We start from the raw sequence: 60,948 nt of genomic DNA on the forward strand, positions 1-60,948 counted from the left end.
AATACACATTATTCTTAAGTGCACATGGGGCATTCACAAGGATTGACCATATGATGGACCAGAAAGACAGCCTAAAAAATATGTAAATATTAAAATTATAAAATGCATCTTATCAGACAATGATGGTATGAAGCTAGAAACTAACCACAAAAGGAAAAGAAACTGCCCTAAAGTCTGGACAATAAACGACACGCTTCTGAACAATACATGGGTCATTGAACAGATCAAAAAAGAAATTGTGAATTATCTCAATACCAGTGAAAATGAAGACACAAGCTACTCTATGGGACATAGCAAAAGCGGTCCTAGGAGGGAAGTTCACTGCAATACAGGCCAAAGCCTGGAATCAACTAAGATATCCAACAATAGACAAGTGGCTAAGAACATTGTAGTATATATACACAATGGAATAATACTCAGCTATTAAGAACAATGAATTTACCTTCTTCACCTCATCTTGAATGGAGCTGAAGGAATTATGTTAAGTGAGATAATCCAGAAAGAGAAGGATGAATATGGGACAATCTTACTCATAGTCAAAATCTGAGAAATAAGAACAGAAAAGAGAAACACGATCTAGTACTTGGACTGGGTTTGGTGTATTGCCCTCAAGTAAAGGGGGGGTCAGTTTCTCCATATGGGTGCTGGGGTAGGAAACAGTCCTTGGATGGTGGAAGCGGTGTGAAACTGTACTTTTATTAACTTATAGTCTCATAAATCACTATTAATTCAATAAACCCAGGAAAATGCCTTGAATATTTCAAGTTCTATAGTCACCTACATTTTAATAAGAATATATATTTCTTTAGTTTAAGCATTTAATGTATCAGATTTGTAAAGTGATTGAATTCAGACCTTGAACTTAAATTGTGTAAGATAGGGAGTCAGGTGTTAGAGCAGCGGGTTAAGCGCAGGTGGCACAAAGCGCAAGGACTGACTTAAGGATCCCGGTTTGAGCCCCCAGTTCCCCACCTGCAGGGGAGTCACTTCAGAAGCGGTGAAGCAGGTCTGCAGGTGTCTATCTTTCTCTCCTCCTCTCTGTCTTCCCCTCCTGTCTCTATTTCTCTCTGTCCTATCCAACAACAACGACATCAATAACAACAACAATAATAAGTACAACAATAAAACAACAAGGGCAACAAAAGGAAATAAATAAAATTTTTAAAAATTGTGTAAGATGCTAAAAATGTAAGTCTTTTGTTGTTGTTGTAAAAAGGATAAACAACATAGCTACACATTTAAACATGCACTGTTTAAAGTCAGGGAGACATTAATTTTCATTGACCCTTATTTATAGTCTTAAATGCAAAGACTTTTCTCCCTTTCTGGTTTTAATTAACTCTCCTCCCTGCAGATTGATATAAGACCAAGAATTTTATCCTGTGCCCTATTTGGACTCTATTGTATTCAATCAAGGTCTACTATGTCCTGTACTACCCCTAGAAATGCCGTTTTTATCAGCACACTTTATTGAAATTGTGCCTCTCATCACTTTTCTTTCTTGTAGTCAAATGTTGCACAGACGGCTTCAAATCCATTCACTCTATATTATATTCATTCTGTTATTATTCCTCTACCTGGTTCTAACTTTACCATGTGTCTCCTTCTGGACTGTGGGACACTGGCAAATGTGAGACAAGAAGACATTTGAAAAGTGGTTGTACACTCAGGTTTATTCTTTCTTTCTACTTTTAGAATTTCTGACACTACCAAGTTGGCAAGGTCTGGCTCACCTGTGGAGGATGACAACCCTGCAGAGAAAGTACCCACCACCCCAGTCACCTCTGAGAAGACATTAGAAACTACTCACAGCACATTGTCTCTCAAATAGGAGAGGGCAACAGGGACTAGACTGCTGAGCACAGCTAAAAATACGAACTCACAACACTAATTATATGAACAGATGATATTCAAAACCACTAAATGTCGGGTGGTTTGTTACAACTGATCTACCCTCTTGCATTAAGCAATGCTTGGGTGTTTTGATGGACTCTAATTGTCTAATCCCACCAGGACAATCCTGACCTCCACACCCTGGGCTCAAATACAGGGAGAGTCAAGATAACTGCTGCATAGATTCCCCTCACCATCAACTTGTTTTGCAAAGGGAATGCAACTCATTCTCAAGACAATAAAATAAAGAGAGGTTTTCTACAGGATTATGAAAAGAAAGCTTCCTTACCTTGTGAAATATCCTCCAGAAACTGTCCGTTTCTCTGGATTTTGTAATGTGTGAGGTGGAGGGTGAAACGAGTACCAATTTTCTGTCCCCATGGAAGAATCAATCTCGAGACAAAGACAAATTAAGAGTACACAGACAGGGGAGTGCAGCAAAATGAAGTTAGAGTCATTGGAGTAAACTGACCTCAGCACCATGACATTTGGGGGAAAATAATGAGTCATTTGTTTTTATTATTAAATTTTTCACACCCAAAGTCTCCCTATACTGATGTATCTCCTTTCATACAATGAAAAAGAAATTTCTCCCTAATGACTGTGTTTCTCATCCAACCTTCTCCACTCTGCAAGTTCTTGCTCCATAGCATTTGCTGTCAAGTTGAAGAACTTAGGGAAGAAATGAGCACCTCCCTCTTTCTGAACCAAAGGAAATTTTTTTTAAAAAAATTGTCCTCGAGAATCATTCTCTTTGTTATTTAAAGCTATGGGAAGTAAGAGTCAGATCTGCAATGTTTCCTGAATCAAATTCCTCACCATGGAAACAACAAAAGAGGCAGACATGCCTAAGAGGCAAGTTATGGAGAGAGATAGGGAAACATAAACAGAGACAGGACTTAGATTGAAGTCCTTAGTTCCAAATGTTTTGTTTCCTCACCTCCCCCAGAGTTTGACTGATCTTGGGATACTGGAAGTAAATAAATTATCCTTTCTTATTTAAACTCACTTTCAGCTTATTTCTACAGTTTAATTCTGTTGAAAAAAATTTTTAAATAAACTGTAGTCTACCTGCTGTTATCACCTTTGAACGTCCAAGAGAGGATTCCTCTAACACCCTGGTCTTATTCTCCATTCCTTCAACTCCAGTGGCATTTCCTCTTCTCCTCTGTCCTGTCATTGCTCTGCAATTCACTAACACCAGTGTCTTGCACCCAGCAGCAACTCACAGTAGACTATATGAGTCCACATATAACTTAAAAGTGAATATTTTGGTGGTGACATCAGATTACAAGGGTCTAGGTCGTCCTTGTCCTTAGCCATGGTGCCTATAACAGGACACTTCACATGCTCGTAGACATGTTCTTGGTGGGCAGAGTAAGTTTTGTGCTCATTGACTGAGTCAGATGCCACCAGACAGCCTTTCCTCTCCTCAGAGCGAGCACATGGGGCATATTGAAGGTATGTGGTTATTTTTAAGGGAGCTTTCTCTGCCCTTGAGATTCTTTGTACCAGTGACACATGAGCTGGTTGCCACAGCAGCATGTTAGCAACAATAATCATTCCTGGTTTTAAGCCTTGATAATATTAATCCCTTTAATTTATCCTGAATAAATGGAATGGATGGAATTAGTGGTCTAGACTAGTTGATTCTATACAGATTTCTTGGCTATGTGAAGTTTAAAAAAAAAATTTAGGGGCTGGGCAGTGGCGCACCTGGTTAAGTGCACATAGTAGTAAGTGCAAGGATGCGTAAGGATCCTGAATCGATCCCCCAGCTCCCCACCTGCAGAGGGGTCGCTTCACAAGCAGCAAAGCAGGTCTTCAGGTGTCTCTCTGTCTCTCTCCTTCTCTATCTTCCCCCTCCCCTCTCAATTTCTCTCTGTCCTATCCAATAAAAAAAAAAGATGAAAAATGGCCAACAGGAGCAGTGGATTTGTAGTGCAGGCACTGAGCCCAGTGATAACCCTGAAGAATATATATATGTATATGTATATGTATATGTATATGTATATGTATATGTATATGTATATGTATATGTATATGTATATATTTATTTATACCTAAAAACTCATATACATTTCAAAATCTGTGGCATATTTTCAAATAAAATTGATAGTTAACAGGTTTTAAAAAGTAACTATTTGAAACTAAGATTCAAAGTGTTCTATTTTCACAGCCCAAGTGTTGTTCTTAATGACATCTTGGGATTTCTGGAACCTTTTACTTTATAGTCTTGACACATTGACCCACCTTAGTGTGGAAAATAGTCACTGAAATTAAATAAATACCAAGCGCTAGCATTTCTCAACCATTCTATAAGTGTTCATTGAGCATGATGATATGGACAACGCTGGTTTACCAGAGTAGCTAAACCCAGTTTAAACTTTTGTCAAGCACTTAATCAAATGAAGGATTCGGAACCAAAAACAGATAACATCAACATGGTAGAGTAAATTTTACACTCAAAGGGAGAATTACAATGACCCAGTGGTTTCACAAGGAAAGTGCTCTAGGATTGGTAACTCCTGAGTTTAATCCTGAAGAAATAACAATAATGTGGAGGTCAAGAAATATTCCAAACAGAAGGTAAACACAGTCACTATAGTAGTCATTCTTAACTCAACATATATTTATTGAGCACCCACCAATTGACAGGTGTCCGTAAGAATCAGAATACACACACATACACACACACACATATACACACACACACACACATACACACACTCACAATCTCTAAGTTCCTCCTTAACTGAGTACTTAATAAGCTATGATACTTGTAGAGGAGAGATTCACACTGTAGTTACCTGTGAATCTCCAGAGCCACTGATTCACAAATGTTTACTTTGGTGACATTTCAAATTTACCTACATTCAGTGTCACCTTGCTGATTTCAGACAACTCTGCTGACTTACAAAGATCATTTCAAGTACTGAATAATCATTCAGTGTCTTCACAATCAATTCCAGGTTTGAACTTCCTGCAAAGTCAGTAAAGCCTCTTCTGACCCTGTTGGCACATTCAAGTTCCTCACAGAAGTATTAAACAAATAAAAATTCTAAAAATTATGTTGGAAATAAAATTTAGTCATAATGAGCCAGAAACATTGCTAACCGAACATGTTCCCCAACCCAACTGATATCAAAGAATATGTCTTCACTCATAATGCCAAACTCTATGTTCTTCACGTGGTTCTGTGGCTATAGCAATGTTCATCATCAAACGAGAAGTCAGAAAATACCTCTAATATTTCTAATATATAATAGAAGAAGACATTTATGATGGCCCCTAGCAAACTGAGAGATTTGCCTAAAAGAAAAAGGGCACAATAAAGGAAAGAATAAGATGCGTACGTACAAGGCATGATTTATATAACATTACATGTGGATGAGTTGGGGACACAGGAGGGCTAAAGTAGGAAGGAGACCAATGGTGGGGGGGGGGGCTCATGTGTGACTTTTCACCTAGAAGACACTTCATGACCCTCTGGGCACCCAGTAATACTGTAGTGTACTGTGTGTGCTGAGATGTCAAGTAACATCACTTCTTGAAAAGAATCCATGCAAGGACCTGCGTAAGGATCCCGGCTCAAGCCCCCGGCTCCCCACCTGCAGGGGAGTCACTTCACAGGCGGTGAAGCAGGTCTACAGGTGTCTGTCTTTCTCTCCCCCTCTCTGTCTTCCCCTCCTCTCTCCATTTCTTTCTGTCCTATCCAACAACAATGACAGCAATAACAATAATAACTACAACAATGACGATAAACAGCAAGGGCAACAAAAGGGAAAAAAATAAATTAAATCAAATTTTAATTTTTTTTAAAAAGAAAGAAAAGAATTCAAAGCTCAGGGATTATACTGACACACCCAGTCGAGTGCACATGTTACCGTGAGTGATGATCATGGTTCAAGCCCCCAGGCCTTACCAGGAGGGGGAAACTTTACCAAGCAGTTGGACCTGTAATACAGATGTCTGTCATCCTGCTTCTCTTTCTCACTCTCTCCCTATATGTCTATATCTTACCCTCCGTCAAAAAACAAAATGAATGAAGAAAGAAAGAAAAAGTAAAAGATGGTTGCCAGGAGCAATGGAGTTGTTTCAGGCACCTAGGCCCAGCATAATCCCTGTTATCAGAGAGAGAGAAAGAGAGAAAGAGAGAGAGAGAGACTTCAAGACCCTATCCTCATGGAACCATACACATTTTCTCATTCAAGGAGCAGTGATTCAAAGCATCTTTCAAAAATAAAAGCCTCTGATTCTACTTTGTTTTTTAAAAGGAAAATAGAAGCAGCTATGAAGGACTGGTTTGCACTAACAGGAATGCTCAAAACTCAGGGCAAGAACCACATGGACAGTTTGATAGAAACACACTAGATGTGAATGAATTTAACTGGAGGGGAAATATCCTGCCACCTGCCTTCCTTTCTGAGGAACAGAGAGGAACTAGCATGCTCTCCGTGGCCCCAAGACTTCCCTAGTATAACTTTACCAATGCTTCCCAGCTGGCAAACTATCTAAAGTCATGCAGGAAGTGTGGGGAATCAAAGCTCTCAAAGCACTGTATCCCAAGCAGATGTAGTTTCCACTTTTTTTTTTTCATTTAAGAAAGGAGACATTAACAAAACCGTAGGATAGGAGGGGTACAACTGCACACAATTCCCACCACCTGATCTTCGTATCCCATCCCCTCCCCTGTTAGCTTTCCCATTTTCTGTCCCTCTGAGAGTATGATTTCCACTTCTTAGACACCTCACCAATGCCTTTAAATCCAAAGTATCTGGTTGTGGGTCCTACATGAAGGTGGGCTGGCAGAACCAACAGCACAGGTCCACACCAGGGAGGAGAGAGGGCAGCTTCTGGCACTCACCAGCTGCCTGATCTTAGGCAAGTCCCACGAACACTCCTTAACTCTATTTTTTCATCAGTTATTTGGGGAAGTAATCATGAAGGGAGTCATTATTTTCAAAGCATTTGCATTGAGTTACTTGTACACACACACTGTGAGTTCAAATTTGTACTGAAGGGGCTAATGCCTCTTGCATTGTTTCTCGTAGGCTCTTGATCTCTTTCATCTTGACTTTGTATTACCTGTGGTTTAAATAGCCGCCTAACTTACCTTTGCCTTAACAACAATAATATCATGTACAATGTTTCATCCAGCTATCTTAAGATGATTAAGTCTTGAGTAGGTTAAGGTTGCATGAGCAGCCTCTCTTCTTACACTATCAGTGAGAATATAATTGCACCTATCGGGGGGGGGGCAAGATTCATACTCAAAGTTAAAATATGTAGACTCTAGAATGCTGTGATCCTACCTCTGCAAAAAAATTCTAGTGTCACAATTCTGCAACATTATAGTGGAGTGGTTACAAAGAATGGGAAGAACTAATCATGTTAAGTGAAGTAAGTCAGAAACAGGATGAATATGGGATGATCTCATTCAGCAGAAGCTGAAAAACAAGATCAGAAGAGAAAACACTAAGGAGAACCTGGACTGGAGTTGGTGTATCGCACCAAAGTAAAAGCCTCTGGGGTGGGTGCAGGAAGAGTACAGGTCCTGGAAGAGGATGACAGAGGACCTAGTGGGGGTTGTATTGTTATATGGAAAACTGAGAACTGTTATGTATGTACAAACTACTATATTTATTGTCGAGTGTAAAGCATTAATCCCCCAGTAAAGGAGAAAAAAAAAGAATGGGAAGAACTAAGCCCAATAACAGCATACAAGACTAGCATAAGAGAAGCCCCCGGTATGTGGGTATTCTGCAGTGGAATAGCATAATGCCAGAGATGATGATTGTAGTGTGGAAGCGCTCGCGCCCCATGAAGAGCTGCCCAAAATTTGGCGTCGTGCGAAGATAATAGCAGTTTTGAAACCAAAGAAAGACCCAACACTGGCCGCCAGCTATAGACCAATTTCTCTCCTCTCCGTGTGTTACAAACTCCTTGAGAGGCTGCTTCTGTCACGTATTTCTCCTCTTACAGAGAAATTCCTATCACCCGCCCAAGCTGGTTTCCGCCCAGGAAGATCTACTTGCGAACAAGCCCTGGCCCTCTCAACTTACATTGAAAATGGATTCCAGAAGAATTTAAAGATGGGTGCTGTCTTTGTTGATCTCACAACAGCCTATGACACGGTCTGGCACCATGGTCTCCTAGTCAAGATCTCAAGATGCCTGCCTCCATGGGTGGCCAACACTATATCGTTTCTTCTCCAAAACAGAAGATTCCGGGTGCATCTGGGTGACAAGTCTAGCAGGTGGAGACTTGTCTCAAGTGGCCTCCTCCAGGGCTCTGTTCTGGCTTCTACGCTATTTAATATTTACATCAATAACCTTCCAGAAACTTCTTCAAGGAAGTTCATCTATGCCGATGACATCTGCTGTGCAACTCAGGCATCCAAGTTTGACATCCTCGAGGAAACACTCACGAAAGACATGTCTCTGATATCTGATTACTGTAAAAAATGGCAACTAATCCCTAGCACTGCAAAAACGGTATCATCTGTTTTCCATCTACACCATGCCTCGGCCTCGCGTGAGCTTAATGTGCAGCTTGGCGATACGAGAATCCGGCATGAAGCCCAGCCAGTCTATCTTGGCGTTACTCTCGATCGCACCCTGTCATTTCACGAACATCTCATAAAAACTGCAGCAAAGGTGGGCGCGAGGAATAACATCATTGCAAGACTGGCCAGCTCTTCATGGGGCGCGAGCGCTTCCACACTACAATCATCATCTCTGGCATTATGCTATTCCACTGCAGAATACTGTGCCCCAGTATGGTTCCGTAGCCCCCATGTCCACTTGGTCGATTCCAAATTATATTCCTGCATGAGGATAATTTCTGGAACCATCCGTTCCACCCCGGTTCCATGGCTGCCAGTTCTTAGCAACATCGCCCTGCCAGATATTCGTCGGGATGCAGCATCATCTAAGTTCATTTCCCACATCTATGCTCTACCGGACCTGCCAATATACGCGGATATCTTCGCCCACCCTGTCCAACGCTTGACATCTCGTCACCCAATCTGGTCCCCTACACCTACACTGAACTTCTCTGTTCCAGACTCTTGGAAACAGAGTTGGCAGTCAGCTGAGGTAAAGAACAAACACCTCATCACAGACCCCTGTGAGCATCAACCTGGTTTTGACCTAGCACGTTATGATTGGGCCCTCCTCAATCGCTATCGAACAGGCCATGGCCGGTGCGCCATTATGTTCCATCGCTGGGGAGCCAGACACAACCCAAACTGCCCCTGAGGCTACAGACAGACTATGACCCACATAGTCAATGACTGCCACCTCTCCAGATTCAAAGGAGGTTTTGAAACTTTACATCAGGCTCAACCTGATGCTGTTGACTGGCTACGGAAGAAGGGCAAACGCTAGAAGAAGAAGAAGTGGGTCTAGGTATCACCCAGAGAGTAAGATGCAAAGCCAGCAAATGGAAAGAACAAAGCTACCCACCTTGGATTCACCCTCTAGAAACCCAGACCAGTGGCTGCAGCCACAGAGACTGGAAGGTGTTTTGAGTCCTTTGAGATCTCTATTTCTATCTGAATGGGATTTCGGTGTTAAATTTCAAATGTGACCCATTGCTGCCTTCATGGGTTGGACTATTCAGAATCAGCCCTGACTCTTTGTTGACCTCAGAGCGTGAGTTTTCTTCATCCTGCAGGTCTTTGTAAAGTCTGCTGTGCTGCTCTGTAATCTCTCAAGCAGCTTGTTTGTCGCCATTGTGCCTTCCTACAGATTCTTAGTTTAATGACACCCTTTCTGAAGCACAATGATGGTGCCAAATGGCACTTGCATTTCCAGGAAAGCTGCCAAACTCATTAAGTTAATAAAGGAATTTTGCTGTATAGAGATGCCTCCTTCAGACATCCCTCTCCTGCCCCCCCCCCCCACCACACACACCCCATCCTACACTCTCGCAAGTCCTCAGCAGCCATTAAACCTCTGTCTGCACCTGCAAAGCACTCTCCTCTCCAGCTCACCCTGTCTGGACCTGCAGCAGTTGCAGGGTGAGAGCACTTTGTGCATGAACGTGGCCACAAATCTCAGAGCCTGGCCAGCCCTGACTTCACTCCCAAAGCTGCTCCCCTAAGCTCTCTCTCTCTCTCTCTCTCTCTCTCCCTCTCCCTCTCCCTCTCCCTTTCTCTCTCTCTCCATACACACATACATACATATATATCATTACTATTTATTATTGGATAGAGGCAGAGATAAATTGAGAGAGGAGGTAGAAAGAGAGACACCTGCAACCCTGCTTTACAATTCATAAAGCTTTCTCCCTGCAAGTGGGGACCAGGGGTTTGAACCCAAGTCCTTGCACACTGTAATGTGTGTGCTTAAGTAGGTGCACCACCTCCTGACCCCCTAGCACCCACTCTCACTAAGCTGGAGTGACCGCCTTTGGAGCCTCATCAGAACAGGACCTGTCCCATGCATCCTCCAGCTCACAGAGGGATTGCTGGACTCCCAGTCAGGCTGGGGTGACAGAAAGCTGTAGTCCGTACAGTATCACCAACAGCCACCTGTAGAGTCTCCCACCCCAGCCTTACCCCATCTGGCCATGTCTCCCATTGGCAGCCAGGATGATCTTTCTAAACCCTAAATCTGATCTGTCACCTATGGAGACAGATAGGAAACAACTGCAGCACTGTCTGTCTCCAACCCCTTTGAAGCTTCCTCCTGGTGGGGGGGTCAGGGGCTTGAGCCCAGGTCCTTACATGTGGTAACATGTGAGCTCTCCCCAGTGACTCACCACCTGGCTTATGTTCACCATATTCCTGTATCAGCCCCCTGTTGCTCACAGGAGACCAGCCACCAGCATCTGGAGTAGCACCAGGCCTTCTTAGGACACTCTCGTCCAGGTCTCCTTCTCTAGTCTTCCATCACTCCTCACCCACCTACCTCCCCACTTTCAACTTCAGCTTTCAAAACACTCTCCTATCTATGTATCTATCTATCTATCTATCTATCTATCTATCTATCTATCTCCAGGTATTTAATAACCACTCTTCAGATGCTGTAGACACCTCTCCCCAGCCCATTACTTCTTGCTTCTGGATAACAACAGCCCATCCTTCAAGAAGACATCACCCAGACGTCCCGTCTCCCTTAAGGTCTTGCTTGGCCTAACACAGTGGTATCACTAAGTGCTCCTCCTTGAGTTTTCCACACTGATGGGTGAGAGTTCACACCACTGAGTGACAGTCACCTGCTTTATTATCAGTTTCTACAAGAAAGGCATGAATGTCCATCTTCCCACACCATGTCCTTGCCACATCTGCATCACCACACTTGCACAGACTGGAGCTACACAATGAAGTCATACAATCCTAGCATGACTGTCAGCACCCTGTGCCTGCCCATTGAGTTGCTGTCTTTCCTGATGTCTTCTATCTCCCAAGTGATCTTTACAGAAATGCCCTTGTTTTATCTGGCCCCACATCTGTTTCCTCCACCACCTTACAACTCTCTGTCTCATTCATTTTCCCCACCCCCTCTTCCTCTATCTTTCTCACTATATTGTTGGAAATTAAAGCTTTAAACTTTTTAACTTCTCTTTTTTAATGTTTTATTTAATTTTTAATCATAGAATGAGAAACAGAGTTACAGACAGAAAGACCAGAGTACTGCTCAGCTCTGGCTTAGGTGATGTCAGGGACTGAACCTGGGACCTCAGAACCTCAGGCATTTAAATCTTTTGCATACCTGCACTGTCTTCTTGATCCCTCATTTCTCCACTCCAGGAAAAGTTTGCACCTGCTTTTAACCACTACTTGCAAGATGTTCATCCACTGCCTTCTGAGCCCCATGGCCTCATTCTTTCTTTTTATTTATTTATAAAATGGAAATATTGACAAGACTATAGGATAAGAGGGATACACTTCCACACTGTGCCCACACCCAGAGCTCCATCTCCGATCCCCTCCCTTGAAAGCTTTCTTATTCTTTATCCCTCTGGGAGTGTGCACCTAGGGTCATTATGAGGTGCAGAAGGTGGAAGGTCTGACTTCTGTAATTGCTTCCCCAATGAACATGGGTGTTGGCAGGTCGATCCATACTCCCAGCCTGTCTCTCTCTTGCCCTAGTGGAGAAGAGCTCTGGGGAAACAGAGCTCCAAGACACATGGCGGGGTCCTCTGCCCAAGTTGGTTTGACATCAATGGTATCATCTGGAACCTGGTGCCTGAAAAAGAGTTAAGATATAATAGAGAACAAATTGTTGACTAATCATGAACCTAAAGGCAAGAATATTGTAGATGAAAATTTGGGGTCTCCGTTTTGGAAATAGCTAGTAGGTCTTTTTTAGGTATATTCCAAGGGGTCCATGACTTTACTAGTTTTTGCCTGAGCCTGACATCTAATATGCAGGTGGACCCAGGTTATTGTTTAGGGAGATGGCATCATAGTTGGAAACAGGACTAGAAAGCTGGGTCAGGGAAGAGAATAGCTCCCAAATATGGGGAAAGTATATAAATATTATTAACTATAAGCCCCATCGATCTGAACCAGGGCCCATAGTCAGCACAGGAGCCTATGTAACCTCTGCATCCCTATAGGTCTGAGCTCACATTCTGTGGTCATGGCTAGGAACATTCCAAGTTGCACTAATTTCAGGACCCATCTTCCTCGAGTAGTAGGTAGAGTATGTTGTCCAACCTCCCTTCAAAGAATGGAACTTTCCTTACCATTGTTGATCCACATTGAGGGCAAGGTCCTGAAGGGGCCCACAAAGGAGTCCATTGTGTTGTTCCCTAATGGAAATGACCAGTGACAGTGGAGAGAGGGATCCGTTAGAGGTCTAGGCCCATCATATCATTCCTATTTCTTGAATTCTATCAGAAGCTGAGGATTCTCTTCAGGCCCTGTCGTCCTGTAAAGGCATGGTGGGAACCACTGCAGGATCAGCCTCAGTACCCCCAGTCTGGGGTCTGGCACTGGCAGGGGCCCCTAAGACACATCATGAGCACTGATCGCATGAGAGACTCATTCCCCTTCATAATCCTGCACAGATCAATTGGTGAGTTCAGCCAGGTCTCTCAGGGAGGTTTTTATATTTCCTATTGGCACTGACTCTTGGCACAGTAAATCCCTAAAGTTAGTACCCTCTAAATGTGTTTTCAACATTTCTCTTCCAAGTGTCAAGAAACATAAGGTAATTAGCATCCTGTAAGTAGTGCCTACATGTGAGCTGTGGTCTTTGGCATCACTCTTATCTCCCTCTTCTAGTATCCAATATCCTCCCACACAAGGACACAAAGACATGGAGAACTGGCTCAGCCAAGGGTCCAGATCTCTAAAATGATCCAACAGGAAGCATAAAGCATAAGATGGCATGTGTGTGTGTATATGTGGTGGGGGGGTATAAGCCATTTGATGATGGGGTAATATATTGCTTCTATATTTTTCCTTATAAACTAGATTTAATTTTTTTATAATAACTGTATCTGTTTTTGAGATAAACTTGGTGCTCTTTTTAATTCTGATTGATAACCTAGCAGAATAAAGTATTCCTGAGTGGATATCTTTTTCATTCAGAACTTTGAATATGTTTCCAGCCTTTTCTATCTTTAATGTTTCTGTTGAGAAATCAGCTGATAAACTTAAGGAAGGGAAACCTGCAGGAGGTTTGCTTCACAGGCAGTGAAGCAGGTCTGCAAGTGTCTGTCTTTCTCTCCCCATCTCTGTCTTCCTCTCCTCTCTCCATTTCTCTCTGTCCTATCCAACAACGATGACATCAATAACAACAGTAGTAACCACAACAACGACAAAACAACAAGGGTAACAAAAGGGGAAAAAAGTAGCCTCCATGAGCAATGGATCCATGGTGCAGGCACTGAGCCCCAGCAATAACCCTGGAGGCAAAAAAAAAAAAAAATTAAAAAGATGATGACATTGTGCCCTCTGGAACAAAATGGATGTGATTACGCTTAGAGAAATAAGAGATGAAACACAACTCCTAGATGGGCTCACTCATGAATGGCATCTAGAGAACTGAAGTTCATGAGCTTATACAAAAGAAGAAAAGTAGGTAAAAAAAAAAAAAAGTGATATCTAAGACTGTGAGAACTATGGTGGCTATCTGAAATCGTTGGGAATGGGAAGGCGGGGACTCAGAAGCTTGGTGGTGGGTAAGGTGTGGAACTATACCCTGTAATCTTACATTCTTGTAATCCACTATTAGTCATAAATGTAAATAAGCAAATATGACCTAGACTCCCACAAAAGAGTCTGTTGTACTACATGACCCACCTCTCAGCCCTGCTATAGCTGACTTTAATATTCTTTCTTTATCTTTGACCTTTACATTTTAATTAGCATATACCTTGTTGAGTTTAGGCTTGGTTTCTTTTTCATGGGACTCTTAGTTTTCTGTTTCTGAGGATATATTTCCTTCTTGAAATGGGGGATATTCTTGGCTAATATTATTTCTTCAATTCTGTGCCTTTCTTTCTCTCTCCATTCTTCCTCTGGTACCCAGATGTTGTACCTCTTGATGTTGTTTCATAACTCTTTTATATGATCTTGGTTTTATTTCTTTGGTCATTTTGATGTGGATGCTGAATGGTTCCCCTATCGTGTCCTCCAGTTCACCACTTCAGACTTTGGTTTCTATCCTTCTACAAGAGGTGTTCTCTATTGTATTTTAGTTCAGTCACTGTATTTCTTATCACTCTGATTTCTGTTATGACTTCTTTCCTGCTTTCTTTAACTCTGTTAAGTTTTTCTTCTATTTAATTTGTTATCTTGGTGCACATTCTTGAAGCTTACTTAAAGAAGTGCATATAATTCTGTTGTATTTGGGATTTCTTCAAGCTACTGTCTTGGTCCATCAGTATGGGTAACTTACGCTTTTCCATTATGGTTGATGCTTCATGAGGTCCAGTGTCAGAAGCCTGTGTCTGAGTGGATCTGAGCACTGGTCAGAGGTTTGTAGTCACAAGTGCCTGAGACTATAGCACCAAGATGCAAAAACTGGGAAGTGACCAAAAGTTTCAGGTTTCAGGTGCACAAAAGAATAACAGAAAACAGATGCTGACAGGCTGTATGCCCTAAAGCACTCCTCTCTGGCTCCACCCTAAGGGTCTATTAGTATGCGAAGTGAATACCAATATGGCTGCTTACAGGAATCTGCCACTGCAACTTCCAAGTGGACTAGAGTTTTTACTTCCTATTTCCCTCTTTTGTAAATGGTAGGTACAAAATTGTAATGGAACTCGCATGCCATGATTTCAGTTCATCCTATCTTCTGTTCATCTTATCAGTGATAAGATGCATATCTATAGATCTATCTCATGCATTTCTACCTGAATATGGTTTACTCTCACATAGGGACTGGGGTTTTTGTTTTGTTTATTTATTTACCTTTGCTGAAACCTCACCCCCTGGACATTGAGGTGAGCTTTTTCTCCCTTTCTGTGTTTAAGATGCAAGTCCATTTATATGCAAGGTTTACCCTGTACATCATGGCTTTGATTTTGCTATAGAGATGAAGGAAAACAGACTTTGATAGATAGACTGGTGTGAGGAAAGTTAGAGAGGTGGAAGATTCCTGATACAGGGTTTTTCACAGTTTTCTGCAGTCTCAGTGCAATCCACCACAGCAAGGAGTCAGATCCAAGCCCTGTGCCCTTAAAATGGGTACCTCAGAGGTTGTACAAAAAGATAAAGGTTTGACTTTGGGAATCTCAATTCGAGCCCCCAGCTCCCCACCTGCAGGGGAGTCGCCTCACAGGAGGTGAAGCAGGTCTGCAGGTGTCTATCTTTCTCTCCCCCCTCTGTCTTTCCCTCCTCTCTCCATTTCTCTCTGTCCTATCCAACAATGACGATGATGGCAATAACAATAACAACAAGGACAACAAACATGGAAAAGATACCTTCCAGGAGCAGTGGATTCGTAGTACAGGCATCAAGCCCCAGCAATAACCCTGGAGGCATTCTTTCTTTTTTTTTTTTTTGCCAAAGAAATATGGATGCTGGGAAGGTTCTGGACAGCTCCAGGAAGACTGGCTCTAGTCCTACTCCTTATTCATTCTTCTTCAACAAAGACATATTGAACTTGTTCTACACACAATAGCTGTGTACAAGATAGAATCATTTCTGCTGTTCAATAAATCACAAGCCCATGAGTACATAGGCTAGAATGAAAGATTTATGGCATCTCCTTGTAGGCTATGTACCTGTACTTCGAGATCGTCCTTGCTGGGAGAAATTGCAGGACAGAATAATTGGCTTTTATTGTTCCAGTTCATGTACCTTTGGAAATGTGGACCCAGATCATGTGCTCAAGATTTGCTGGTGGGCCTGCCTTGTATGTAACATGACCCAGTGTGTGGGGGAGCCTAAAAGACCCCTGAAAAGTGGGTTGGAAGCACATTGCATTAGAAATATCTTTTATCCTCTTCAAAATTGTTGTTTTATTATTTTTTTAATTATGACGGTTGTTTTCTAGGGCCAAAAGAGAAAAGACTAGAGAATTCAACCTCAAAATTGCACGCAACTAAACAACCCCCTGGACTCAACTGAATTCAAAGTAAAAGTTGTCTGTATTGGCTCCAGAGTTGTCTGGGTCCATTTTTTTTGGCAGTACTGTAATTCAGCAGATTTCTGTTTTTCTTATTTATTTATTTATTTAAATAAAGGAGACATTATTTAAATAAAGGAGACATTAACAAAATCATAGGATGGGGGGGGGGGTACAATTACACACAATTCCAGCCACCCAATCTCCATATCCCATCCCCTCCCCAATAGCTTTCCCATTCTCTATCCCTCTGGGAGCATGGACCCAGGGTCTTGTGGGTTGCAGAAGGTGGAAGGTCTGGCTTCTGTAATTGCTTCCCCAATGAACATGGGTGTTGGTAGGTCGATCCATACTCCCAGTCTGCCTCTCTCTTTCCCTAGTAGGGTGGGGCTCTGGGGAAGCAGAGTTCCAGGACACATTGGTGGGGTCTTCAGTCCAGGGAAGCCTGGCCGGCATCCTGATGGCATCTGGAACCTGGTGGCTGAAAAGAGAGCTAACATACAAAGCCAAACAAATTGCTGAAGAATCATGGATCCAAAGGCTGGAATAGTGGAGATGAAGTGTTGGGGGGGTACTCACTGCAAACTAGTGTACTACTGCTTTCAGGTATATATTTTGCCCTAGTTTATGGATACGTGTGAACATATGCTCTATCTCATGGAACCTGGTCTGTATCTAGGTTTTGGGACTTTGTTAGGAAGTGAACCACCTGGGATGGAATTAGAGAATACTATGAAAGGAAAGGTCTCACCTGTGTAATGAAGCTGAAGGGTTGTCATTCCACACCTGAAGTCTCTGGACACAGTCTGAGCTGAAGCATGTTGAGGTGGCACTCATGTTGATTAGGTTGCAATCGGCGAATGCAATATTGTTTGATAAGAATTGGGAGAAGCATGCGGGAAAGTGGGCCCTACCCCAGGGTCCCAGGACTGGGGGAAGTTTAGGCTCTATAGTGGAAATGTGAGGTTCCTGCTGTCTTAGGGTTCAAGAAGATAATGGATAGTTATTGTTAACATCACATTATTTGGTAATTGGGTTAACTTTGAGAGTCTGGGTTCTTTTTAAACATATTCCCAGCTGATGCAAAGAAACCCGACTGCCTCATTTCCGTGGAGCTATCGCCACCTGCTGGCTTAAGTTAAAGTTTGTAAAAAAAAAATTGACATTTCGTGTCTGTAACAGTGACTGCATAATTCTCTCTTTCTTAAAAAAAAAAATGTTTTTGTTTATTTGTGATTGGATAGATACAGAGAAATTGAAAAGAGAGTGGGAGATAGTAAGGGAGAGAGATCCCTGAAGCCCTGCTTCATCATGTTAATAAGGAAATCTAAGTAAAATTTATATAAAAATTAAGTGTATTTCCTTTGCAATTTTCCTGAAAATTTAAAGTATTTCCTTTTAAAAAATATTTTATATATTTCACTTCAATGAGAGAGAGGAAGGGGGGAAATGCTACAGAGAGAAAGACACTGCTCAGTTCTGGCTTATGGTGATGCTGGAGATTGAACCTGAGAACTAGGAACCTCAGGCATTGAACATTTTTTGCACATCCATTATGCTGTCCCCTCAGTGCTAAAACACATTCAAAATAAAAAGGGTTTCTAAGGCGTTATGCTTAATTTCTTGCTTCTAGGATGGGAAGATAATAAGGAAGGAGAAATTGGGAACTGAGTGGGTTAGAATCTGTTTAACACATTTTCAACTATTACTATTTAGGGTATATATCTAGTCCTCTATCTCTCACTATAAATATATATATATGGTTTTAAAAAACTGAAGGGGCAGGCAGTGGCACACCTGGTTAAGCGCACACATTACAGCGCACAAGGACCCAAGTTCAAGCCACAGGTCCCCACTTACAGAGGGAAAGCTTCACTAATGTATATACAATTTATTGTTTTATAGTGAGAGATAGAGAGAAAATATTCTAGAACAAAAGACACAAAGATAAACACTAGAGCATTGCTCAGCTCTGGCTTATGATGGTGCTGGATATCGAACCTGGAACCACAGGTATGACCGCTTCTTTTGTAACCGTTATGCTGTCTCCCAGCCCACTATCGACTTGTTTACCCCAAACAGGGCCTGACCCACAATATTAGCACAATAAAAACTGCAACGTGGATCATTTTCTTTGTCCTAAACCACTCCCTAAAAAGCTATTCGTTCTGACCACTAGGTGGCACGCACGTGCTTTCTATGTAGGAACACGCTCCGATTTAGTCAGTAGTAGTGCCTTCCCTCTGGGATCTGGAGTTTTCAAGTTTCCCACTCCGGAGGTTTAGGTCTTTGTTCCTTTCCTAATGTTCCAGTCTACTTTATGTGCACGTGGAAAATCCAGTTTGTATTCAAATGATTCTAATTTTTATTAAATATCTGAGATATACTAGGTTCCACTCCCTACCATTATTATGTGTTCTCAAGAACACATTGAAACGGGACATTTTTTTTTTACAATTCACATTCTTAAAAAAAAAAAAATTAGTGATTTAATAATGATTAACAAAAATGTAAGATAACTGGGTGACAATTCCTCACATTTCCTACCACAGTTCAGTGTCTCATCCCCTCCATTGGAAACTTCCCTATTCTTTACCCCTCTGGGAGTATGGACCAAAATTCTCTATGGGGTGCAGAAGGTGGGAGGTCTGGCTTCTGTAACTGCTTCTCTGCTGGACATGGGCATTGCCAGGTTGATCCAGACTGTTGCGCGAGAAGTTACATAAGTTACCACCCAGAGATGGGAGTGGTTACAGGTGTGGCTTAGAAGGTGTAGGCAGGGTTTGGGTGTTAAAAGCGGGAGCCTGAGACATTCAATCATTTTTTCTCTCTCTCATATTAATTAAATAGTGATTTATATGACTACAAGTTAGTAGGAGTGTACATAAACAGCCATGACATCATTTCTCCAGACAATAACTTGGGCCTACCTGCATATCAGATGTCAGGCTCAGAAAAAAAAACTAATATAGTCATGGGCCCTTTGGAATATAACTAAAATAGGCTTGCTAACTATCTCCAAATGAAGACCCCCCAAATCTTCATCTGCACTATTCCAGCCTTTAGGTTCATGATTAGTCAACAATTTGTTTGGCTTTGTATGTTAACTCTCTTTTCAGCCACCAGGTTCCAGATGCTACCATGATGCCAACCAGACTTCCCTGGGCAGACAACCCCACCGATGTGGTCCTAGAGCCCTGCTTCTCCAGAGCCCTGCCCCACTAGGGAAAGAGAGAGACAAGCTGGGAGTATGGATCGACCTGTCAATGCCCATGTTCAGTGGGGAAGCAATTACAAAAGTCAGACCTTCAACCTTCTGCACCCCATAATGACCCTGGGTCCATGCTCCCAGAGGGATAAGGAATAAGAAAGCTATCAGGGGAGGGGATGGGATACGGAGTTCTGGTGGTGAGAATTGTGTGGAGTTTTACCCCTCTTATCCTATGGTTTCTGTCAGTGTTTCCTTTTTATAAATAAAAATTAAAAAAAAAAAAAGCAGGAGCTTATACAGGTTTGGGCCCTGACCTCAACCATGTAAGTCTCTCTCTCCTCTCCTCTCTTTTCCTCTCCTCTCCTCTCTTTTCCTCTCCTCTCCTCTCCTCTCCTCTCCCTCCCCTTCCCTCCCCTCCCCTCCTCTCTTCTCCTCTCCTCTCCTCTTCTCTTCTCTTCTCTCTCTCTCTCCCCAGAATTATCATGTGAGCAATATGTAAATCAGCTCTCAGTCTTCTTTCTCCCTTCCTCCCTCCCTTCCTTCCAGGCATTAAAGCACACATGCTCACACCTGCAGGTCTGTCTGACACACCCCGGGAGACACAGAGACTGGTGACTGAGTGAGCAACAAGGAGTTTACTTGGCTGGGGAAATGTGTAAGACGAACACTGGCAGCACATTTCTTGGCTACTTTTTCTGCTGTGTCCTCCTCTCCCTGCTGACCTTGACCTCCAAGACTGGTTTCTTTTAAGTTGCCCTTGTTTACAATAAAATAAACAAGTATGTAGCTTATACTCCCAGTTCCTGACACACAGGTCCTAAAACCCTAAGAATGTCTTGGAAGCCATCAGAGAGTTTGTTGTCTGTTCGTGGGATGGCCGGTATCTGGGTCCCTACCTAGATCACTGCAATATGTTAGGCTGGTGACCAGAGTCTTGGCCAATGCCTGACCTTGAAGGAGAGGTACTCAGATTAGGTTAATCATAGAGGCCAAGGATTTCATCAGCCCTGCCTATGTAATGAAACCTCCATAAAAACCCAAAACCAGACTGGAGAAAACATCTATATTGGTGACTACACAGAAGTTCTAGAAGGTGGTGGAGAGGACAAGAACCTCCTCTTTCCTTTCGTTGACTTCACCCTGGGAGTGGCTTTTATCTGTCTGGCCCCTGGATCCTATGCTTTGCGACCCTGTGTTATGTTTCTCCATTCTCTGAGTCATTCTAGCCAATGAGAAATGGAGATGGGGGTTGGGGGGGGAGGACACACAGCAAGTAAACCTGCAAGATTCTTGCCAAATGTTCTGGACTGGTGGGTAACTGGGGAATCCTATTTGCTCCTGGCATCTGAAACTGGAACCAGTCTTCCGAGATTGAGAACTTAAACATGTGTAGCAAACTCTGAATACTTTATCAGAACTGAATTCAATTGTACCCGCCCAGCTGGTTTTCCCAAGGGTGTGTGTGTAAGAGAGAGAGAAAAAACAAACAAACAAAAAAGACAGGGAGATTTGGTGTCAGTGACCACACTGCCCATAACATAGGCACTTACCCCCTACCCCCCCACCCCGCCATGGTAGCACAAACACCTCTGCTTTTTCCTCCATTAGATCGACACACTTCCCACTCCCCATAAAGCTGATTGGCAAAATCCCTGCTGGGAAATTGTGCAGATGCAGTCACATCTGCCATGTTGTGCCCTCAGGGCACTGTTGATTCCCCTCATAGTTGGGGTGCTTTGGTTACTCCTCCCCCTTCCCATTCTCGTGAGAGCTACTCCCATAAAAGCCCTTCTTCCGCACCTCTCTCTCTTGCCGGCTTTCACTTCGGTGATTAGACGCAAGAAAGGTTGCTGCCTGAGGCGGCCATTTTAGCTACCTCCATGTGGCCCAAGCTGCTTCTCTCTCACCCAACTCTGATGTGCCAGTGCAAATAAAGGGTTGAGTTCCCTTTCTGCTCCAAACCTCCTTTTTCTGCATCCCGCCACCACAAAGGACAAATCCCCTTGGTTGTGTGTTGGCCATTAAAAGTATAATAGCAGCCACAGAACATATTTAAAGGTTTTGAAGAGCTTTACCTTAGTTGGAGCTTCCTAGAAGCCTGTTTTTCAGTGATAGATGCACAAACTGAGGCTCAAGGAAATCAGTCAGTGGGGGCCGAGCAGGGTGCACCCAGTTAAGTGCACATAGGAGTAAGTACAAGGAACTCACGCCAAGGACCCAGGTTTGAGCTCCTGCTCCCTACCTGCAGTGGGTCCACTTCAGGAGCAGCAAAGCAGATCTGCAGCTGTCTATCTTTCTCTCCCCCTTTCTATTTGCCCTCTCTTCTCAATTTCTCTGTCCTATCTAATAAAATGGGGGGAGGGGATGGCTGCCAGGAACAATGGATTTATAGTGCCAGCACCAAGCCCCAGAAATAACCCTGGAGGGAAAAAAATTAAAAGAGAGAGAGAGAGAATAAATAAATATAAAGAAATAAATCCGTCATACAAGGAGTCAGTGTCTGAGGAAACAGAGAGCTCAACTCCTTAGGGCTGAGCACCCGCAGCCCTGGTCCAGTCCAATCAGCACCAGATTCTAGTGCCTGACAGTGATTGCTTGTGTAATGTTGCCGCTCCTCCTGGAGTCCTCAACTTCTGTAATGCTACAAAAGAGGAAGGAAACCTATGGCTACTTCCCAGAGCCCGGCTTTAGAGGCAGAGTGGGCGCTGTTCCCCTTTCCAATGTACTTTCCCTCCAACCCCCTTCCCGGTGTGGCCACACCCACCCCACATGAAGTTTTCACTGGATGACTTTGTTCCTGCTCTGGCTGCTTAAGGACTCTCTTCTTCCAGGCTGGGGACCGAGAGAGAGAGAGAGAGAGAGAGAGAGAGAGAGAGAGAGCTGAAGAGACCTAGGAGGGGATGCCCTGAGCCCTGAAGCCCACCTCTGCTACCAACTTCCTGTCAGCCTTGCAGCTTAAGGCTTGGTCCCGTCTGGGGGAACTCTCAAGAGAGAAAAGCCTCTGAGGACGCTGAACAGTGAGTGTCACCCATCTCCCACCTACTCACCAAACCTCCCTCCCCTTCATTATCTTTACTGGCCCTAGAGCCCCCCCTTAACTTACCTCTTCTTGAGCCCCCAAATTCCTGGATTCCTCCTCCTCATGAATTTCCTTTTTTTATATAAATTTTGTCTTATCTTTATTTATTTATTGGATAGAGGCAGTCAGAAATTAAGAGGGAAGGGAGTGATAGGGAGAAGAGAGGAAGGCTGGGCGGTAGCACACCAGGTTAAACTTAAGCACATAGTACGAAGCTTGCAAGGATCCCAGTTGGAGCTCCAGGCTCCCCACCTGCAGGGGGCTTGCTTCAAAAGTGGTAAAGCAGGTCTGCAGGTTTCTATCTTTCTCTCCTCTCTCAATTTCTCTCTGTCCTAACCAATTTAAAAAAAATGGCCACCAGGAGCAGTGAGTGGATTTGTAGTGCAGGTACCAAGCCACAGTGGTAACCCTGGAGGCAAAAATAAATAAACAAATAAGAGAGAGAGAACTGCAACATTGCTTCACCACTCACAAAGCTTTCCCTTTGCAGGTAGGGAATGGGGATTTGAACCTGGGTCCTTGCGCATTGCAACATGTGAGTCCAACCAAGTATGCCACTGCCCGGCCCCATGGATTTCCTTATATCTCCCCTTCCCTCCTTTTCCCAACACCATCACTCAGTAGATGCCATGGGGTTCACAAAACTGAGTTCTGGTTGCTGAACAGGAATTCACCAGGAAGAGGGATGATCCCGGTGATTCTTATGTTGGGAAGAGATGGTAGGAATAAGGGGAAATGCTGTTCTCTGTCTCTCACTGCCCATAACCCACTTCTCCCTATGAACATTTCCAAGCTCAAAGCAGAGATGGCCAGTAAAGTCCAGCTGAAGCTGGCCTTTTATTTGAGCATCATGGAGAAGGAGGAGCTGAAGGAGTTCCTGCTTCAGCTGCCTGAGAAAGAAATCTCTGGTCACCCTCCCATGGAGACCACAGTTCAACCAGAGAAAGCAGATGCCATGGAGGTGGCCTCACGCCTGGTGTCACAGTACGGGGAGCAGCGGGCCTGGGAGCTGACACTCCACACCTGGGAGATGATGGGCTTGAGGAGGTTGAGTGCCCAGGTCCAGAAAGAGGCAAACTTCATGTCAGGTGAGTAAGCACAGTGCCCTCTGCCTGCTACCAATCTCCCACCCCACAAACACATCATTCCAGCCCCTGGCCCCTCAACTGAACCCCAAGACCTGCCTCTGAGCACTAGCTTGGGACCACTTTGTCAAAATGGGGATGTAGGCCTTGACTGTGCACCCCTGGCTGTACCCTTCTTCTGGCCAGGTGCATTCTCAGGAAGCCATGTGTCCTCACAGCACCTGAGAGGGAGTGTTCACAGGATCCGAGAGGAAGAAGGCTGACACTCAGAGAGGCTGTGGGAACCAAGGGGTGGGCCCCACATCCAGCTCCCAAGCAGGTACTTTCCTGGTCTTGTGTTAGAAGCACAGACCTGAGAGTCAAGTTTAAGTAGTTTCGAGCCCCGGCTCTACCAGAATGGGCAAGTCACTGCTCTGCTCTCTGCCTGAGTTTCTCCAAACATAAAATGGTGTGAGGGCCAATGAGACGATGATCCATGCTAATAAGCATGTGGTACAGAGCCCAGTACCTTACACATACTCAACGATGAGAGCCCCGGTGCTTGTGCTCTGGCTACTGCCATTGTGACAGTCAACAACCCTGGAAGACGCAGGCTTCTCAGATCCACATGGAGATGACAGCTAAGAGAGGGGTCATGACTCGAAAGGGTAAAGCAAGACAGAACCTAGACAGAAACACACCCTCCTGGACCCCCAGTCAGGATGTTTTGCCCATTAGTGTAAGGGCATCGCACTACCCTTGAGTCTGAGCTGAGTTTGGGACGTGCTGCAGTGGCTTCATTGTTGCTTCGTGACCTTTCTTGATGGAGACAGGAGACCTGGTTCTAGGAAGAGCCCCACCTTAGTCCTCTGGCTCCTGGCCCTCTCCTCTGACAGGTCTACAATTTCTCTCTGCTTTCCACAGACCAGTCCACGTCAGTTCTTTGCTCCCCAACTGCACCCAGCCTTGAGTCGCCCAGCCGGCCTACCCCCACCAAGGTGCTGAAGCTTTGTAACCCTGAAACTCTGATACTCTTCCAGGACCCAGAGAAAGAGACTTTGCAACACCTGCCTGAGCCAACTCGGCATTTACATGAAGGTGAGACTTGCTGGGCTGTCTCAAGGGTCACAGGTGGGAGTTTCTATTCATTTTGAGCCTGGAGCTTCATGGAGAGCTATGGGCTGTGTCAACTCTAGAAAGATGGAGAAATAGGATGAGCTTGTGGAAATGCAAGTACCAGAAATGGTCTTTCAGGAACATGTCAATGCTACTCTTCTGCCTCTCTGATTTGAGAGACAGGGAATCTGTAAAATGAAGTTCCACACAGGCAGTGAAGTGAATCCTGCCCAGTGGAGCAACATACTCCTTATGTGGGTGGGTTCTGAAGATCTTTGGGTTCAAGATGATCAGTAAAGTTTCAAAGGAGGTTCTGTTCTCCAGATGGATCCAAATGAAAGAGTAGGCTCATTCCTCAGACCAGATAAGTTCCCTCTCCTGACTTCACCTGTTTCAACCACTACGTTATGAGTCACCGAGGCTTCAAACCTCTGCGACAAGCTCTTCCTCTTCTAGCCCAAGCATGAAACTGGCTGCCTTTTCCCACCTCGGGAAGCTTGGCATGGACTTCCCAGATCAGGGAGCTTGGCATGTTGCTTGCTGGACCGCAGCCACACATAGTACTTGGGGATAGAACCAGGGTTAGGATGGAACATAGACCCATCATCTCTACTGCACTGATGCCCCCTTTTTGCTGGCTTCTGAGTGTCCCCCAGCCCCCCCTAGCTGTCCCCTTTCACTTTCCCTGCCCTCTGTGTCCACTCATGCATAAAAAGAGGAGCTCTAGCTTGCTGGCCCTGTTTCCATCCTGACTTCACCCATTTGCTGCCTTACATGCCACAAATCACTGCTTTATCCCCTACATGTCAGTTTCCCCATCTGATCCTTCGTGCTATTCTGCTGTCTCTCCAAACACTGTCCTTAATCTCACAGGACAGAATTTTTACCACCTTGAGCTCCACACACACACACAAAAATCCATTCCTGTGGATATCCAAGTATATAGGTTCTACGGAAGACATTGTGGGAGAAGGTTAGATGGCTCTCTCCGCACACGAGCCCTGCCCTGGGCCCTCACTGGGCTCCTTCTCACTTACCCATCCCTCTCAAGGCAGACCCCCTCTCCCCCACCCCCATTCATATCTCCCCTCATGATGACACAGAGAAGTTCTGCTCTTCCCCCAGATGCATACACTGAGTGTCTAGCAAAAACACTACCTGGAAGGAAAGGGGATCCATCCCTGGAATGTCACTTAATAACCGTCATTATTTGAAATAGAAAGCTTAGCCATCTCCCCACCACCACTCCTGCCCTGCAAATGGCCTGTCAAAAATATTTCTACTTAATAGAGGAAAGATTGTCCAAGAGGTAAAGTAAAATCACTTTTTTTTTATTTAGTAATTAGTTAGTTAGTTATGGGGGGGGGGTGTAGAAAGACCAACCAGAGCACTGCTCAGCTCTAGATTGTCCAGATTGAGCCTGGGACCTCAGAGCCACTTGCATGAAAATAAAACCAGTTATTAAGAGGCTAAAATTATGTCTGGCCCTATGATCTAAAACCAAAACCAGATCACCAACACCTGCCAGGCTAGCTTCGCGGGCAGGAGAGAGACGACCAGAAACTCATGGCTGAGCAGGAACACAATGCAATGCTGGCTTTATTCATCTGCATTTATATCTTCCGAGGTGGAAGTGGTGGGTCGGAAAAGGATATACATAGGAGTCTACGGCCATACCACCCTGAACACGCCCGATCTTGTCTGATCTCGGAAGGATATACATAGGAGAGTGGGTGGAGAGAAGGAAAAGAGCGCGAATTCCATCTAACCAGTGGGGATTAAACCAATGCCCTGCAGGCAGGGCGGGTCTCAGGCAAAACAGTGTTTATGTAAATAGACCACAGCATCAAGCAATGCAGGGGACCTGGCGTAATGAACAACAAACACCCACCTCACAAAGATTGTTGTTCTAAGAGTTTAAATGTCTGCACTTGAAATCTACTGCAGATGTTCATTTCTTTCCTGTCATCTCCACCCAGAAGATTCTGCCCACGTGTACCAAGCTCTTCCAAACTCCTCAGACCATGAGTTACCAAGCCAAGATTCTCCCAATGCCCCCATATCCACTGCGGTGCTGGGGGCCTGGGCACCTACATGCAAGCCCAGCCCAGTATCCATAAAGCAGAAGGCTCCTGCGACTTGGCTTCGGGATGAAATATCTGGAAGCCTCTGTGCAGGTAAGGTTGAACTTTTGGAGAGGGGTGGGAGGACAGAGGTCTAGTTGCGGACCAGGTTGGCAAACAGAACACAAACATCATAAAGCTTATCTCCAGATAATTCTACCACTGGAGTCTCTCTCTCTGTGAGCTGCTGTTTCTAAAAGGCTCATAGAAGTGAAAGTGTAGACACATCAGCCATCTGGGCAATAAGAACAGTCACATGGTGAGATAGTGATGCTAGGAGATGCCCCCAAAAGATGTCAAGTTCTCTTCTGTGACTTACTGCAGGAGAAAAAGCCTGGATTCTTACACATGAAGTCCTAAGTTTGATCTCTGCAATCACATGTGCCAGAATGATGTTCTGGTTCTCTCTCTGAAGATACATAAATAAATAATAAATGAATAAATAAATCTTTTTTATTTTATTTTATTTTATTAATTGGATAGGATAGGGGAAAACTGAGAGGGATGTGAGGGAGGCAGCAAGGGAGAGAGAAAGAGAGATACCTACAGACCCTCTTCACCTTTATTTTTTTATTTTTTTTATTTATAAAAAGGAAACATTGACAAAACCATAGGATAAGAGGGGTACAACTCCACACAATTCCCACCACCAGAACTCTGTATCCCATCCCCTCCCCTGATAGCTTTCCTATTCTTTAACCCTCTGGGAGTATGGATCCAAGGTCATTGTGGGATGCACAAGGTGGAAGGTCTGGCTTCTGTAATTGCTTCCCCACTGAACATGGGCATTGCCAGGTAAATCCATACTCCCAGCCCGCCTCTCTCTTTCCCTAGTGGGGTGGGTTCTGGGGAATCAGAGCTCCAGAACACATCAGTGGGGTTGTCTATCCAGGGAAGTCTGGTTGGCATCATGGTAGCATCTGGAACCTGGTGGCTGAAAAGAGAGTTAACATATAAAGCCAAACAAGTTGTTGACTAATCATGAACCTAAAGGCTGGAGTAGTGCAGATGAAGAGCTGGGGGGGGGGGGAATCTCCATTTTTTAGGTAGCTAGTAGGCATATTATAGTTATATTCCAAAGGGCCTGTGGCTATACTAGTTTTTTTTTTCCCCTGAGCCTGAAATCTGATATGCAGGTGGATCCAAGTACTTTTTAAAAAATGAGAAAAGAAAACACAGGTAGAACCTGAACTGGAATTGGCGAATTGCACCAAAGTAAAGGACTCTGGGGTGGGTGGGTGGGGAGAATACAGATCCAAGAAGGATGACAGAGGACCTAGTGGGGGTTGTATTGTTATATGGAAAACTGGGAAACATTATGCATGTACAAACTATTGTATTTACTGTTGAATGTAAAACATTAATTCCCCAATAAAGAAATTTTAAAAAATGAGATAAACACCCAGTTGTAAAAATTGAAACCTGGGGCCATGTGGTGGGTGGTGGCGCACCTGGTTAAGCGCACATGTTACAATGCTCAAGGAACCAGGTTCGAATCCCCGGTCCCCACCTGCAGAGGGAAAGTTTTCCAAGTGGTAAAGCAGTGTTGCAGGTGTCTCTGTCTCTCCTCCTCTCTATCCCCCCTTCCCTCTAGATTTCTTGCTGTCTCTATCCAATAAATAAATAAAGGCAATAATGAGAAAATTTTTAAAAGCATTAAAAAAATTGAGACCCTAAGTTCTGTTACAGGCTCAGAAAAACCAATTTATTTAATCAGTCATAAAACTTCTACTCAGAAAACAAAATGAAAGGAAAGAAGGAATAAGAATTAGAGTTATATTACAGAGAAATACAATAACCTTACATTTAAAAATAAATAACTAAACCAAGAGTCTCCACTTCACTGGTGGAAGCTTGTGCTCTGATGTTGCTTTTTCTGTCTCTTTATCTCCACCTTTCTGACAATGTTGGTCTGAAGTGATGAATCCCCTGTGATGACAATAAATAACTAAATATTTAATAATGATAAAATCCATGAGCACTCATCACTGGCTGTAGCTAATAACTTGCTAATTTGGAGTGATCAGGGCAGAATGAATTACTCATGAGATGAGAAGACAATTCAAGAGAAATTTCCTGATTCTAAATTCTTTTCTTGTTTGTTTCAACTTAGTCCAGATATATTTAACAATTAAAAGTGTATACATTTAAAGTGTATACATTCACATTATGATGATTTTTTTATAGATTAATAGACACATGATAGGCAGAGGTGAACTATGGCCACTATCAAATTAATTGACACATCAATCACCTCACATACCTTTGTGTGCATGGATAGAAAACATGTAAGATCTACTGCCTTAGTGAATTTCAAATACACAATATTTGTTACTAACTATAATCCCAGGCTACATACTGTAAGCTCAGATTTGATAGTATAATGAAAGGTCTGTAGTTTTTAACCAGTAGTTCTCCGTGTCTCACACCCCTCAGTTCCTAGCTACCATCATTCTACCATCTGCTTCGGAGTTAGAATATTGCTTTCTTTTTTTCAGATTCCACCTGTAAATACCATAGAGCATTTGTCTTTTTCTATCCGGCTTATTTTAGTTAATCCAGTGCCCTTTGGTTATACCTATCCCATGACAAAAGACAGAATCACCTTCTCTATAACTGAATGGTATTCCATTGTATGTCTGCGACATATTTTCTTGATCCATTCATCTTTTTTATTCTGCCTCCAAGGTTATTGCTGGGGCTCAGTACCAGCACCACAAATCCACTGCTCCTGGAGGCTATTTTTTTCCCTTTTGTTGCCCTTGTTGTTTTATCGTTGTGGTGATTGTTATTGTTGTTATTAATGTCGTTGCTGTTGGGTAGGACAGAGGGAAATGAAAAGAGTAGGGGAAGACAGAGAAGAGGAGAGAAAGATAGACACCTGCAGACCTGCTTCATTGCTTGTGAAGTGACCCCCCCATAGGTGAGGAACAGGAGGCTCAAAACAGGATCCTTATGCTGGTCCTTGTGCTTTGCACCATGTGCACCTAACCCACTGTGCTACCGCCAGACCCCCTATATCCATTCATCTTTTGAGGCCATTGATGTAGTGAACATGAGAATGCAGATATATGTGCTAGTTATTCTATTTCTTCAAGATAAATGAAACAAAAATTGCCAGAAGTGAAACTGCCAGATCATTCTGGGTCCTATTTTTAATTTCTTGAGGAGCCATTGCACCACATTCCATAATGACTGTAGCAATTCCATTCTACTGACAGTGTACAAAGTTGTTGTTTCTCCACATGCTCACCAATATTTATTATCACTGGTAACTCTGATACCCTTTCAAACAGTACTTTAGACTTGCATTTGTCTTTTTGTGTATTTCTTGGTCATTTACATATCTTCTTTGAAAAAAATTGTCTATTAAGGTTCTATTTTTTTTCCCAGTCAGTTTTATTTCATCTGAATGATTTCATCCATTACATATTTTGATAATCTCTTTGGAGGTTATCAAAAAGCACATTTTTTTAACCAATAGTTCTCCCAAACAGGGGAAGGTAACTCGCTTAGTGTGGTTGCTGTCATGTAGGCAGCTCAGGTTCCTGCTCAGCTCCCATCATGCTGGGAGAAGCTTTGTTGCTCGTTTGTTTGTCTTCTTTCTCTCTGCCTCATCTTTTTTTATTATTATTATTGCTGATTTAATAATGGTTGACAAGATTGTGGGATAAGAGGAGTACAATTCCACACAATTCCCACTACCAAAGTTCTACATCCTATCCCCTCCATTAGAAGCTTCCCTATTCTTTATTGCTCTGGGAATATAGATCAAAGATCTTTATGGGGTATAGAAGGTGGGAGGTCTGGCTTCTGTAATTGCTTCTCCACTAGACATGAGCATTGATTGACAGGTCGATCCATACTCCAAGCCTGTTTCTTTTTCCTTTCTTTCTTTCTTTCTTTTTTTTTTTTTTTTTGCCTCCAGGGTTATTGCTGGAACTTGGTACCTGTATTATGAATCCACTATTCCTGAAGGCCATTTTTTTCCCATTTTGTTGCCTTTGTTGTTGCCCTTATTGTTATTGTTGCCATTGGTGGTGGTGGTGGTGTTGGATAGGACAGACAGAAGTCGAGAGAGAAGGGGACACAGAGAGGGGGAGAGAAAGATAGATATCTGTAGACTAGCTTCACTGATTGTGAGGCGACCACCCTGCCGGTGGGAAGCTGGGGGCTCGAACTGGGATCCTTGAACCGGGATCCTTGAATTGGTCCTTGAGCTTTGCGTCATGTGTATTTAATCCGCTGCATTACCACCCAGTTCCTTCCACCCCCCACCCCAGCCTGTTTCTATCTTTCCCTAGTGGGGCAGGGCTCTGGGGAGGTGGGGTTCCAGGACACATTGGTGAAGTTGTCTGTCCAGGGAAGTCAGGTTGATATCATGTTAGCATCAGCAACTTAGTGGCTGAATAGCATTATGATATAAAGCAGAACAAAATGTTTAATAGTCAGGAACCTAAAGATAAAAATATAGCAGAGAGATTTTGGGTTTTCATGGTGGAAGAAGCTAGGAAGTCTATTTTAGGTATATTCCAAGGGACCCATGACTAATTTTTGCCTGAGCCCGACAGCTATCATGCAGGTGGGCTTGAAAGTATTGTCTACGAAGATGATGTGTCAGAGTTGGAACTAGAACTAGAAAGCTAAATGAAGGCATAGACTAGCTCCCAAACATGGGAATAGTATACAAATACCGCCAACTGTAAACCCCATTGGTCTGGCCCAGGACCCATGTCTATGCATACTTAGCACAGGAGCCTGTGTAACCTCTGCATCCCCACTGGTCTGAACTCACGTTCCATGGTCATAGCCAGGAACACTCTAGGCTACACTCGCTTCTTCCTCAAGTGGCAGAGTATGTTGAGACAGCCTCCCTTCAGAGAATGGGGCAGTTGCTTCCATTGTTACATACTTTTAATGGAATTATTTGACTTTGCTATTGATTACCATACATTTTTAGTTCAATGTTGCTATCTATATTCACATACTATGTTTTTATACTTAAACTCTTACCTCCTTCCAATTCCTGGTTACTCCCATGTGTCTGTCAACGTTTCCATTAAGGCAGTTCTAGTGGTATTGAGCTTCCTCTGCTTTTGTCAGGGGAAAGTCTTTGTGTAACCTTCAGAAATGAAAGGTAACTTTGTTGAGTAGAGGAGTTTGGGTTGGTAGTTTTCACCTTTTGACATTTCTGATATATCATTTCAGTCTCTCCTGGCCTGGTAAATTTCCTGTTGAGAAACTAACTTGTTGGTATGCTTCTAAATTCTGCTTCTAAGACCCCTTCTGTTACATTGCTTGATGTTGTAGTCTATTTACATAATCATTGTATTTTTTAACTTTTTTTATTTCTTTATTGGGGAATTAATGTTTTACATTCAACAGTAAATACAATAGTTTGTACATGCATAACATTCCCCAGTTTCCCATATAACAATACAACCCCCACTATGTCCTCTATCATCCTTTATGGACCTGTATTCTCCCCACCCACCCACCCCAGAGTCTTTTACTTCGGTGCGATATGCCAATTCCATTTCAGGTTCTACTTCTGTTTTCTTTCCTGATCTTGTTTTTCAACTTCTGCCTGAGAATGAGATCATCCCATATTCATCCTTCTGTTTCTGACTTATTTCACTTAACATGAATTTTTCAAGGTCCATCCAAGATCGGCTGAAAACGGTGAAGTCACCATTTTTTACAGCTGAGTAGTATTCCATTGTGTATATATACCACAACTTGCTCAGCCACTCATCTGCTGTTGGACACCTGTGTTGCTTCCAGGTCTTGGCTATTACAAATTGTGCTGCCAAGAACATATGTGTACACAGATCTTTTTGGATGGATGTGTTGGATATATCCTTAGGATATATCCCCAGGAGAGGAATTGCAGGGTCTTAGGGTAGGACCATTTCTAGCCTTGTGAGAGTTCTCCAGACTGTTCTCCACAGAGGTTGGACTAATTTACATTCCCACCAGCAGTGTAGGAGGGTTTCTTTGACCCCACACCCTCTCCAGCATTTGGTGCTGTTACCTTTTCTGATGTATGACATTCTCACAGGAGTGAAGTGATATTTCATTGTTGTCTTTATTTGCATTTCTCTGACAATCAGAGACTTGGAGCATTTTTTCATGTGTTTCTCAGCCTTTTGGATCTCTTCTGTGGTGAATATTCTGTCCAAGTCCTCCCCCATTTTTGGATGGGGTTATTTGTTGTCTTGTTGTTGAGTCTGGCAAGCTCGTTATATATGTTGGTTATTAAACTCTTATCTTATTTACATGTATGGCATGTAAAGATCTTCTCCCATTCTGTGAGGGGTCTCTTGGTTTGGGTAGTGGTTTCTTTTGCTGTGAAGAAGCTTTTTAATTTGATGTAGTCCCATAGGTTTATACTTGCCTTAGTCTTCTTTGTAATTGGATTTGTTTCATTGAAGATGTCTTTAAAATTTATGCAGAAAAGAGTTCTGCCAATATTTTCTTTTAAGTATCTGAGAGTTTGTGGTCTAACATCCAAGTCCTTGATCCACTTGGAATTGACTTTTGTATTTGGTGAAATACAGTGGTTCAGTTTCATTCTGCTGCATGTTTCAACCCATTGTTTCCAACACCATTTGTTGAAGAGACTCTGCTTTCCCCAGGTAATAGTCTGGGCCCCTTTGTCAAAGATTAGCTGTCTATGCGTGTGGGGCCATAATCGTTGTTCTCATTGGTTGAATCCCCACTGGTTCACGTGCTGTTTTCCTTCTCCCCACCCCCATCCTATGTACTTCCTCTTCCTGACACTTCTGCCTCAGGAGACATAAAAGACAAGGCTTTCTAATGAAGAGAGAATAGAAGAGATTAGATTGTTGAACTGCATCCCCACTCATCAATAAAGATTGAACTGCGCTCCCAGCTCAGCCATGTGTCCCTGGTCATCTCTCTACTGCCCGTGAAGCTGGCCCAGCCAGGCACTAACTGAGAGATATTGACATAATAGTGTGCTGAGAGAATCCTTTTGTGCATCAGTGTCATTTTTCCTCTGTCCACTTTTGCAATTCTTTCTCATTGATTTTGGACAAAAATGTGTCCTGAATTAAGTCTTTTTGCATTAAGGCTGTATATTATTCTACTAGCTTCATAGACTTGTTTACCTGGTTGATTTATGAGACATAGGAAATGCTCTAATATCAGTTTCCTCTGCCCCCCTCTCCATCTCTTCTCCCTTTGGAATATCTATTATTCTTATGTTGTCATTTCTAATAGAGTCAGATAGTTCTAGTATAGTTTCTTCTGATTTTTGTCAAACTGTTTATTATTGTTTGTTTGTTTTACAACAAAGAGAAAAAGAGTGAGAGAAATAGAAGAATAAAAGAAATATACCAGAGCACTATGCTGGCATATGTGGTGGCAGGATATAATTCGGGGCCTCTTGCAAGCAAGTTCTGCACTCTACTGCTGTCTCTCCTTGACTGTGAGCCTTCTCCTATACTGAAAATATCACTCTCTATTCTTTTATACCTAAGTAACTTTTATATTTTATTGTGACCTCATTAATTATCTCTTTTCACATCATTTGTTCTATTTACAGTGCATCCTACCGGGTCCTCCTCCTCCTCCTCCTCCTTCTTCTCCCTCTTCTTCTGTCATGTGAGTATAGTTGATCTCCCCATGATAGGTGTCTATACATCCCACCCACCACAGCTGACATCTTCACCATAGTGCACCAGATAGATCCCCAGCCTCCTTTCAATCCCTTCTTGTCTCCTGATTACAGTCCTTGAGTCTACTACATTAGACCATAACTAGTCTACGTTTCACCCTCTCCTAATGCATTCTTCATTATATTTACTGAGTTCTCTGCCTCCAGAATTTCTGCTTGATTCTAATAGAATATTTACCTCTTCATGAAAGTACATTTTCTGTTAATTGATTTTATTCTTGAAATCACTGTTTTACCTTTCTGAGGGTGTGTGTGTGTGTGTGTGTGTGTGTGTGTGTGTGTGTGTGTGTGTGTAAAACTGTTTAGTCGTTTCTAACTTCTCCTACCTCAGTGGTTTTACCTGATAGGTTCAGTGAGGAAGGCAACTACTCACTACCTGATCCCTGCCTGCCTTTTCCTGCCCTGTTTCTCAAATCTCCCCTGAATCTCAAAAGAGCTACTCTTATTCTTCTGGAATAGAAAACTCTCCTTGTCATTTTTATATTTTATCCTCCTCTGTGTTTCACTAAGTCATCATTTGACTTCTCTGAGCTTTGGCTTATTTCTTTCCTTCCCTCTTTCATTCCTTTTTTTTAACCCATAAATTTTTTTTATTGATTTAATAATGATTGACAAGATTGTAGGATAAGAAGGGTGTGATTCCATACAATTCCCACCATCAGAGTTCCATATCCCATTTCCTCCATTGAAAGCTTTCTTATTCTTTATCCCTCTAAAAGTATGAACCAAAGATCTTTATGAGGTGCAGAAGGTGGGAGGTCTGGCTTCTGTAATTGCTTCTCCACTGTACATGGGTGTTATCAAATCAATCCATACTCCCAGCCTATTTCTATCTTTCCCAAGTGGGGCAAGGCTGTGGAGAGGTGGAATTCCCTTCCCTGGGAAGACAATCTCACCAATGTGTCCTGGAACCCCATCTCTCATTACCTCTTTTTTTTTTAAAAAATTATTTATTCATTTATTCCCTTTTGTTGCCCTTATTTTTTTATTCTTGTAGTTATTATTGTTGTTGTTGTTATTGATGTTGTTGGATAGGAGAGAAATGGAGAGAGGAGGGGAAGACAGAGAGGGGGAGAGAAAGATATACACCTGCAGACTTGCTTCACCACCTGTGAAGTGACTCCCCTGCAGGTGTGGAGCCAGGGGCTCAAAATGGGATCCTTACACTGGTCTTTGCGCTTTGTGCCATGTGCGCTTAACCTGTTGCACTACCGCCCGACTCCCTCACTACCTCTTTTTTATGTGTAAAAACTTCAGTCTTTGGATTTGCTTTCTTATCCTTTCTGTCTCTTATAAGTCTGGCATACAAGGACATTGTCTTTCTATAAAATTTAAGCTGGCTTTAAAACTGATTGCAGAGAAATGATGTCATTGATTCACACTGAAGCTACTCCCATTTCTTAGAGAAAGTGAACTCTGCTTCCTTTCCTAGACGTAATGGTATGGGTATAAGGGAAGAAAATATTGGGTTATGGATAGAGAAATATCTATTCGATAATGTTCAAAACTGCTTTTCTGTTAAGTATAACATTTTCATTTATTCAGATAAATAATCCATGCCTGGGAAACAGATTGTTTTTTAAATGAATTTAGCAGAACTGAAAGGCAATTTAAACTGCCAGAGATAGAATATCTCCATTACTTTAAAGAACAGATCTCAGCTATGTTTTTCTGACTGCAGTATTATGTCAAGGAGAGGATGCAACAGTGAGGTAAAAGGGAGAGGAGGGAGAGAGACAGGCTGGGAGTATGGATTGACCTGCCAATGCCCAAGTTCAGTGGGGAAGCAATTACAGAAGCTAGACCTTGCACCTTCTGCATCCCATGATGATCCTGGGCCCATGCTCCCAGAGGGATAAAGAATAGGAAAGCTATCAGGGGAGGGAATGGGATATAGATTTCTGGTGGTGGGAATTGTGTGGAGTTATACCCTTCCTATTCTATGTTTTTGTCAGTGTTTCCTTTTTATAAATAAAAGTAAAGATAAAAATGAAAAAAAAGGAGAGTGGTCTGGAAATTGGCACAGTGGATAAAACATTAGATTCTCAACCTTGAGGTCCTGAGTTCAATCCCCAGCGATATGTACCAGGGTGATGTCTAGTTCTTTCTCTCTGTCTTTCTATCTTTCTCATAAATTAATTAACTAATTAATTAATTTTAAAGAAGAGGAGAGGAGCGGTTTTTGGGCTAGGGCTTTGGGATCTTCATGCATGATAGTGGAAAAAGACCTAGGCTGTGAATGAGTTGTTCTGCAGACACTTATCCTGGTGAGATGAGACATTTTATCCATGTGTCAGCAACTGTACTGTAAACCATTAAACTCTGCCCCATAAAAAAGACAAAGAAAAAATCAGACTTTATGATAATCAAAACTTCATTCCACTGCATTACTTAAAAATAGATACAAATGCAGACAAAATTCTACAATAAATAAAACATTTTATGTGTCAGGTGAGGAAAAATGTTTAATAAGTCTTGGTCTCTGATGCTGATGGGGGTGTTATTTGTAAGATCCCCCAATCCCTCTCTGTCTCTATCCAATAATAAATAAATAAATGATATTTGAAATAAAAATTATTACCTTTAAAAAAAAAAGAGATCATTGAATTGGAGGTCTAAATAGACAAAACTGAGAACTTGCAGAAAGATACCATTGTTATGTACTTCTATGGGGTGCTGAGGAAGTACAGAGTCTGCTATACAATCCACAATCTCTTGAATTCATGCATTCATCATGGCCACCTCCATGGAATTATTTCTACCTCCAGCTTATAGATAAGAATATTGAGGTTTGCTGGGGATAATTCTTAAATGATAGGCTAACTAAGAGCAAAAAGTTATGCCTATTTTTTTTCATTTCTCCAGAAACTAGAGCAGTGCCTAATATATAATAAGCTGAATGAATGGATGAATGAATGCATATGTTTTAGTTCCATCTTTCTTTCCCTTGTTTAGAAATCCAAGAAGAATACAAAAGGGGAGAGAGGTCCTGTCCCACACAGTCATGGAAAAATGAGAATTTGCTGCAAAAATTCACACAGCTGTTGCTTCTACATGTATCTCACCCACAACATCATGAAGGCTTCATCAGTGGAAGCTGGCATCATAGAAAGAGAGAAGAGTTAGGGTTTTTTATTGAAATTGGAGAATTATTTGGCCCATCCTTGGATACCCAGAAAGAGTTCCACACCATCATACTACATGGGCATGCTGGAATTGGGATGTCTACACTGGCCAGGCAGGTGAAGCAATCTTGGGAGGAAGACCAACTATACAGTGACCGCTTCCAGCATGTGTTGTATTTCAACTGCAGAGAGTTGAACCGGTTCAAGACAATGAGTCTCTCTGAACTCATCTCAAAAGACTCGGCAGCCCCTGATATTCTCACAGAACAGATGCTATCTCAGTCGGGACAGATGCTCTTTATCCTTGATGGTTTGGATGAACTAAAATGTATCATGGATGATGAGGGTTCCCACCTCTCTGTACATTGGCGACAGCAACAGCCAGTGCATAAACTGTTGAGAAGTTTGCTAGAGAAAATCATACTTTCTGAGGCATCCTTGCTGATCACAATTCAGACCAGCTCTCTTCAGAAGTTAATTCCTTCTTTGAAACAGCCACATTTGGTGGAGGTCTTGGGCTTCTCTGAGACTCGCAGGAAGGACTATTTCTACCAGTATTTCACAGAGGAAAATCAAGCAAGGAGAGCCCTTAGCGTGGTGGAATCAAACCCAGCCCTCTGGGCCCTGTGCCTCATGCCCTGGGTGTCCTGGCTGGCATGCACCTGCCTGAAGCAGCAGATGAGGCGAGGACAAGAACTCTCACTGACATGCCAGACCACCACGGCCCTCTGCCTGCAGTTCCTGTCCCGGAATCTGTCAGATAAGTCATTTAGAGATCAGCTGAGGGGCTTGTGCTCTCTGGCCACACACAGTATCTGGAGTGGAGAGACAGAGTTCACTCCTTTAGAACTCATGCAGTACAGGCTAGATGACCCTGTCATCTCCTCTCTCTTAAAGATGGGTATTCTCCAAAAGCACCCCACCTCTCTGCTCTACAACTTCACTCACCTATGTTTCCAGGAGTTCTTTGCAGCTATGTCCTGTGCATTGAAGTACACTGAGACAAGTGATATTGTAAACCCTTTCAACCATGTCAAATTTTTGCTAGAAAGAGATTGGAGGGATGATGTGTTTGGGGCACCAACCACACATTTCCTATTTGGCCTTTTGAGTGAGCATGGAATGAGAGAGCTGGAGAGCATCTTCAGATGCAGGCTGTCTCGGAAGAGCAAATGGAAACTATCCCAGTGTATCCAAAAGAAGTTCCAGGAAGAGCAGTACTCCCAGCAGCCCTACTCCTTACAGTTATTCCATTGTTTATATGAAATTCAGGAACAGGACTTCCTGATAGAAGTAATGACCCATTACCAAGGAACCAGGATGTATTTGCAAACAGACTTCGAGCTCCTGATCTTCACTTTCTGCATTAAACTCTGCCACCGTGTGAAGAGACTACAACTGAATGAAGGGGGACAGCACAGGCAAGGCTGGACACCCCCTGATGTTGTTCTGTAAGTAACACTACATGCCCTTTTCTCCACTCCTTTCCCTGGCAATGTCCTGGGCACTGGAGTCATTCTCACTCAGCCTGATCCCAGATACTAACGGATCAAGCTGATCTCTAACTGCCAAACCTGACCACCATTGTCTGTCCAATTAAGGTCCTCTGCTGAGTTCAATGGGATTTACACTGATTATTCCTGGGCAGGCGCAATGTCACCCTGACTCTGGCCATTCCTTCCCTGAATCTGTAAGAACCATCACCTTCTGTCCTGGATGTACTTCCACTCCCATGCTGACCTGAGACATTCTCTGCTCTCCAGGCAGTCTATCTGCCCTGTGGCTCAGAACTGACATGTTTCTTTGAGACTTTTTCCTGTTGTTTCAGACATGCCCTTAATGGCTGCTTTGGGATTTTTATCTTCATCCCTTCAAGGTGTTATCTTCCAATCATCTCTCCAGTGCTCTGCCCCCTCCCCCACACCTTCTTCTCCATTCCTTCCTGGGTACTGGCTCCAGAGGAAGGTCCTAGATCAGAACTCCTTCTCTGTGACAGGTCCTATGTTGGACACTGCAACCGAAAGAAAGAAAGAAAGAAAGAAAGAAAGAAAGAAAGAAAGAAAGAAAGAAAGAAAGAAAGAAAGGAAGGAAGGAAGGAAGGAAGGAAAGAAGAAAATATCTTCCCTATTCTCACAAAACGAGGGAATAAACCACAAACGGGCACTTCAGTAGAACTTGGCAGGGGGCCGGGTGGTGGCACAGCCGGTTAAGCACATGTAGTTCTACAGGAAAGGATGCCTGCATGAATCCCAGTGAGAACCCCCACTCCTCACCTGCAAGGGAACTCTTTTCGAGCAATGAAGAGGGTCTGCAGGTATCATTCTTTCTTCCCCTCTCTCTGTCTCTCTATCTTTTCTGAATTTCTCTCTATCCTATCTAATAAAAAGATAGAATATGGAAAAAACAGTCACCAGAGCAATGGATTCGTCGTGCCAGAAGAGGAGCCGTGAAGTGAAGTGGCACCTAGTGGAGTCTGGGTGGCACCTAAGAAGTTAGGGTGCCAGTCAGTCCTGGTGGTGGCAGTGCCCAGCATAGCCTGTTTCTCAGAGGAAAAGAGCCCCTCTGTACTGAAAGGTATGCTTCTGTTTCCCGCTCACTACCACCATCCATATACACACAGAGTAACTCTTTTCTCTCTCTCTCTCTCTGTTTTTCTCTCCCTCAGGTTCACTTGTTTCTTACTCACAGATGCCTGCTGGAAGGTTCTCTTCTCTACCTCTGGGATCATAGGGAGCCTAGAGGAGCTGGACCTGAGTGGAAACTTCCTCAGTGAATCTGCAGTGCAGAGTCTGTGTGAGGCCCTGGGGTCCTCACTCTGCCACCTTCAAACCCTGAGGTGAGTCTGGCCTGGGTTCTGCTCTGACGCAGAGATGAACAGGAGGCTCAAGAAGGAATCTGAGTCCAAACGGGGAGTTAGTCTTTGTAGTCAACAAATATTCATTGAACTCCTATTTGGCCTCACACTGAGCCAGGTAACAGTAAACAAATAGCAGTCTTTCATCACAGTATTTGCAAGAGGCTGGCGTTCATCAAGAAACCACACTAGTGCAAAATTTGGCCATGATGTGCCTCTAATATATTTTAAATATGAAGTTTGCATACAGTTATTATATACATATTAGTAGATTTTAAATTATTTTATCCACAAGTTAATATTATCAGTAGTAATGCTTAGTCTTTTTTGATAACCTGTCTAGAAGCTTTACAGTGTTACTGCTCTTTCAATAAATAGTATCTGTAATAAATATACATACACATGCTAACAAATGTATAATTACAGAGCTATGTACAAGCCCCTGTGGAAAAATGTCACTGAAAAAGTAAAGTTTTTAAGAGATATGAAGACTATGAAGGGCCTAACCTTGGTTGAGACAGAGATGAGAAATTTGCAGACAGAAGGAACAGGATTTTCAGAGGTCCTGTGGCAGGATAGTGGGCCATCAAGAACAAACGAATTCCAGTATGGCTGGAGCATGGAAGACAAAGGGATGAGATTAACCTCCAGAGAGCAGCCAGCTCTGGACCATGCAAAACCTCAAGTGCTCTTTTCAAGTCTGAGCTTTCCTTTACCTAATGCAGTGGAATTTCAGCAGGATGTTGAAATGTTGTAGTATTGGTACTGTGTCCAAGCAGAAATAGACTGGATGTGATCAACAGATTAGAAGAGAACAAAAGTGGAGATTAAGGAACAAGTTATGGAAAAATTACAATATTTCTTATATTTAAATCAAGGTTAAGGAAACTGATAGCAGTTTCTGCAAGACATGGTGGCAGCCTTCCATGTCTTAGAGATATGGTGACAATGGCATTGACAGTGGGAATGGAGAGAAGTGGGTGTATTTAAGAGATACCGGAGAGTCCAATCAACCTCACTCAACAATGGGTTAAGTTATACAGAAAAGGAAGGGAAGATAAGGAGGGTCACAGGTGTCTTTCCAGAGGACCTCATGAGGTCTCATTACTGAGAGGGGATATTCTGGAAGAAAAGTGCTTGGGGATGGCGTATCATGAGTGTGAGTTTAGGCCCAATGATTTCAAGCACCTTGAAAGTCTCCAAATGGGGATGCCTACCATGTATCAGATAAAGTCCTATGTATGGTTAATTCTCCACCAAAACAAACCTTAATATATCTATATAATTTAAAGTAAACAAAATATGTTTTCTGACTGTGATGAAATGGCATTAGTAATCAGTCATGAGAAAATTTAGGGAGTCCCCAAAGATACAGATCAATAAGACTGACCTCATTTGTGTCTGGTAAGTTCATTTTTTTCAGTCTCCATTCACAGATACAGAGCTATGCACTGCCCATACAGGAACAGGAATGATGGATCCCCCATGCAGTGACCAGGGACTTGAACCCAGGTCCTTAAGCATGGTAAAGCATGGTAAAGCACTCCAATAATGTTCCACTTCCTATGATAGATGGTGGAGAGAAGGCTGTTTGCTTTAGTACTCCATACATTTTATAATCCTCTCTGTGTTACTTTGTTCTCATGAAATACTACCTAATAAAAATCAAAAGTAAACAAACAAAAGCAAGAATATAGTGCTTGTCCTACCTTTTGTCCTTGGGTCTCCCTCCCTGACTAGATAATATACATAGCCATCACCATCACCGTCATCATCATCATCGAATTTTTGTTGGAGTTTCTGCTCAGTCCTGAAAGATACCTGATCCCGTCTCTGTATGATCTACCAATCTATCACTAACCTCCTCTTTGTCTTCTCCCCAGCATTCAGTAATCCTAAGCAAAGAGACAGAGAGAGAGACAGAGAATGGGGATAATGAGCATCCCCTTCTAACATAGGGTCAGTGATTCTGGAAGACAACTCTGTGACATCTATTTTATTTAATCTCACAACATTTGTGGGATCTTTGAGTCTCACAACAGTGAGCAGAGAGGTCTCTTCATCCTGGACGACTGCAGGAGGAAAAAATATCTCATATTTACAGTCAGCCATTCTAGTCTTTATCTGACTTTTGTGTCTCCCAGAAACCCCAAATGGCACAGGTACACAAAAGGACACCAGTGGGAGTCGGACAGTAGCGCAATGGGTTAAGCACAGGTGGTGCAAAGCACAAGGACCAGCGTAAGGATCCCGGTTCGAGCCCCCGGCTCCCCAACTGCAGGGGAGTCACTTCACAGGCAGTGAAGCTAGTCTGCAGGTGTCTATCTTTCTCTCCCCCCTCTGTCTTCCCCTCCTCTCTCTATTTCTCTCTGTCCTATCCAACAATGACAACATCAATAACAACAACAATAAGAACTACAATAATAAAACAAGGGCAAACAAAAGAGAATAAATAAATAATTTTTTAAAAAAAACGACACCAGTTTCCAGCTACCACAATGGTTTTGTGAGTCATATAAACCTTCCCTACAGATTGGAGAACTGTGGCCTCACATCCAGCTGCTGCCAGGACCTGGCCTCTGCACTCAGCTCCAGCCCCAGCCTGACAGAGCTTGACCTGTGTCAGAATGACCTGGGCGACCTAGGTGTAAAGCTGCTCTGTGAAGTGCTCAGACATCCTTCCTGTCAACTCAGGCTCCTGAGGTAAGACCTTCTGGCCCCTCCAGGGCAGAGAGCTGGGCAATGGGAGTTGAGGGTGCATGGCAAATAAAGTAGATACACAGAACTGGACAAGGAAAGGAATGGAATAGATAAATACTTCATCAGCCTAAACTGCTTACCAGTTCCACCATTTTCAGAGACCAGGTGACTCTGACAAGTCTGATCATAGGCTTGTTTTCTCCATGTATGCAATCGGACTATTGTAGCCACCTGAAGGACTGTAGTGAAATGAAATGCATGGAAAAGGTAGGACAGTGCTGCAAAAGGAGGTAAGAACAATCAGATGATGGCTATTCGTGAGGTTGCATATGCTAAGGTTACTCCCAATTCATTTCTCCATTTAGGGCAGTGCTTCACTCATTTATTCAGTCGGTCAGTTATTGAATGCCCTCAAATGCCAAGACTGGGTCAGGCACTAAAGATAAAGGGAAGAAACAATGAGAAAACTGAAACGAAGCTTACACTCTAGTAGGAGCCTGATACTTACTAATTGCATGTTAACACACTACTGTATATTTCTAGACTGTGAGGATACTGTAAAGAGCAGTGCATGGGGAGTCGGGCGGTGGCGCAGTGGGTTAAGCGCACGTGGCGCAAAGCGCAGGGACCGGCTCCCCACCTGCAGGGGAGTCGCTTCACGGGCGGTGAAGCAGGTCTGCAGGTGTCTATCTTTCTCTCCCCTCTCTCTCTGTCTTCCCCTCCTCTCTCCATTTCTCTCTGTCCTATCCAACAACAAAGCAACGTCAACAATGGCAATAATAACCGCAACGAGGCTGCAACAACTAGGGCAACAAAAAGGGGGAAAAAAGGCCTCCAGGAGCGGTGGATTCATGGTGCAGGCACCGAGCCCAGCAATAACCCTGGAGGAAAAAAAAAAAAAAAAAAGAGCAGTGCATGGAGTCAGGAAAGTATAGTTAGAGAGGGGCATATTGAAGGGTCCTGGAAGCCATCTCTGAAGAAGTTAAGTCAAGTTGAGTGTGAGAGCCAAAATGAGCATTGCCCAGACCAAGTCAGAGGGAGCAGGAAGATGGGGAGAGGAAGACCACACCCCAAACCACAGTCTTGACACTTCCCTTTCCTTAAACTTCTTAAAAACTAATCCACAGACATTTCCCAGTGTCTCCTGGATGGGGCCATATCCCCCTCAGGGGGACCAGACCACTAAATATTGGGCTTTCTTGATTTTCACTGAAGTAGAGCCATTCTGAGGGGGCAGGAGTGTCTGTGAAGATTGAGCCTTTGGGGCTTCCCTCAGTCTCATTTCCCTCATCCAGTCTCAGAGCTAAAGGAGTAGCTGGGGGAGGAAGGCCACTGCGTGGCTCCAAGTGTACATGTGGGCTCTCACAAAGCTGACTCTACCATTTATAATCAGGGGACCTTATTCCGGGGGACTGGCACCTTCTTTTTTTTTAATTTTTTATTTATAAAAAGGAAACATTGACAAAACCATAGGATAAGAGGGGTACAACTTCGCACAATTCCCACCACCAGAACTCTGTATCCTGTCCCCTCCCCTGATAGCTTTCCTATTCTTTAACCCTCTGGGAGCATGGACCCAAGGTCATTGTGGGATGCAGAAGGTTGAAGGTCAGGCTTCTATAATTGCTTCCCCACTGAACATGGGCATTGACAAGTTGATTCATATCCCAGCCTGTCTCTCTTTCCCTAGTGGGGAAGGGCTCTGGGTAAGCAGAGCTCCAGGCTCATTGGTGGGGTTGTCTGTCCAGGGAAGTCTGGTCGCATCCTGCTAGCATCTGGAACCTGGTGGCTGAAAGAGAGTTAACATACAAAGCCGAACAAATTGTTGAGCAGTCATCGACCTAAAGGCTGGAATAGTGCAGATGAAGTGTTGGGGGGTCCTCCATTTTGTAGATAGCTAGTAGGTATATTTTAATTATATTTCAAAGGGTCTGTGGCTATACTAGTGGGGTTGTTTATTCGTTTGTTTGTTTTTGCCAGAGCCTGAAATCTGATATGCAGGTGGATCCAAGTTATTGTCTGGGGAGATGATGTCATGGCTAGAAAAAGGACCAGAAAGCTGGATCAGGGAAGAGTAGCTCCCTAATATGGGAAAGGGGTATAAATATTGTTGACTGTAAACCCCATCGATTTGATGTGATCTGGGGCCCATATTTAGCTTAGGAGCCCATGTGACCTCTGCATCCCTGTAGATCTGAGCTCACATTCTGTGGTCATGAGTAGGAATGTTCCAAGCTGCCCCAATGTTGACCCATCTTCCTCAGGTATAGTATAGAGTATGTTGTCTAGCTTCCCTTTGGAGGATGGAACGTTCTCTACCATTGTTGACCCAAGTTGAGGACAAGGTCCTGTTGGGGCCCACAAAGGGGTCTATTTTGTTTTTCCTGATAAAAATGACCAGTAACAATGGAGAGAGGGATTTATTCAAGTTCTAGGCCCTTCATGGCTGTTTGAGAATCTCAGGATTCCCCGATTAGGGCCCCAGATGGTGGAATGGCCTGACAGTGACTAAAGAGTCATTGTTAAAGTATGCCGGACTGGCACCTTCTATCCCAAGTCTACTCCCCATTACCATTTTTGACTCTTAGCACCTCTGACATGATGAAGAGCCTATTCAGAGAGTAGCCTCTCTTCCCAGCAAATGTTCCATCCTCTGGGAAGGAACTCACAGGACCTACCCTTAATTGGACTGTTTAAGGTCATGGAGCACATTGTTCTATGGGGACATGGGGGAGCACAGCCCAGATTCCTTTCAGGAATGAAGACAAGAGCCTTGCCACTGAATATGCCCCTGCTGCTAGTTTCAGGAATGTGCTCTGCTAGTGAAGGCCACCTCATCCAATGTCACTTTCCTTTGTCAGGGTGACCTCTAGCCTATGACTGGATGGTGTTGGAGTATAAAGAAATGTCACTCAGGGCTGGGTATCGGAGCACCTGGTTGAGCACCTACATTACAGTACGCAAGGACCCAGGTTCAGGTACCTGGTCCCCAACTGCAGGGGGAAAGCTTCACAAGTGGTGAAGCAGGGCTGCAGGTGTTTCTCTGTCTCTCTCCTTCTCTATAGCCCTCTTCCCTCTTGATTTCTGACTGTCTCTAGCCAATAGATAAAGATAATTAAAAATTATTAAATTTTAAAAGGAGGAGCATCATTCCAACATCATCCAAATGTAGAACAGCTGTACAGGGTCATGTCATGCTGTCTTCAACCACCACCACTGCCCCACCCCCAGAGTCAGCTGAGTTCTCTAATGAGATGTGATTCCCTGCACTTTCTCCTTCTGCCCAAATGTGCTCCTTCCTTCCTCCTCCCTCCCCTATTTACCATCTCATAGCTAATTCTATGTCTCTCAACAGGGCCTTGAGGGGCTCTCAGATTCCAAGATGCCAAATCTTCAAGGTCTCAGGATGGTGTGAGGGTTCCAGGAAAATCAGGCTCCCTCTCTGCTTGCAGACTGGACCAAGCCCAGCTGAGTGAGGAGGTGATGGAGATGCTGAGGGCCCTGCAGAAGGAGAAGACTCAGCTGAACATCTCAGACAGTTGGTAAGAGGGGAACTGAGGACTGAGTCTCTGCAGCTGTTCAGAGCTTTGTCCAGCAGGGAAGCAGCATATGGCAGCCACCAGTCTGTATAGCTACACCTGGGTCCTATGAGCACATTGATGGAGCTCTCTGACGCTGCCCAAAAGAAGCCAAGTTCTGAGGGGTGGCAGGGTTTGCTGGACCATTAAGGGTGGATTCCATAACCCTCCTTTAGTGCTGCTGGGTTGGAGCCTGGGGTGGGCCTCAGGAATCTCTTTCAACAAGGCTTTCTGTTGATTAGAGCACCAATTTGAGAATCATTGCTGCAGAAGACCCTCATCAGGGAAGAGTGACACAGATCAGAGGGTAGCTACAAAGCATAGTAAGACCTTTGGGGCCATGCTAAGATCTTTTTTTTTTTTTTAATTTATTTCTTTATTGGGGAATTAGTTTTACATTCAACAGTAAATACAATAGTTTGTACATGCATAACATTCCCCAGTTTCCCATTTAACAATACAACCCCCACTATGTCATTTATCGTCCTTCATGGAGCTAAGATCTTTTGACTTCACCCCCAAAACAAAGGCCAGGCATTTCAGGACTCCTGCAGTGCAGTCATGAGCTAGGTGGTAGGTTAGGAATGAGTAGGTAATTATGTGGGATCAGCTACTGTGTAGAGGATGGGCCAGAGGAGGAAAAGGACAGAAAGATGCTACAGTGGCCCTAGTCACAGTGGGCAGGGCCTGAGACCAAGATGGAGGCCATGGAAGGGAAAGAAGGAGTAAAAAGGAGACTGTTTTGGAGCCAATTCCAAGGTGCCAAATCTGCTCTTGGAATAGTGGGGAAGGAATTATGTCAACACTCCATTGTTGAATGGAAGTCTGGGTGGGTAAGGGACATTCACAGAAGTGGAGAGGAGGCAAGAAATCTGGATGGAGCCAGGAGTTGAAATTCCAATGGGTCTGTTTTTTTTTTTTTTATATTCTTTTTCACTTTATTTTTTTCTTGTTATTCTTTTTTATTACTAATTTAATAATGATTGACAAAACTGCAGGGTAAGATGGGTACAATTCCACATAATTTCCATGACCAGAGTTTGTATCTCCAATGGGTTCATTTAAGTGAGGGGAGGCATGGAAATACCCTCCCTCAATTTTCTCCAAAATCTTAGGGGGGAATAAACAACTTTATCTAGGAATCCACATATGACAGTCCCTACTGAGGGCCCTGGCAGAAGAGATAAAGCATGTGATAATGCGTCTTCATTCAAGCAGGAAAGACCAGTATCAGGTAATGCAAAGAGGGAGGCTAGAAGCATCATGCTGGGAGGAGAGGCTGAGGTGGAAGGTCATCGCCTCTATCCCCCTGCCTTGGTGTCCATAGGCAGAATTCCCACTAAGGGGAGTCTACTTTGCATTATGTCTTCTGCCTCTAAACCACCTGGGTGTCAAACCTCCTTCTCTCTAGTTCATGGTGGCTGGGTTGTCCTCTCTAGAGCACCTGTGGCAGATCTCAGACTAGCCCAGGATACAGTGTCCCTTGGCTTTTGAGACCTAAGAGTCATTCTACAGCTCAGCCCTTTGGACCATCTTCCTCTCACAGACTGCCTGCTGGGGACATGCTGAGGAGAGTAACACTTCTGGGCCAGTTGGAACAGAGGAAAGTGTGTGGGGGTAGGAGACCAGAGGCAGTGGGACTTGGCCTGCTCAGCAGGCAGGCAGCCCCTGGAGCAGAGACAGTGGCTGCAGACACCCCCACCACAGTCCAAGAAGACCAGCCTGAGAAGGGTCTCTCCATGGTCCCATCACAGGGCCTGGAGGAGACCAGGGAACATATCCTAGAGCTAACCATTACCCTGCCTGTCCCAGAGGGGAGCTCCCCACAAGTAGCACAGGTGGAACTTGTCTGCCTGTCTTCTTCTCCTACCCCTGTGGGAGACCTGCATGTGATGCCTGTGGGGAATGAAGATGACTTCTGGGGTCCAACAGGGCCTGTGGCTACAAAGCTGGTGGACAAGGAGAAGAGCTTATACAGGTGAGTGAGAGGCTCTGCCAACCTAACCCTTACATTAAGTTCACACGGGCACCATGTGAACCCCATCCCTGCCCAGAGAACTCCCTTTCCTAATCAAGCCCCCAGGAACAGTACCCACCCACTGAAACAGTATTTTTATTTTGGTGTTTTGCTTTGCTTTACTTTGATTTGCTTTGTTTTTTTACCAGAGCACTGCTCAGCTCTGCTTTATGGTGGTATGGGAGATTGAACCTGAGACTTCAAAACCTCACACATGAGAGTTTCTTTGCATAACCATTATGCTGTCTACCCCCACCCATGTTTTACTTATGGCAAAGTAGGACTTATTGTAAAAATTGTCATATATACAAAATAGAGCAAAAGGAACCAGAACATTGCATAGCACTAGCACTGTTTTGACACTTCTGTTTCAATTATTCTTTTTCCTCCTCTCCTTGTAATCACAGAACTTTAAATTCAAGATGGGCATGATGAGTGTCTAAAGTCATGAGACATAGTTTGATGCTAATCACCAGACACTGTCACTAACATCTCAACAGAGTGAGAATGTCAGTCTCAACTTATTCCTATAGAATATGATCTTCTTGGCCCCAAAACTGACCACATGGAGAATCTTAGGAAAGGCAGGGTAGATACCTGTAAATGATTCTGTCAGAATCATGAGTTGTTCTTTCCTAATGGCATGAACATTGTTGCCAGTTTTTGCACAGAAGAATTTTTTTTCCTCCAGGGTTATTGCTAAGGCTTGGTGCAGGCACTATGAATCTACTGTTCCTGGAAGCCATTTATTTTTCCATTTTATTGGATATGACAGAGAGAAATTGAGATGAGAGGGAAGATAGAGAGAGAGAGAGAAGACAGGCACCTGCATACCTACTTCACTGTTTAGGAAGTGTCCCCCCTGCAGGTGGGTAATTGGGGCCTCAAACCTGGATCCTTGCACAGGTCCTTGCACTTCATACAATATGCACTCAACTGGATGCACCACTTCCCAGCCCATCATAGTATTTTTTTTTACAAGAATATTTTCCTACTGCACTGTCATCACCACATAAGCATCTCACCGCACCCCAAACAACAGGTCACTTTTTATCCACATCTCCATGATGCAGTTGCTGTGATTATCATACATACAGATAAAGAAACTGAGATCAGGGAGGGTTAGAACTTGCCTAATGATCCACATTCAGAAAGCAGAGGAGGCAACATTAGAACCCACATCTACCTGATTCTATTCTGGGTATTGTAACTCCTCACAGGATCTATGGTTCCCTATTCAGAGTCTGGCTGCAGAAGGGTCTCGGTGAGGTCCTGCATACTAATTCAGTGTCTCCTCTCCATTCTCCTCCAGGGTTCACTTTCCTGATGCTGGCTCCTACCACTGGCCCAGCACAGGTCTCCATTTTGTGTTGAGAAGACCAGTCACCATTGAGATTGAATTCTGTGACTGGAAACAGTTCTTGGACAGGATTGTCCCACAGCAGAGTTGGATGGTGGCTGGTCCTCTATTTGACATCAGGACTGATCCAGGAGCTGTGGAAGCTGTGTACCTCCCTCACTTTGTGAGCCAGCAGGGTAAGGAGAAGGAGGGGTAGAAGCATCATTTATTTGAGTCTTGGTCACAGACTCGTGTCATTGATGCCAGGAAGTGATAACTTCCTGAGTAGGAAACCCAGCTTCTCTTCACACTGGACCAATGCAGTATCAAATAAGAGGGTTCTTCTCAAACAGTAGAGCCTACTGATGGCTGAACATACACTGGATAAATGCTTACTGTCTGTGGTCACACTGCATCTCCACTATCCTTTTCTTCTCCATGTTCCTGACCTTTCTTAAGTCAAATCTGTCAACATCACTCAGTAGCTTCATAGTCACAGAATCCACACCAGCATAAGTCACCTCGGGGACCATCTCTTCCCAGCTCCAAGGTTAGGAGCTGGGTCTATGTTGGGTTTGGGTCAAAGAGTTTCTTCTGTGCTCCCACCCTGAGAAAGTATTGACTGAAGTCCCACAGATGCTCCCCCCATTCATGCCAGCTTCCCTTTCTGGAATGTTCACATCCCAGGACTCCAAGGCTCATGCTAAATTTGACTCAGCACACTAAATGCATTCCTCTCTTTTCAGGGGAACCTGTGGACATCTCCCAGTTCCATGTGGCCCACTTCAAAGAAGAGGGCATGGTCCTGGAGCAGCCTGCCCGGGTGGAGCCCTGTTACACAGTCCTAGAGAATCCCAGCTTCTCCCCCATAGGAGTTCTACTGAAAATACTCTCTGTTGCTCTGAGCTTCATTCCTATAAACTCCATTGTGTTGCTCTACCACCATATCCATCTTGAGGAAATCACCTTCCACCTCTACCTGATCCCCAGTGACTGCTCCATTCGGAAGGTGATAAAGTCCAAGTCATAAGACAAATATGAAATTTATCTAGAGTGGCCCCAAATGGGTCAGCTAGGAATCAGAATGGACTCCACTAAGTGGAAGCTTAAGAGGGTGAATAGTCCTGCCCAAAATCTCTTCACTCCTTAAGTTTCCCTTAATTGTGTTCTCTACTCCAACCCTGAACAAACTTTCCAAGAGTCAAAAGGATAGGAGGGGGTGGGGGGTAGATAGCATAATGGTTATGCAAACAGACTCTCATGCCTGAGGCTCCAAAGTCCCAGGTTCAATCCCCCCACACCACCATAAGCGAGAGCTGTGCAGTGCTCTGGTGTAAAAAAAAAAAAAAAAAAAAAAAAAAAAAAAGGATAGGAGGGTTCCTGATAGGAGGGTTTCCCTCCCTCCCTCCCATTTCTCTAACATTGATCCTTTTCCCACCATGAACAAAGGAGATGGTTGTTAGAATATGACACACAAATAAGACCAGTAGAGTCAGGTGTGTAGACAAAGGAAAGTTTGAATATAGTAGCTGGGGAGAGCTTAAAAAGTGCAACTAAAGTAGCCAGAGGAGTTTTAGGAAACCAGGCTGTGGAAGTGAGAGATCCCAACTAGGAGGAGCCAGGGAGAACACCTTGGAACAGGTTGGTGGGCCTTATATGGGGTCTCAGCTCTGGGCTCTTTCTGGCTTGGTGGTCTTCACAGGATTTTATGATCTATTTAGGGATATTTCTGTTCAGATGTGTCCAATGCAGACAGGGGCAAGCTAAATTTTTCTGTGTGGGTGAAGGTGTCAGGCCTCAGAATATTTCCTTCAAAGGTAAGTGTAGGACTGTTTTTTTAAGAAATGCATATGGAGACAGGGGTGCAGTAATACACACCCACACAAACACAGAGACGCCACTCTGCTCAGACCAGCTTCCACACATAAGAATCTCCTCCTTGACCATTGTTCTGTGTGCTCCATAGGCCATAGATGATGAGGAAAAAAAGTTCCAGTTTGTGAGGTTACACAAGCCACCCCCACTGACTCCACTCTACATGGGCTCCCGTTACACTGTCTCTGGTTCACAGAAGATGGAAATCATCCCCCAGGTGAGAAGTCCACATGTTCGCCCTTTGCTGAGTTCAGAGCTTATGACTGGTATACCAGTGAGGCAAGTCTCTGAGCTTACCCAGGATAGGGGACACTGGGATTGAGCCAACATTTCTCCTTCTGTGTGATGTGTGTGAGACATTTTTCCTTTGGTATGAGATACGTCTTTCACTTCTGTGTCTATAACAGATGAAATAGTTGTCCAACAGTTAGGAAGGAATCATGTTTTTTGAGTTGAGAAACATGAATCTAAGAAAGAACCCCTTGTATTTTCGGTTGCATCAGTTGTTAACAAGGATGAGAGTCGTAATCTGACTATCATCAAGCATTCACTGAGTTACAGCTGTGCTATTTGTGTGTGTGTGTGAGAGAGAGAGAGAGAGAGATAGAGAGAGATGCTTCAGTGAACAAAAAAGATAAATTCCTACCCTTGTGAAAATTGCAGCTTAGTGGGATGATACCTATGCAGATACCTGAATTAAATTACCAAGAGCCATGAAGCACTGTGATAAAAAAAAAAAAAAATCCCAACCTATGTCAGAGAGTGACTTGGACACTTAATAGAGAATGGTCATTGGCTTTGTCTCCAATGAGGTGAAATTTAAACTTTAACGTGAGTGACAGAAGGGTGCAGGTCCATGGATGTTTGTGGTAGAGAACTCTGGGTGCACAAGCACAGAGGCAGGAGTAAGTATGATATCTCCAGGTTAAAGAGAGGGGATCAGTATGAGATAACTGAAGGAGTGTTGTCAAAGAGAGGCCAGAAAAGAGGCAGAGATGCTCTAGGGCCCATCTGCTTTATTAGTCCTGACACTGAGATTGATCTTGATAGGGAAAAATGACAAGTTTTCAGAATCTCAAACTGGGATTTAAAATATGTTTATTCAGTCTGGGCTATGGATCAGACTGTCAATGCCCATGTCCACCAGAGAAGCAGTTACATAATTCCCACTTTCTGCACCCCAAAATCTTTGGTCCATACTCCCAGAGGGATAAAATATATATATATGGAAGCTTCCAATGGAGGGGGTGGTAATATGGAGCTCTGGTGGTGGGAATTGTATGGAATTGCACACACACTTTTGTTAATCATTATTAAATCACTAATAAAATGAAAATACATATGGTTTAATCCAAAACTGAGTGAAAATGAGTAGCAATATACAAATAACAGAGGAAGGAACAAACAGAGAAGCTACTGAGCTAGTATAGGTCAGAATAGGTGTTTTGACTTGGGAGACAGCAGTGGACAGAGAGAAATTCTCTAGATAGAGTCAACATGTGTTTTGAATTTAAAGACAAGACCTGATAGATTGGCACTGTATAAGGGGAAAAAAGAAGGCATTAAATATGATATCTAAACTTAAAATCTAAACGATGACCTGTGCTAATGTCATTTACTGAGTTTAGGAGCAGACAAGAAGACACAGTTTTGGAAGTAGTTGGGAATCAGGAGGTCTGCATTGAATTTGATTCAAAAAGGATCAAGGACATACATTTTCTGTTGACTTAGATATTTTATTTTCTGCCACTTATTTCTGGGACTCTGTGCCAGCATGACTCCATCACTCTTGTCAGACTCCCTTTTAAAAAAAATGTGAGAAACATAGAGAAAGGGAGATAAAACAGGAAGTGAAACTCCACAGTGTAACTCCACTGCTCATGAAACTTCCCCCAAGCAGGTGCTCCCACTTAATATCCAGGGGCCTGGATCTAGAGCCTCATGCATAGTAAAGTGTGCTCTCTACCTGGTGGTCTACGTCCTGACCCCTAAGAGTGGATCAATTTTAAGATCTACTGTAAAGACAAACTTCCATCTTAAAAAAAAAAAAAAAAAGATACATGAAGGAGCTGGAAGAAGGAAGATTTTGTTTAAGCTGGAGTAAGAAAGGTCTGGTTTAGGATGTGAGAACTCCATTTGAGGATGTATCCTAACTAACCCGTGCTGTGTGTTCATCCGTCATCCTTCTGACTGAGGAGTTATGAAAATTATGGGGACACAATGTCTAAAGATGGTGATCAATTAAACTAAAGATCATTGGAGTGCTCCTATGGAACTGAGCAGGCCAAGAAAGTGTTAGGTAGGGAAAGAGATTACTGGCAGCGTGGACTTCTCACAGCATGATTCTTTCTTCAGGAACTTGAGCTCTGCTACCGGAGCTGTGGAGAAGCTCAGCTGTTCTCTGAGATCTATGTTGGACATTCGGAGTCAGGGATCAGGCTGCACATAACAAACAAGAAAGACAGCACTGTGGTATGGGAGGCCCTGGTAAAACCAGGTAAAGTCAAAACAAATCCCAACACTTCAGAGGTGGAAAAAGCCAATGTGTGTGTGTGTGTGTGTCTTCCATGTGCAGAAAGGAAGAAATTATCCATCAAAGTTCTGTAGTTCTGTGGTTTTTTCTAGTTTTGTAACAGCTGGCATGAGTAGAAGCTGATATCAAGTAAGCCCCATGTTGTCTTCTCTGAGTTACTGTTTTCTCCACACTACCTTTGAACTCAGAGATTTCAACAAACTCAAGACATCTGGCAATATTTATTCTTTTTAAGTATTTATTTATTTGATAGAGACAAAGGTAAATCAAGAGGGAAATCAGGAAGTAAAAAGGCAGCCCTGCTTCACCGTTCATGAAACTTCTTCCCTGCAGGTGGGGGGGTCAGGGGTTTAAACCCAGTCCTTGGGCACTGTAACATGTACACTCAATCAGGTGTGCCAGCCCCTAGTCCCTGGTAACAACTTTTTTTCCTCTAGGGTTATTGCTGGGGCTCAGTGCCTGCTCTATGAATCCACTGCTTCTGGAGGCTATTTTTTCCCTTTTGTTGCCCTTGTTTATCACTGTTGTTCTTATTGTTGTCATTGTTGTTGGATAGAACAGAGAAATCAAGAGAGGAGGGGAAGACAGGGAGAGAGAAAGACACCTGCAGACCTGCTTCACCGCTTGTGAAGCGACTCCCCTACAGGTGGAGAGCTGGGGGCTCGAACTGAGATTCTTGAACCAGTCCTTGCGCTTTGTGCCATGTGTGCTTAACCCACTGTGCTACTGCCCAGTCCCCTGGTAACATTTTTTAATGATAGTTTGAATATAAGGCAATAGAGTAAGAACTAGTGGGTTATATGATTGCATGGATTATGCAAGTTGTAGCAAGATCAGAATTCTAAGTAGGATCATTCATATTATTTTCAAGGCAGCAACAGAGAATCAAATAAGTGGCTCCCAGAAGTGGAAGACACTTCACAGTGTCTTAGTCAAAACCCAGTATTCCAATAACCAACGTCACCTAGGCAGCTCTTGCAGGAACAGATAAGCCTTTCCAGCTGTTGAAATATGTGGCATCATCCCTCAAATTACCATAATCAGGTGTGAGCCTGTAGGAAAAAGATTATGGGCTTGGTTCCATCTTAGCTGGGAGCAATCACAGGTATAAACTAACCAGTCCCAGCACAGACCTCAGTTTTAAGTCCAATCTAGCTCCTACTTGCTGGATAATTGTTGGAAAATTGATGAATTTATTTGAGTTCGGACTCCTCATCTGTTAAGTGGGGATCCTAATGCATAACTGGCAGGACTTCTGGAAAGATGATACAAAGTAATGGATGCACATGTGTCAAGCAATGATCCTTAATGAATTATAGTCATGTGGTTCTTTCTTTTTTTATTATTTATAAAATGGAAATATTGACTAAACCATAGAATAAAAGGGGTACAGTTCCACAGAATTCCCACCACCAGAACTCCATATCTCATGCTCTCCCTTAATAGCTTTCCTGTGCTTTAACCCTCTGGGAGTATGGACTGAGGGTCATTATGGGGTACAGAAGATGGAAGGTCTGACTTCTGTAATTGCTTCCCCGAACATGGGTGTTGGCTGAACATGGGCATTGTCAGGAACATGGGTGTTGGCAGGTCAATCCATACTCCTACCCTGTCTCTCTCTTTTCCTAGTGGGGTGGGCAAAGATCTGGGGAGATGGGGCTCCAGGACACATTGGTGGGGTCATCTGCCCAAGGAAGTCTGGTTGGCATCATGGTAGCATCTGGTACCTGGTGACTAAAAAAAGAATTAAGATATAAAGCAGAACAAATTTTTGACTAATGATGAACCTAAAGGCAAGAACACTGCAGATAAGATCTGAGGTCTCCATTTTGGAAGAAGCTAGTAGGTCTATTTTAGGTATATTCCAAGGGGCCCATGACTTTACTAGTTTTTGCCTAAGACTGACAGCTAACATGCAGGTGGACCCAAGACATTGTCTGGGGAGATAGTGGGAAAAGGACTAGAAAGCTGAGTCAGGGAAGAAAGTAGCTCCCAAATATGGGGAAAGAATATAAATATTGTTAACGGTAAATCCCATTGATTTGATGTAGGGCCCATATTCAGCACAGAAGCCTGTGTAACCTTTGCATCCCTTATGTCTGAGCTCACATTCTGCGGTCACAGTTGGGAACATTCCAGGCTGCACTCATTTCAGGACCCATCTTCCTCGGGTGGTAGAGTATGTTGCCCAACTTCCCTTCAGAAAATGGGGTTCTTTTTTTTTTTAAGATTTCCTTTATTAGCCCATTTCTTCCTCTTCTCAGCCTTGATTCTCTCCCTTGGAGATGAAAAGAAACTTTTTCCAATCTATGGGAAAGTGCTTCAGAAACCATGAACATTAGTAGCACAGTCGCCCATACGTCTGCACGTATGTTAAACAACTCCAGATCCTTCCACATTTTCACTTTTATTGTGCCTTTAATTTTTTTTTCTTTTGTTATGCCTGTCTCCTTTCTCAGTGATGTTCCCACTTGTGGATGAGTAGGCATGGGCTCCAAGTCTGTTCAGTCACCATAAAGAAACACACCTCCTCCCTGCCTCCAAACAAACCACAGCCAAGCCTCCCCTCCTCCTTCTCCATCTCCTCAGCCAATCACACTGAACTCGCTCCACTCGCCCATCACGCCTTGTCCATGTGAGATGGTGTGGACTCTCCCACTACTTCTCTTTTGGTGCTTTTTTCCTATCAAAATTCATCCATTATTCCTATGCACTAACTTTTACCTGATTCCAAAATAAATATTCCATCTGTGTAAGCATAAAAAACAAACCGGGGAGTCAGACAGTGGCACACCTTGTAGAACACACCTCACCATGCTCAAGAACCCAGGCTCAAGTCCCTCATCTCCACCTTCACAAGCAGTGAAGCGGTGCTACACGTTATCACTCTTTATCTCTCCTTTCCTAGCTCCTCCTTCCCTTTCAATTTCTCTCTGTTTCTGTGAACAAAAGAAAGGGGGGAAATATTCATGGGGAGAGATGGCTTTGTAGTCCAGGTCCCTATGCCCTGCAATAACCTTGGTGGCAATATTTATTAATTGACTAACAAATTAATTAATTAAAGGCCAAGTGAGGACATGCAGACAGATTTAAAGTTAGAATGAAAAGCTCATATAGTTTAAACTGTCTAGCAAGGAAGTAGTTTAGTTCTCCATCAAGATTCAATTCTGGATCTTATTCCATTGAATATTAAATCAGCCCATGTTTATGTTATTGGGGGGGAATATTGGGGTAAATCATTGTTGTTCATTTTAATGCCTAACTCTCTTACTGGCTTTCATTTCTCTATCCCAGTCTCCCATGATTTCCTCTGGGCTTCAGTTTCCCTATACATAAAAGACAGGGTTCAATCTAAATAATCTGTGGGAGGGTTCTTCCAGTCTTACTCCAGAATCTATCAGAATTTTTATGTTTAGAATCTCAGATGTGGGTAGATGTTCAGAGACTAGTGTGTGTTCATAAGCAGCATTACAAATGCTTCTTCCTCTCTGTTTTCACCAGGCGATCTCACACCTGCAGGTACTGAGGCCTCTCCAGTCCCGACAGGTCAGTAATAGCTGTTAGAGTTCTCAGAAACTACGGGCAAATCTACTTGCACTATCAGACCTTGGAAGGTTGGTTAGAAAAGTGGGGGGTGCTTATTTCAGTTCTTGAAGAAGATCATTGCAGAGTGGTATGTACCCGGGGGCAGAGTTCCTCCCCATGGAGACCCTAAACCTCCAGCTGGATGACAGTCTCCATCATGAACCCCATCCCACTCCCACCATAGCTCAATAAAACTACTGAAGGAGATGTTGACATGAGGACATACAAAGGTGCCTTTATGATGGTCAGATGTGTCACAGAGGGAGAAGGAGCCTGGGACTCAGATGAGGTGGATGAAGAGAACCAGAATCAGGGATCTAGGCAAAGGCAGTGGTGTCCCTCCTCCCTGGTTCACAATAAGTCCCACCTTCACACACACACACCCCCCCCAGGTGCCCCAGCCTTGCTGCATTTTGTGGATCAGTGTCAGGAGCAACTGGTGGCTCGAGTGACCTCAGTAGACCCTGTCCTGGACAAGCTTCTCGGATCAGTAATCGACGATGAACAGTATGAAACTGTACGGGCTGAGGCCACCAAGCCAAGCCAGATGCGGAGATTGTTTAGATTCAGCCGGTCCTGGGACTGGGCCTGCAAAGATCTTCTCTACCAAGCTCTGAAGGAGACACATCCTCACCTAATTAAGGATCTCTGGGAAAAGGGGAGAGGAGGGGGAGAACTCAAGGCACTTGACAGGCTGGGCAGTTAAGTCTGAGCACCTATGTGTTAGTGCTTGTCTTGGACTAAGCAAGCTTTGGTTCGGTTTCTTCTACTCTAAGTAAGCTGCCTGTAAGCTCTGAAGTTATGGAACATTGAGGACAGACACCTCTGCTGGGCAATGATGCTCATGTCCAGTGATACCACACAGATGGTTTCCCTTGGATGGAGTGGCAGCATTTCAGGGGACAACCATTTGGAGCTGAGGGACTCTACAGATCCTGTAGAACCTATACCCTGAGCCTCGTCTGGTGGGCATACTAGCCAAGGCCAGAGCCTCTCCTGTGCATCCAGAGCAAGAGAGAAAAACATAGCACACGGCCAGGCAGTGGTGCACCTGGTCAAGTGCTCACATCACAGTGCGCAATGATACAGGCTCAAGCCCCTGGACTCCACTTGCAGGTGTTTCTCTGTCTCTCTCCCTATTTCCCCTTCCCCTCTCAGTCTCTCTCTGTCTCTATCCAATAATAAATAAGGGGGGAAAGATAAAAATGCCTGTTCTATGGTGGCCAGGAGGTGACTCATTGGATAAAGCTTTGAACTCACAAATATGAGGTCCCCAAAACAATGTTTAGCATCACAATTGTAAGAGTGTTGCTCTGGTTCTCTCCCTTTTTCTCTCATGAATAAACAGTAAATACAAAAATAAATAAATAAATAAGGGGGAAGGGAGTGGAGGGAATCGGAGGGAAGAAGAGAGGAGAGGAGAGGAGAGGAGAAAAGGGAAGGCAAAAGGAAGGAATTAATTTCATAGTAGTGACCCCTGGAGATAAAACAAATTAATTTTAAAAAGGACTCCAGAGAAGGATGAATATGGACGATCTCACTCATGGACAGAAGCTGAGAAATAAGATCAGAAGGGGAAACATAAAGCAAAACTTGGACTGGGTTTGGTGTATTGCACCCAAGTTAAGGATTTTCAGGTTGGGGGAGAGCTTTCAGGTCCTGGTGCATGATGGTGGCAGAGGACTTAGGCTGGGAGTGAGAGTGTTTAGCAGAAAACTGAGACTTTTTTTTTTCATAGTGCAGACCAGGAGCCCCAGCAATAACCCCAGTGGCACAAAATATATTTTTTAAGTAACTGAAAACTAAAATAGGAAAGGAAGGGCAATGCTGCGCTATCTTTGTTCAAATGCAGTCACCATCAAAATCTCAGAAACCTGGTGTATTGCACCAAAGTAAAAAGACTCTGGAACATGATGGCAGAGGAGGACCTGGTGGGGGTTGAACTGTTATGTGGAAAACTAGGAAATGTTATGCATGTACAAACTATTGCATTTTACTGTAACCCATTAATCCTCCAATAAAGATTTTTTTTAAAAATGCAAAAAAAAAAAAAACCTCAGAAACCACGTCCCGGCTGCCCAATGGGCTAACACTGAATCAACTCGCCCGCTTGTGAACATTTTGGATCCCAAAACTGTCCTTGCACTCTGAGAGGGCCTGTGTCAAGCCCTGGCAGGTAGCTGGAAAGGCTCAGGAGGGGTCCCAGCCACAGCGCGATCTAAATCCTAGGCCAACCCACCCAGGAAGAAGAGGAGGGAGCCCAGCCCTGCCCGCCTCCCTTTCCCCGACAGATCCGCACTTGTGCACAGAGGGGACCCCTGGCCGCCGGGCTGATCGCTTTCCCGCGCACTGACTGAGCCTAGGGCTACAACGCACAGGGCGAGGGACCACGCCGCTTCCAACCACCAGGGGCCACCCGCGATAGGCTAGGCTGACACCGCCCAACCCCCCCAGAACCCGCCCCAGAGAGAGATCTTTCAGCTGCTGCCGGGGCCCGCTGGGAACCGCCGGGCGCCCAAAAGCAGAAGTTTTATACATGTACTAACAGCCGTATCTACTGTAAAACATTAATTCTCCCCACAAAAAAAAAAAAGAAACAAGAACTGATACTGAAGGG

At 43.7% G+C, this 60,948-nt stretch overlaps 1 protein-coding gene across 4 annotated transcripts; it reads left to right on the forward strand.

Moving 5' to 3' along the window:
• The first annotated feature begins 22,409 nt into the window (after positions 1–22,409).
• NLRP1 (NLR family pyrin domain containing 1) lies at positions 22,410–59,442 on the forward strand. 4 transcript variants are annotated; one of them, XM_060204200.1, is made up of 17 exons: positions 22,410–22,658; positions 23,211–23,255; positions 23,514–23,808; positions 24,709–24,882; positions 26,880–27,077; positions 37,681–39,301; positions 40,516–40,686; positions 43,237–43,407; positions 46,857–46,946; positions 48,122–48,216; positions 48,795–48,960; positions 50,312–50,535; positions 51,085–51,347; positions 52,305–52,430; positions 54,569–54,710; positions 58,248–58,292; positions 58,724–59,442. In XM_060204200.1, the coding sequence occupies exons 3-17, from the start codon at positions 23,526–23,528 to the stop codon at positions 59,035–59,037; spliced, it is 4,083 nt and encodes a 1,360-aa protein (XP_060060183.1). In that variant the 5' UTR covers positions 22,410–22,658; positions 23,211–23,255; positions 23,514–23,525; the 3' UTR covers positions 59,038–59,442. The 4 variants fall into 4 exon arrangements, with proteins under 4 accessions (XP_060060183.1, XP_060060182.1, XP_060060184.1 ...); XM_060204199.1 differs by lacking the exon at positions 23,211–23,255; XM_060204201.1 differs by lacking the exon at positions 23,211–23,255 and having other exon boundaries at positions 26,883–27,077.
• Positions 59,443–60,948: the final 1,506 nt, after the last annotated feature.

This window comes from Erinaceus europaeus, chromosome 12 (assembly GCF_950295315.1).
Source record: "Erinaceus europaeus chromosome 12, mEriEur2.1, whole genome shotgun sequence".
Lineage (NCBI taxonomy): Eukaryota > Metazoa > Chordata > Mammalia > Eulipotyphla > Erinaceidae > Erinaceus > Erinaceus europaeus.

What these genes read in the sequence shown, in the direction of transcription:
- NLRP1 (XM_060204200.1), top strand. Translation starts at nt 23,526, where the DNA reads ATGGCCAGTAAAGTCCAGCTGAAGCTGGCCTTTTATTTGAGCATCATG. An exon ending in ATCTGGAAGCCTCTGTGCAG is followed by an intron (nt 27,078 to 37,680) that starts GTAAGGTTGAAC and finishes TCCCTTGTTTAG; the next exon opens with AAATCCAAGAAGAATACAAA. An exon ending in TGTCAACTCAGGCTCCTGAG is followed by an intron (nt 43,408 to 46,856) that starts GTAAGACCTTCT and finishes CTCTGCTTGCAG; the next exon opens with ACTGGACCAAGCCCAGCTGA.